The 67,724-nt window shown below is 43.6% G+C and overlaps 1 protein-coding gene across 1 annotated transcript; it reads left to right on the top strand.

Moving 5' to 3' along the window:
• The first annotated feature begins 20,511 nt into the window (after positions 1–20,511).
• LOC138748068 (uncharacterized) lies at positions 20,512–39,880 on the top strand. The gene is made up of 8 exons (XM_069907763.1): positions 20,512–20,615; positions 24,916–25,162; positions 25,413–25,526; positions 26,056–26,112; positions 27,636–27,749; positions 28,252–28,361; positions 28,918–29,087; positions 35,707–39,880. Coding segments are annotated over exons 1-7 (747 nt in total). The 3' UTR covers positions 28,919–29,087; positions 35,707–39,880.
• The last annotated feature ends 27,844 nt before the right edge of the window (positions 39,881–67,724 follow it).

Below are 67,724 nucleotides of genomic sequence, written 5' to 3'. Positions count from 1 at the left end.
GAGGCAGAACAAAGGGGCACCTGGTCCTTTATAATTCTGGGGGCAAAGCTGGGGGGGCCAACCATAAGGATCAGTGTGGGTCCCGTTGGTTGCTGTGGCCAATGGCTCAGAGGGGCTCAGCAAGGGTGAATTGAGATGATTCACCTGGGCCAGTTGGGTGAAGGTCAGGGCTGAGTCTGGGTGGGCTGCCTGGACTGCAGCACCTGGTGATTTAGGTGGGCCAATCGCAAGGGTCACCTTGATGGCTTGGGGTGAGTCTTTGACCTTGATTGGCAGGTAGTGTGTCCTCTGAACAGGAGCGCCACCTGGTGGTGGATGCTGCATCTCCATTACATCATCATAAACAGGACTTCCAAATTATTATAAGTATTATGAGTGGTTTGGGTAGGGTAGACAGCCAGCATGACGACAATAACAAACACCGGAGGAAAGTTTAGGGGAGATGTCAGACGTACGTTTTTTACACAGTGATATGGGTGCCTGGAATATATGGCTGGGGTGGTGCTGAAGGCTGGTGCCCCAGGAACATTGCAGTCAGACACATGGATCTAATAAAAGTTATGGGTGTGAGGTAGGGAAGGGTTAGATTCTCAAGGTGGGGTGTGGGAATATTTTGGTGGGACGTGGAGCTTAAGAATACTTTAGTGGGGTGTGGGAATATTTTGGTGGGACGTGGAGCTTAAGAATATTTTAGTGGGGTGTAGGAATATTTTGGGAAATAATTAAACAGTTGAAAAAATAAACTCGTATTGTTGATGTGACTTGGCAACACCTATCAGGACAAAACACTGGTGGTAACTTCCAAGGAAAATCACTCTGCTCTTTTTATTTTGCTCTTCCGACGTTTCTCTGTGGTTTCTCCATTGTTTCTCATTTTAACTATTGTTATCCTTGGTTGACATTATAATTATATTTTTTCTGATCAGTCTTATTATCATCCATTCCAAATTATCTCATTGGCGATGGGGATTCCAAATTATCTCAATAATCATCTTTTCGTCCAGACCCCTTGACTTTTTTAGTTCAGTAGTGAGTGAGACCTGTAACTGTAGGTATCTTTTTATTTCCACTGAATGTCTTTGACCGCTAACATATTGATGGGGGGTGGGGGGGGGGAAGGCTCCGCCCCAAGCGCCAGCCTGAAAGGGATGCCAAAATTGGAAAAAAATAGGGACCCCAGAAGTTGGCGCAGTTTTGATTCACTCTCTGCGAGAAAAAATGTCAGAAACCGCGCTAGTGTTTTATTTTCATATTTTTGTTAGGGTCAGTATTCTTCCTTTGATTCGATTTTATTACATTTTTCAATTCTAAGACATAATAAAATATTGTTTCAGGGAGCTCGCGCTGTTGTATGTTCAAAATTGAGCAGACCAAGCAAGCAAAAGGTTCGTCAATATTCAGTGGAGTTCTTGCGGTTTGCATTTCTACCTGCTGTACACGAAGAAGGTGCACCTTTTTGCCTATTATGCCCACAAACGAATCTCATTTTGAAGCTCATTTGAGGGTCAAACATCCTAACCATGTCAATTCAAAATTGGAATATTTTAAATTACTGTAAGAGAATTCTGAAAATAGATCAAAAATCACTTCATTATTCACTGCGCAAACTACAGCCCTGAATTGTACCCTTGAAGCTAGCGATGAAATTTCTCTGTTGATAAAAATAGGAAGAATTATATGATTGGGGAGGAACTGATTCAACCCACAATATCATTGTTTCTCAAAACAGTTCTGAAAAGGACGACAAAGATGTCCAAGCAAAGCCATTGAGTAATAAAACTGTCTGCCACAGAATAGATGACACGGGTCACGATTTTGAAAAACAACTTATTGAGAAGTTGAAATCACGGAAGTTCTCAGTACAACTGGATGAATCTAATGTACAGGTAGCGAGGCTCTGTTATTGGCATACATGAGATATATTGATTAGGAAGGGTTTCAAGAAGTGATTTTGTTCTGTGATTCATTAGAAACAACCACTAGTGCAGTTGATATCTACTGGAAGCTCAAAAATTATTTGGATTGAAAATGAAATACTAAAAGGAAACATTGTATCTTGATCTACAGATGGTGCCCCTGCTATGATGGGTTAAAAAAAACAGGATGTTTAAAATTAATGAAGGATGAAAATCCAAACATGTTGGCTGTGCATTGTGTTATCCACTCAGAAGACTTAGTTGCCAAGAAAGTTTCCCCTATTCTACGAGATACTGTTCTACACGAGTTTTGTGTCGATAAAAATGCAGAACGTGAGATTATTGCTTTTTTTTGAAAATCTTATTAATTAAATCATGATGTGTAAGGTTAACATACAATTGATGAATAAAACTTTAAAAAAGACACAAAATACAGTCATGATTTTAAAAAAAACAAATCCCCTACAATCCCCCCACCCCACTTCCCTAACCCACCCACCCCTTCCCACCCCCCTCTAATCTAGAAAAGAAAAAGAAAGAAAGAGGAAATCACATAACATAAAAATCCATCAGTTAATTACCATGGTTTGGAGCAACACCACTAACGTGCGGAAAGGGGATTTAATAATTCAACCCCATATAATCCAAATATGGGCTCCAAGTTTTACAAAAGAAAGGAATAATTATTAAGTAAATTATATGTTATCTTTTCCAATGGAGTATAAGATCTCATCTCTGAATCCTCAAATCAATCACATTTTTCCAAGTAATTGCCAAACTTTTTCTAGCCACCGCTAAAGCCAATCTCAAAAAAAGCAATTTGAAATCTATTTAATTTCATTTCTAAACTAAATCCTCTTAAAGTTTTACCCAACAAAAACACCACAGGATCCAATGAAAATTTCACTTTCAAAATAACTTTGAGAAATTCCTTATTCCAAAAGGGTTTCACCGTCTCACACGACCAGGTAGAATGTAGAAAAGAGCTCACCTCCTTATGGTATCTAAAACAAAAATCAGAAGAAATAAAATTATATTTCCTCAATTTCTCCAGAGTTAAATAAAATTGATGATTAAAATTATAATGAAATCAATCCATACCAAGCATTTACAATTTCAGTCATACTATCCTTACATAGATTCATCCAATCATCCTGAGAAATACATATACCTAAATCTTTCTCCCATTTCAATAAAGATTTATGAATATCCAGCTTAAACATTTTATCCTGTAATAAAGCATACACCTCAGATATAAATCCTTTTTTACCACCCTCAGTAAGTAAAATTTCAAACTTAGATTGTCTAGGTAACCGTAGCGTATGTCCAAAATTATCCAACAATAAGGCTTTAATTTGATAATAAGAAATAAAGAGTATTTGAAGATATATCATATTTCTCTTTCATTCTTTGAAAATAAATTAAATGTTGTGTTTCATTTCAATCTCTACCAATTTAATACCTTTTTGATCCCTCAACTTCAAAAGTTGATTATTAAGTGTAAAAAGGATAAGTTTATTTTGATACAAAGGAGTTTTATGTGAAATCTTACCTTGAGTACCTGTGACTTCATTTTTTTTATCCCATAGATCTATTAAATGTTTCAAAACAGGTAAATTATAATTACTCAATAATTGAGGATTCCATCTGTAAATAAACTGATCCATCTTCTTCTCACTGAGATCATTCAATATTAGCCCATATCAAAGGTTTATCCACTTCAAACATCCTATTAATAAATTAATAAATTTCAACAGTGCTGTTTCATAATAATTTCAAAAATTAGGAAGTTGCAAGCCTCCTAATTCATATTTCCAAGTTAATTTCTGTAATGTTACCCTTGTGGCAGCACACAACCTCATGGCGAAGCATCCCCGCTTGTATCGCCACGTGGCGGGGCAGCCATGGGGAAATGGCGTCATCAGAGGTTTCTCTCTGCCTCCAGCATCCCTTCAAATGCCCACCCTGAGCAGCGATTATGATATTACAATGTACCAGGTCACTGAGCTCCTGCTGCCCTTATAGGGTCGCGCTGAATTTGAATAAAAACAGTCGTTAACGACCCTCAACATGGTGGCTCTGTTTCTTCCACTGCTCACACCCCCACAGTGGTGACCCAGATGAGCCCAGATGTTTTTCTGGACTCAAAACACCATGAATTCAGCAGAGGTTAACACTGTCTCCATCAAGCTTCCTCCCCTTTTGGACCCACCGACCGAGAACGTGGTTCAACTCCGCAACATCTCCTCCGACGCCACGATGTTCTGTCATGTCATGAGCGCTCTGGACCAAGATACGGCAGCGAGGTTGGACGACACCATCCACCACCCCCCAGCTACAGGCAAGTACACCGCCCTCAAAGACCTGCTGCTTGGAACTTTTGGGCTAACTCCCCAGCAACGGGCTTCCAGGCTCCTTCAGCTAGATGGGCTTGGGGACCATAGTCTGTTGGTGATAGATGAAATGCTGGTCCTAGTGAAAGACCATAAGCCTTGTTTCCTCTTCCGCCAAATATTCCTGAACAGATGTCGGAGGACATCCAGCTGCTCCTCACAGATGAAGACTTCTCGAACCCGAGGAGAGCAGAAGCCCGTGTGAATGCCCTCTGGTGCATGAAGAGGGAGAACAAGGCAGCCCTCAACTAGGTGGCATGACCAGGAGCCAGCTGACCTCAAGCCACTGCCAAGACCAAGCCAGAGGAGGGCCAGTCAACCTGCTTTAGAAATAAAATCTGGAAAAGAATGAACCTCGTCGCCAGCTTCAATACATCCATCAATAAAGGGATTAATTAATCTTGAAATTCATTTTGAATTCTGAAGTAAGATCATCATCCCCTGGAGACTTCCCACTAGGCATAGATCGGAGCATCTATTACTTCTTTATCCTTATCACTCAAAAAAGGTAAATCCAAATCAGAAAAAAAATGATCAATTTTAGTCTCATCCTCCAATACTTCAGAAGTATACAATTTTTAATAAAATTTTTGAAACATCATTAATTTCCTGAGGTTTATATACAATTGTTGAATCGTATCTAATAGTATTTATTATCCTAGAAGCTTGTTTCATTTTTAACTGCCAAGCTAATATTTTTTGAGCTCTTTCCCCTAATTCATAATACCTTTGTCTGTTTCTCTGTAATAATTTCTCAAATTTATGTTTGTAATGAATTATATCGTAACTTCATATTAACTAAACGTACTTTCTTAGCTTCCATAGAATTTCATTGTAAATATTTTTCTAAAATCTCTATCTCCTCCTCTAGTCTTCTTACTTCAGCTACATGTTGTTTCTTAATTTTAGCAGTATAACTAATAATTTGTCCCTCAAATAAGCTTTTAAAACATACCATAAAACATATTTTCTATCAACTGAATCCATATTTATTTAAAAAAAAAGCTGTATTTGATCCTTTTTTTAAATTACAAAATTCAACATTTTTCAACAACAAAGAATTAAACATTATCAAGACTCTCCAAACCAGTACACGTGAATGATCAAACAAAATCCTACTCTTATATTCAGCCTTCAATACCCAGCCAACTAAAAATAAATCTATTCTAGAATAAAAATCAAATTGAAATGAATAAAATGAAAAATTTATTTTTTAGGGTTTAACCTTCTCCATATATCTACTAAATTCAAATCTTTCATTAATGCCATCAATTATTTCACCATTTTAGTCCTAATTACTGATTTTGGTTTGTCTAATAATGGATCCAAACAATAATTAAAATCGCTTCCTGCCATAATTTTATCATATGCCTCATTTAAATTAAGAAAAGAATCCAACATAAATTCCTCATAATCTATATTAGGAGCATAGATATTCATTAAAGACCAATACTCAGAAACGCTTTTACAATTAACAATCAAAAGCCTACCAACTGATTCAATAACTGATCCCAATTTTTAAAAATAACTTTTTATTCATCAAATTAGCCACTCCTCTTGCTTTGGAGTTAAACGAAGATGCTATAACTTGTCCAACCCAATCTCTTCTTAATTTCTGATGTTCCTTCTTAGTCAAATCTGTCTCTTGCAAAAAAGCAACATCAGCCTTCAATTTTTTAATATATGCCAATACTCTTTTTCTCTTAATCAGATTATTAAGCCCGTTAACATTAAAAGTAGAAAAATTTGAATTAGCCATCATTACAAAACGTTCTAATAACCACCATACCACACATGGCAAAGCATCTCCCCATGGCAACCACACAAAAAAGACCAAAAGATCTCCTCAAAGAAAAAAGAAAAATCCCATGTGTGTGTACATATATAAAAAAACCACAAACAAAATAAAATACTGTACTACAGTATTACTCCCTCCTCAATTATACAGGAGTGACCAATGCCACAAAGTGGCCAATGACTTCAGAAGGATCAGTAGGCAAACCACTTCCCCCCAAACAGAAAAAAATATATAAACAGATCATTTCAAGTATGATATGCTTCCTCCAAATCTCTATCGACTTGATCGTCATCAATATCAATATCAATCAACTGCTGAGATTTCTTCTCTCACCTTCCATTCTTCCCCTTCAGAAGTAGAACAGGCTGTTGAAGAAACCTTTCTCAACTTTCCACCTGTTCATTATCCGGTAGAGAATTAGCAAATGTAAGAGCTTCGGCGTCGTCACTGAAAAATTGTGAATGAAAGTCTCCATAAAAAAACTTTAAGTACAGCAGGATATCAGAAAGCCAATTTATATCATTTCTTCCACAAAACAGCTTTAGCTGAATTAAATTCTTTACAACATCTAATAACAGTTTGACTCAAATCAGCATAAAAGAAAACTATTATTTTTAACTACCAAAGGGCCTTGATTACTTCTCGCATTCTGAACAGCGACTCTTAAGATCAATTCTCTATCTTGATAGCGTAAACATCTCATCAGGATAAAACGTGGAGCTTGACCTGGAAGAGGTTTTTATTGCTCTAGGAACTCTGTCCATTTCCAGACCATTCGGAAAATATTCTTTCCCCAACACTTCAGGAATCCACTTCTGAAAAAAAATTGATCTAGATCTGGACCTTTAAAATCTTCCAGAAGACCAACAATTTTAACATTATTCCTTCGACTTTAATTCTCCAAAACATCAATTTTCTTCAGTAAATCACTTCTCTGAATTTCCCAACCATCTGACCCATCTTTTCTTTACATTGTTCCACATCATCCTGACAATCAAGAAAATCCTCTTCAATCTTACCTTGCACATTATCCACCACTTTCTGACACTTTGCCACATCCTTTCTCCCTTCATCTCAGCAAGTTGTCCCTTCATGGATGAAAAACCTTGACCCATTTAGATTGCCAAATTTTTTATCTGTTTAGATAAATCAATTTGTGAAGTTGGATCTGAATAGTGAGGGTCAGATTTAAACTTTGAAGCCTGTTTAACTATGGGCCTACCCTTGAATATAAAGGTTTCTTCCTCTTCCATCCCTTGATAAACTTCTTCTTCTTCCTCCGTTGATGCTGAGGGCATTTCAGCACGACTGCGAGTATGGACACCCCCTCCCATCAGCCCAGGATCGCTGGGCCAAGAGAAGTCGGGTCCCCACTGCAGTCTGGGCCACACTCGATGTTACGTGCATGCGCAGTTGCGCCTCCTTTTCCAGAGGAGGATGATGTCTGGTGCCGGCACCACCTTCCGCAACATTGCGTGATCGACACTGGAGTAGAATGAATCTTACCGGAGGACTGCAGTTGCAGTCTTGGATGAGGAGGAAACGAGACTCCGGAGGCTCCACTTTGAAGGTAGGCCCAAATTCTTCTGCACTTGATAGCTGTTTGGGAATCTTTTTTTTTAGCTGCTTGTGCTTTTGGTTTCCTCATAATTGCTTCTAGAATATTTCAGCAGTATCTACAACATTTTCTGAAAAATTTAAAAATTTTAAAGATGGGTTTTCCTTCTTGGTTAACTCAGCCGTTGCTAGTGGACTTATCCGAAGTTCCAGTGCAATACCAAGTTATCTGAGTGGCAACATGATGAATCTGTGAAAACTCTGTTCAAAGTGAAAGTATCTGTCTAACGAGATCAAAAAGAAATACCCTAACTCGACTGCTTTAGCAAAGGAACTATTGTTACATTTCCCATTGTCATATTTAGTAGCTTCAGTGCTGTTATGGTTTGCTTCAAGCTAAGAGAAAGTGACTGGAAATTACAAAATGGGATTTAAGGTTGAAACTAACAAAATTAGTTCCTGAAATCAAAACAATCTGCAGCCAGCATCAGGGGCGAGGTTCCCACTGAAATGATGACAATTGTTGAATGTGTATTTGAGATGGTTGACATATTGAACTAGTAGATGAATATGAAATATGTGTTCCAGTGTATTCCCGACCTTACTTGCAGTAAATGATTTCATTAAAACTTCTTTTGAATATATAGCTTTTTTCTGCTAATGGTGGGGCGTACATTTTTTTGAAAAATTAAAGTGGGACCTAGGGCAAAAAAACGGTTGAGAACCACTGGGTTAGGTTTATATAGACCAGCACAACATTATGGGCCAAAGAGCTTGTACTGTGCTCTAATGTTCTATGTTCCTCTGGATACTGTGTGACTGACTGAGTTTAAATTTAAATTAAATATTTTAAAATTTTATTTGCCGTACGGTAGAAGCCAATTCCACCTGTTTAAACCCATGCCACCCAATACACCCAAATTAACCTACAATGCTGTATGTTTTGGAGGGTGGGAGTAAACTGAAGAACCCAGAGGAAATCCACGTGGATACAGAGAGAATGTACAAACTTCTTACAGACAGTGCCGGATTCGAACCCTGGGCCTGATCGCTGGGGCTGTGCAATGAGCTGGGATTCATTGGTAGGGTGCTGTGCTGATGGCTGGCTTCACCCCCATCTACCCACATATAACCCTGGTTTCCCACCTAAACCCAGAACCCTTCTGAAGACCACTGTGAGACCCTACCCTTTAGTTATAAGCTAATAAATGTGTTTGATCTCCCTCCAGTCGTGAGAGCTTTTATTCGCGCTACATTTTTATTAGCTTATTCCCTAACAATGGAAGTGCTGCTCAAGCCAGGTTTGCTACTGATAGACCCTCTGTCCCCCGACACGGCTAAGGAGTTCATGTACTGGCTAGACTGCTTCCAGGCCTACCTGAACATGACCAGAGACATCTTCTGATGAACTCAGGATGTCAGCGCTCGTTTCCAGGATAGGAACGAAGAGGTATACAGTCATCAGGGACTGCACTACATATGATGCTGCCATCGAGGTGTTGAAGGCTCGGTACCTGAAGTCGCAGAATGAGGTCCTAGCGAGGCACTGACTTGATCTATATCACTAACAGCCAGGAGAGACCATCGATGACTACCTGCTGGATCTGTGGACACTTGCCAAGAAGTGCAGGTATGAAGTGGCTACGGGCTGAGTTCATGAGGAAGAACAGATCCGGGACACTCTAGTCGTGGGGGTCCGCTCAAGGTACATGAGGCAGCGACTGCTCAAGTGGGTAAGAAGGACCTGGCTCACCATGTCGATGGCTGGAACAGGCCAAGCTCGAGAACGACGACCTCGAAGCCAGCGAGTTTCCCACCCAGGTGACCCCTTCCAAGGACCAGCTGCTCTTGATACTGCTACCTCTGCCCTAATGGCTGCCGTTTCCAGTGCCGAAGAGAGCTTTTTTTTTGCGGAAAGAGCCAGCATCTCCGATCTCGTTGCCAGCAAAAGACTGTGTTTTCGAGCTGTGGCAAGAAAGGACATTGGGTGAGGGTTTGTTGCGTGAGGGAAAGTCCATGGCCTGGACTGCTCCTGGATCCAATTCCAGCCCCAAGCCTTCTGCCCCGAATTCATCAGAACCTGCTTGTTGGACGACGCACCACTCTCGGAAACGGCGTGAAAAGGCTCGGCAGCCATCTTGCCGTGACCCAAATTCAAATTCAGTGCCATCATTGTCGGAGCAAGAAGGAGGGCGGCCATCTTGCCGTGCCACGAGGTCAGTGCCATCTTACCCATGCAGGGAAACCCAGGATGGTGTGGGCCACTCGAGTGAAGCACATGGAATCTCAGGGGAGATAGCATCGATAGTCCTAGATCAGGACAGACCTCACCAGCTCAGCAACTCTATAGTGACTGTAAAGGTAAATTGACATTCCACTAGGTGCGTAATTGACACGGTCTCTACTGAGAGTTTCAGACTCATGGACTATGAAAAAATATAACTTAAAAATGTACCCGTCTAATCACCGAATATTCCTAGCGTCCCAGTCCCATTTGGACGCGTGTACAGAAACATTGTATAGTTCATCTGTTATTTGAAGGGGAGGGGGGAATTTTGTAAATTTTGCATGTACATTTTAGATGAATTGTGTGCACCGGTATTGTTGGGTCTGGACTTTCTGTGTCTTAAAAGCATGACCTTGGAGTTTTCTGGTCCCCTTCCCCTGGTAACAGTTCAAAACGGAGGTCCCTCAAAACTAGGACCCACTTGAAGCCTCTCTACACTTAACATCATCACCCCACCTCTGTTCCCAATTCTGTCTATCGACTGTAAGCCCATCGCCACCAAGAGCAGGAGGTACAGCATGGCAGACCAGCGCCTGCTGGAGGAGGGGATCATTGAACCCAGCACCAGGCCATGGAGAGCGCAAGTGGTGGTAGTAAAGGGGGATACACACTCCTGGACGCATACCCTCTCCCTCGCATTTCGGATGTGGTGAACGATATCGCGCTGTATCGGGTCTATTCGACCATCGACCTGAAAGCTGCCTATCATCAGCTGCCAATCCATTCTGAGGACCACCAGTACACAGCATTTGAGTCTATCAGTTCTGGAGGGTCTCTTTTCAGTATTACCAATGGGGTGTCTATTTTCCAGCAGCAGATGGACAGGATGGTGGATAAGTATGGGTTGAAGGCTACCTTCCCATACTTCGACAATGTCACCATCTGCGGCCACACTGTGGAAGACTATGACACCAACCTCGAGAGTTTTCTCCACGTGGCGAGAGCCCTGAATCTCACCTACAATTCTGGCAAATATATATTCAGGACTAAACAACTGGCTATCCTTGGCTATGTGATGGAGAATGGCATCATTGGCCCCGACCCTGATAGGATGCATCCCTTGTTAGAGCTTCTCCTTCCCAGAACCACAAAGGCTTTGAGGAGATACCTGGGGTTTTTCTCATATTACACCCAATGGGTCCCTCAATACGCCGACAAGGTTCGTCCCCCTTTACCCCTTTCAGCCGAATCCCAGACAGCTTTTAATTACCTCTGAAGTTATAGCTGAAAGCTGCCATGCAAGCGGTAGATGAGAACGTACCTTTCCAAGTGGAAAGTGACGCTTCGGACGTAGCCTGGCCACTACTCTCAATCAAGCAGGCAAGTTGGTTGCCTTTTTCTCACGGACGCTTCAAAGCCATGAGTTCCGGAACCCATCTGTGGAAAAAGAGGCTCAGGCCATTGTAGAAGCCGTAAGGCACTGGAGACACTACCTGGCTGGTAGAAGATTTACGCTCCTCACGAACCAGCGGTCTGTCGCCTTCATGTTCAGCAACGCCAAGAGGGGCAAAATCAAGAATGACAAAATTGCTAGGTGGAGGATCGAACTCTCCACCTACAGTTTTGACATCGCCCACTGGCCAGCGGCCCTTAACGGCCCTCCAGATGCCTTGTCCAGGGGATGCTGTGCCTCCACACTCACCTGTCAACTGCAGAAAATACACAATGAGCTTTGGTGTCACCCGCATGGCTCATTTTGTCATCCCGCAATTTACCCTACTCAATAGAAGACGTCAGGGAGATGACCAGGTTGTGCCAGGTCTGCGCTGAGTGCAAGCCACACTTTTTTCACCCCATGAAAGCACACCTAATTAAATCATCGAGGCCCTTCAAATGGCTCAGCGTCGATTTTAGGGGACCTCTCCCCTCCACAAATAGGAACATCTACTTTGGTTCATCGATGAGTACTCTTGCTTCCCATTCACGTCTGCTTTGTTTGTTATGAAGGTCCTAGACTCTATATTCACCCTGCTCAGTTATCCCGGCTATATTCATAGTGACCGGGGCTCAGCCTTCATGAGAGACGAGCTGGATCAATACCTGCTGGTGAGAGGCATCGCGTCCAGCAGGACTACCAATTACAACCCCCGGGGAGATGGGGAGGTTGAAAAAGAGAACGCTACGATCTGCCCCCTGCACTGAAGCAAAAAGGCCTTCTAGACTTGTGCTCCATTCATTTTGGTCACTACTCTGCATTGCGACCAATGCTACTCCTCACAAGCTCATGTTTACATTTGGCAGAAAATTGGCATCAGGGACTACACTCCCAGCCTGGCTCACTAGTCCTAGTTCAGTCCTTTTCAACAATGAAGAGACTGACCTCCGTTGGAAAAGGTGAAATTACTCCATGCCAACCCCACGCCTACATGGAGTACCCGGATGGCAGGGAGGACACCATCTCCATTAGGGACCTGGCTCCCACCCATTAGGTACCCTGAGGCACCTGGATCCATTGCCTCAGGTGCCCTATGAGCTATCGAACTTTTTCTCCCCACCCCCGCTCAGGGCCTCAGGGGACACGGTTCAGGAGGAGAGTGAACCTCCCTCTATCGTCAAGCCAGAGCCATCTGGGACCAAGGGACTCAAGGAGACCAAGGCTCCCCAGTGCTAAGGCGCTCCACCATGATCTTCAGACCCCTGAACAGCCTGAATCTGTAAATAGTACTGTTGAACTCCACCCTTAGTTATGAGCTAATAAAAGCATTTGATCTCCTTCCAGTCGGAGAGCTTTTATTCACGCTACACACTGTAACAGCTGCCCGTTCCCCAGCACTTCTGATGGTGTCACTTTCTGTGTCTCAGCTCGAGAAGACTGTGGCAGGAGATACCTTCCACCTCCACCCCCTCCTCCTTGCACTGACTTCTCTCTTCGCATACCCAGCCTTGGTGTAGGGTTCCGGTATAAAACGTTCAGCAGACATTCTCTCCCACCAATGCTGCTCCACTTGCTCAGTTCTTCCCGTACATTGTGCTTAGCCTTAGATTCAAATGTCTGCAGTCTTCTGTATCTCCCCGCCATTGTACAGGACAAATGCCAGGAATGGATAGGTTATACTCCTGATTACCTTGGTCCACCCCATTCTGTGACTGTCCCTGTGGCTCCTCCCTCTTGACCTTGTATAAAGCCTCTAACACCTTGACCCTTCTCCAGAAAGCGCGGGTCACAACACAGGAAGAGGTCCTAGACCATTGTGATCAGAGAGTCTCAGCCTCTTAAGTTATTTACAGGTTAGGTTTTTACCCAATGGAGTTTAGAAGTGCTGGTATAAATCTACTGCCCAGTGAACCCTGAATTGTTGTACAAATCACATTGGATTTCATATTGTTCTTGCTTTGTACTGCTTGCTAAACCAGGCCATGTGCTTTACCCTAGTGCTGGCCTGTTCAGTGTTTCCCCAGTCCCATTAATTAATTAAAAAACATACAGGTGGCGCGGTTTGCATAACGGTTAGTGCAATGGGGTTACGCCACCAGTGACTCAGGTTGGAATCTTGCATTGTGTATAAGTTTGCACGTTCTCCTCGTGTCAGCATGGGTTTTCCCTGGGTGCTCTGGTTTCCTCCCACCCTTCAAAAGGTGCAAGTTAAATGGATGTAATTGGGCGGCATGGGCTCGTGGGACGAAAGGTCCTTCTTTCTTTCTTTGGCTTGACTTCGCGGACGAAGATTTAAGGAGGGGTATGTCCACGCCTGCTGCAGGCTCGTTGGTGACTGACAAGTCCGATGAGAGACAGGCAGGCACGGTTGCAGAGGTTGCAAGGGAAAATTGGTGGATTGGGTGTTGGGTTTTTCCTCCTTTGTCTTTTGTTAGTGAGGTGGGCTCTGCGGTCTTCTTCAAAGGAGGTTGCTGCCCGCCGAACTGTGAGACCCCAAGATGCACGGTTGGAGATGAGATCAGCCCACTGGCAGTGGTCAATGGGGCAGGCACCAAGAGATTTCTTTAAGCAGTCCTTGTACCTCTTCTTTGGTGCACCTCTGTCTCGGTGGCCAGTGGAGAGCTCGCCATAGAACACGATCTTGGGAAGGCGATGGTCCTCCATTCTGGAGATATGACCCACCCAGCGCAGTTGGGTCTTCAGCAGCGTGGATTCGATGCTTGCGGACTCTGCCAGCTCGAGTACTTTGATGTTGGTGATGAAGTCATTCCAATGAATGTTGAGGATGGAACGGAGACAACGCTGATAGAAGCGTTCTAGGAGGCGTAGGTATTGCCGGTAGAGGACCCATGATTCAGAGCCGAACAGGAGCGTGGGTATGACAACGGCTCTGTACACGCTGATCTTTGTGTGTTTCTTCAGGTGGTTGTTTTTCCAGACTCTTTTTTGTAGTCTCTTTTGTGTAGGACAAAAGGTCCTATTACTGTCTAAAATGTAATAAAACATATCCCGCCTGCATGTTGTAGAGTGAAAGTGATTCGCCACCTGGTGTTGGGTCAATAAATCACGGAGATAAAGACCTTCAAATACATGATCAAAAGGAATGGGTCACCCAGATCCTCAATCTCAGAAACCACCCAATGCAAGGGGTCACGAGAAAGCCAGAGAGTTTCCTGGGCCAAATCCAGATGCAGGTCTGTGTCCAGTTCCCATCAAGTGCACTGTACTGTTGGACACAGGACTGTTGTTCAAAGATCCACACTGGTGGATGCAGGTCAACGCATGGTGCGAACGAGCAGTGGAGATGAGGGAGGGGGCAGGGAAGCATGAGAGGGGCAAGTTGGTGAGGGAAGTGAGGAAGGAGAGAAGGGTCAGCGATGGAGCGAAAGGGATGAGTAAGGAGAGTGATAAGGGGGGAAAAGTAAGGGGTGATGAGACAATGAGAGGGAGTGTGGGGAAAGTGAGGGGTGTGAGTGGAAAGTGGAGAGTGATGGGGCAGGGAGAGGGAAGTGGAAATGGTAGGGAATGAGGAGTGAATGAGGGTGAGTCAGGAGAAATTGAGAGGGGTGGTGAGCAGGTGAGCAGACCAGAGTGGGCAATAGTGAGATTAGCCTTAAACAAGACCATAAGCCATAGGAGCAGAAATAAACTATTCAGTTCATCGAGTCTACCCACTCATTCAATCAGGAGCTGATCTATTTCCCCACTCAGCCCCACTACCTGGCCTTCTCTCTATAACCTTTGATGCCCTGGCTGATCATGGCCTAGCCATCTGATTTAAATATGCCCAATGACCTGGCCTCACAACTGCCTGTAGCAACAGACTCCACAGATTTATCACCATCTGACTAAAGAAATTCCACTGCATCTCTGTTCTAAGTGGATGCCCTTCAGTCCTTAAGTTGTGCCCTCTTGTCCTAGACTCTCCCACCATGGGAAACAACCTTTCTACATCTACCCTGTCCATATCTTTCAACATTCAAAATGTTCCAATAAGATCTCCCACATTCTCCTAAGTTCCAATGAGTATAGGCCAAGAGGTTACAAATGCTCATTATAAGATTTCCAGAATCATCCTGGTGAACCTCCTCTGAACTCTCTCCAACATCAGCACATCCTTTCTCAAATGAGGAGCCCAAAACTGCTCACAATACAAGTGAGGTCTCACCAAGGCCTTATAAAACCCCAACATCACACCCCTGCTCTTACATTCTATTCCTCTTGAATGGCAGCATCGCATTTGCCTTTTTTTCAGACATACAGCCAGGAAACAGGCCCTTCTGGCCCACAAGGTCATGTGGCCAATCCACAACCCCTGAACGGTGGGAGGAACCAGAGCCCCCGGGAAAAACCCACACAGTTAAGGGTAGAACGTACAAACTTCTTACAGATAACCCTGGATTCAAACCCCAGTCCCGATTGCTGGCGCTACACCAACTGTACCACCCATGTCACTTAACTTGACAAATCACACTAAGAACTGGTTCCATGCAGGATAGATTCCTGGTGTGTTGAAAATAGTATTTATTTTAAAAAGGAAGGTGATACTTTGAGCAGAATTGTTACTTCTTTTGGTAAATCCTCTGGGAATGAAAGCAAGGACAATGATCACCCAACAGGATTTGGCATTTCAGAGTGAGATTCTACACCTCACAGTTTACAACACTGTGGTCATTATGTCTTGCTTCTGTCTGTTTACAACATTCTTTCAGCCAGATTTGCCTGGCTTCCTGCCTCCTGCTCGCATCTCACCAGGGTCTGGGTTTGACCAGACATCAAAGGTTACAGGGAGAAGGCAGGAAAAATGGGGTTGAAAGGAAGAATGCTAAACCAGATTCAAATGGCAGAGAAAACTTGATGGACTGATTGGCCTCATACTACTTCTATCCCTTTTGGTGATATTATGGTTTGATAAACATCTCCAATGACTTTTCCTGATCCACCAATGTCCAAAATGCACTTGTCCGCATCTCTAGTTAATGTACTTCCGCTCTTACCCCATCTCTCCCGATAGGGTGAGGCGGGACTTTCCTTGTCCGCACTCTCCATTCACTTAGCCTCTGCATCCAACACTGAGACATTCATGAGACTCCACCATCAGCTGCTTCTTTCCCTCTCTGCCCCTTTGTGCTTTTCCAAGCATCATTCTCTCTACTCTTCCCTCCCCAACCATTCTTTTATCCTTTATTTTATCCTTTATTTAGTTTGGCCCACGACTTAGTCCAAATTTTTAATTTTGGCCCTCTGTGAATTTGAGTTTGACTTAGAGTGACTCCTGTTATTTCAACCTAAAATATTGGCTTTGAGTGATAATCTATATCGGATGGGCACCCAAATCTAGCACTTACCGCTGACCAATGGATGCTGCTAACAGCAAATAACAATATTTTAGTAATAAATTACCAAGTAAAATGTTGGCGGCAGTCAGACTAGCTGGATGGACCCTGGGGTGGAGCACTGAGATGTCGCAGAAAAATAACGGGGCATGAGCGAGATTGCATCAGAGCTGGTGGGAAGATGGTGGTGGAGTTGAGACTTTGCCATTAAAGTAAGATTTTTACATCTGGCATATAGGACAACGCCCGATTTTAAGGTGAAATTTTTATGGTTTGGGGATAATCCTATACAACGATTACAACCTGAGTCTCAACTTGAACAAGATGAAGGAGGTGATCGTGGACTTCAGGAGGACCAGGAATGACTGTAGTGGAGAGAGTGGCAAACACCAAGTTCCTTGGAGTTCACTTAACTAATGACCTATCGTGGACCCTCAACACCTCCTCATTTGTCAAGAAGGCGTAACAGTGACTGCATTTCCTGCAAAGACTAAAGTGGGCAAGGCTATTGGGTACCACCATGTCAACCTTCCACATGAGCTCTATCGTGAGTGTCCTGGCCAACTGCATCACAGTATGGTATGGTTGTTGCAGAGAAATGGATTGGTGGACAATCCACAGGACAATAAGAGTGGCAGAGAGAATCACTGGAGGCTCGGTAGTGCTAAAAACTAAACTCAAGAAGATACCTATATATGTAAACAAATAAATAAATGTAAACAACCTGACTGTTCAACACAGAGAGAGACAAAAAATCAATCGTGCACAAGTCAGAGTCCTTAAATGAGTCCCTGACTGAGTTTGTTGTTGAGGAGTCCGATGGAGGCAGCTGTTCCTGAACCTGGGGGTTGCGAGTCTTTTGGTACCAATACCTCTTTCTTGATGGCAGCAGCAAGAACAGAGCGTGTGGATCCTAGCTGATTACTGCCGCTCTCCAATGGCAGCATTCCCCGTAGATGTTCTCAATGATGTGGAGAGGTTTGCCTGTGATGTACTAGGCTGTGTCCACTACTTTTGGAGGGCTTTACAGTCAGGGGTAGTGGTGTCCCTATACCAGACTGTGATACAGCCGGTCAGCACACTTCCATCACACATCTATAGAAATCTACCAGTGTTTCCAATGTCACACCAGATAAAGATGAAAACCCTGGATCCAGATGGAGGTGGGGATTACCTAACATTAGAAATATTAATATTTGAGTTTAATGCTATCCAGGAGGAACATGAGATCTGCAAGTTTAAAAGTTTACGTTTTTCCTCTCCCTGGCAATGGATGCGGCCAAGGACAGGCACGCCTGTGTGGAAATGGTGAAGGGAACTGAAGTGGTTGGTCCCTCAGAGTTCTGGCTCAGACACCCAGAGGGAGTGCAGAGGGATTGCCACCCAATCTACATTTGGTCTCACCAATGTAGAAGAGGCCATACCAACTACTCTGAATGCAATAGATTAGGTTGGACATGATGCTTCTCAAGCTCTGCCTCTGCAGAAATTAAGGATAAGTTAAAGGGCGGTACTTTTGGCGGAGCGGTTAGCATAACGCCTTTACTGGATCAACGATCGGGACTGGACCTGGGGTTTGAGTCCTGTGCTGTCTATAAAGAATTTCCTCCAACCGTTCAAAACATACCAGGGGTGTAAATTGAGTGGCATGGGCTCACGGGCCTGTTACCGTGTTGTATGTCTAAATTTAAAAAAAACCATTTAGGAGACTAAAATGGGAAGGGGAATTATCAATAATAAAAAGGAGGGTGAGAATGAGAGGGGAAAGAGGTGATAGGAAGAGAAGGTGGGAGAAGAGATGCAAGTAGGGGAGGAGACAGAGGTTAGAGTGAACAGGATCAGGAAATGTTACGATAGGGGTAGGAGTTAACTAAAATTAGAAAATTGGGTTCAAGGCTGTCCTAGAAGAATAATGATATGCTCTTCCTCGAGTTTACACAGCCTGATCCTGGCAATAGATGAGGCCAAAAACAGAGGTGTCCAAAAAGGAAGAGGGGAATTAAAATGGCTAACGGAGTTGCAGCTTTGACCTATAGCAGAGCACAGGGCACCCAAAACTTCATTTGGTCTCAATGCAAGAGGCTGGAGGAGGTGCCTCAGCTGGAATATATATTTATGATCCTGAACGGGATTGAAGGTGGAAGATGTCGAGAGAGGGTTTGCACTGTGGTTACAGCAGGAAGCCCCTAAAGCAGGGGTGTCAAACTCAAATTCACAGAGGGCCAAAATTAAAAACTTGGACTAAGTCGTAATAAACTAAATATTTATTGAAAATTTTCAACATATTCTTCTTTCAACATATGTAATGTTAAACTTTTCCTTATTAAAATAAATGTTTAATAATAGTTTTGGTTAAACTCTTTCCAGAAGAAGCATTAACAAATGAGAAACAAAATATTCAATAAATAATATTTCTCTATAGCCTTTAAGCTCCTTTTAAATGTATTTTTTTTCACAAGCCAACAAGTCAAAAAAATAACAACTTGCTTCAATGACAAAAAGGTTTGTCTTTTAAAATGATGAAGATAGAGTCTGCCTCCCACCTGTCTTGAAAGGTCCTGTTTTCTGTCTTTCGTTTGGCCATTTTTCCTTAAGCGTTTATTACGTGTGAGTTCGGCGACAGGTCGCAGATGCTAATAAAAGTAAAGAGAGGAGGTGGGGGCGATTAGTGGGCTGACGGGCCGGCGCCAACGCATTTGCAAAGCATTCTGGGATTTGTAGTATTAGCTGTGCATGCACTATACTTGCGCGGCGGTCAGCGGGTTAGCTCTAATACATATTTGATATGATCTGGTGGGCCAAATATAATTATATCACGGGCCAAATTTGGCCAGCGGGCCTGCGTTTGACATGTGTGCTCTAAGTCATTATTACAACAACATATATGGCATTCATGCACCATATCATGAGATTTTCCACCTCTTCTCCAGAGTGTGAATTATCAGTGTTGCTGATGAGGCCGACTACTGTCATCTGTGGGAGCTGGATCTTCTGATGCATCCATGGGTCAGTAGTGTGAACAGGAGCGGGCTGAGCACACAGCCGCATGATGCCCCTATGTACAGTGGGATGGTGCTCTAAGTTCTGCTGCCCACCTGGACAGACTGTGGTCTTCCCGTTAGGAAGTACGGAATGCGGTTCCAGAGAGGACAGCTACTCCAGCAGCATCTGGAGAACGATCACATCAAACGCTGAGCTGAAGTCAATGAACATATGAGGCGCCTTTCTCCAGGTGGGTCAGGACGGAGAGAAGGGACCACATCATCTGTGGAATCTGCCATAGGTTGTCTAAAGGATTTAAAGATGTGTTTTGACATTACAATAAAATAATCTTGAATGTTCAGATGGGTCAGCACAGCCTGGTTGGGCCGAAAGGCCAGATCTGAAAATAACCTTGAATGTTCAGGTGGGTCAGCACAGCCAGGTGGGCTGAAAGGCCAGATCTGAAAATAACCTTGCATGTTCAGGTGGGTCAGCACAGCCTGGTGGGCCGAAAGGCCAGATCTGAAAATAACCTTGAATGTTCAGGTGGGTCAGCACAGCCTGGTGGGCCGAAAGGCCAGATCTGGCCTGGAACATTGTGTTCTATGAAGGGCTCTTCCCACTACTACTCCCCACTTCCTGGCTGCAGCTCAGAAACCCCCACCAGACTCCATCCTCCAATGGGGAGACGGAAGGATGGGCCGGTCTCTCAGTCACAGATCCCGTGCTGCAAAGAAGATGCTGACAGGCAGTGAGTTGAACCAATAACAACTCGAATTCCCTTTTGACTGACAGCCCCTCAACCATTGAGTGAAGGAGGCGGAAGCACGGTCGGAGGAAGGACAGTCTGCAATTGGTAGGCATCACATGAGTGAGTGTCCAGTGAGGAAAACCCTCTTCGCAGGCGCGGGACCTCGCCATCCTCCGGCATGCCCATCCAGAGCCCGCGCGCGGGGCGCAGGCAGCAGCCGGTGATTGGTCAGTCCCGGTCACCTCGCACCAACTCCACTCAGGCGACACGAGGAGTGGCGGTTGAGAACGTTGAGGTCCCGCCCCGACCCCACCCACCCCTCCATCTCCCCACCCATTCCTCCATCTCTCCCACCCATCCCATCATCTCCCCCATCCATCCCTCCATCTCCCCCACCCATCCCTCCCCGACCCCACCCATCCCTCGCCGACCCCACCCATCCCACCACCCCCCCACCCATCCCACCACCCCCCCACCCATCCCTCCATCTCCCCACCCATCCCTCCCTCTCCCCCACCCATCCCTCCCTCTCCCCCACCCATCCCTCCCTCTCCCCCACCCATCCCTCCCTCTCCCCCACCCATCCCTCCCCGACCCCACCCATCCCTCGCCGACCCCACCCATCCCACCACCCCCCCACCCATCCCACCACCCCCCCACCCATCCCACCACCCCCCTACCCATCCCTCCATCTCCCCACCCATTCCTCCATCTCTCCCACCCATCCCTCCCTCTCCCCCACCCATCCCTCCCTCTCCCCCACCCATACCTCCCCGACCCCACCCATCCCTCGCCGACCCCACCCATCCCTCGCCGACCCCACCCATCCCACCACCCCCCCACCCATCCCACCACCCCCCCACCCACCCCTCCATCTCCCCACCCATTCCTCCATCTCTCCCACCCATCCCATCATCTCCCCCATCCATCCCTCCATCTCCCCCACCCACCCATCCCTCCCTCCCCCACCCATCCCTCCCCGACCCCACCCATCCCTCGCCGACCCCACCCATCCCACCACCCCCCCACCCATCCCACCACCCCCCCACCCATCCCTCCATCTCCCCACCCATCCCTCCCTGACCCCACCCATCCCTCCCACTCCCCCACCCATCCCTCCATCTCCCCCACCCATCCCTCGCCGACCCCACCCATCCCTCGCCGACCCCACCCATCCCTCGCCGACCCCACCCATCCCACCACCCCCCCACCCATCCCTCCATCTCCCCACCCATCCCTCCCTGACCCCACCCATCCCTCCCTCTCCCCCACCCATCCCTCCATCTCCCCCACCCATCCCTCCCCGACCCCACCCATCCCTCGCCGACCCCACCCATCCCACCACCCCCCCACCCATCCCACCACCTCCCCACCCATCCCTCCATCTCCCCACCCATTCCTCCATCTCTCCCACCCATCCCATCATCTCCCCCATCCATCCCTCCATCTCCCCCACCCACCCATCCCTCCCTCCCCCACCCATCCCTCCCTCCCCCACCCATCCCTCCATCTCCCCCACCCATCCCTCCCCGACCCCACCCATCCCTCGCCGATCCCACCCATCCCACCACCCCCCCCACCCATCCCACCACCCCCCCACCCATCCCACCACCCCCCCACCCATCCCTCCATCTCCCCACCCATCCCTCCCTGACCCCACCCATCCCTCCATCTCCCCCACCCATCCCTCCATCTCCCCCACCCATCCCTCCCTGACCCCACCCATCCCTCCATCTCCCCACCCATCCCTCCATCTCCCCATCCATCCCTCCATCTCCCCCACCCATCCCTCCATCTCCCCCACCCATCCCTCCATCTCCCCACCCATCCCTCCATCTCCCCCACCCATCCCTCCATCTCCCCTACCCATCCCTCCATCTCCCCCACCCACCCCTCCATCTCCCCCACCCACCCCTCCATCTCCCCACCCATTCCTCCATCTCCCCCACCCATCCCATCATCTCCCCCATCCATCCCTCCATCTCCCCCACCCACCCATCCCTCCATCTCCCCCACCCATCCCTCCCCGACTCCACCCATCCCTCCCCGACCCCACCCATCCCACCACCCCCCCACCCATCCCTCCATCTCCCCACCCATCCCTCCCTGACCCCACCCATCCCTCCATCTCCCCCACCCATCCCTCCATCTCCCCCACCCATCCCTCCCTGACCCCACCCATCCCTCCATCTCCCCACCCATCCCTCCATCTCCCCCACCCATCCCTCCATCTCCCCCACCCATCCCTCCATCTTCCCCACCCATCCCTCCATCTCCCCACCCATCCCTCCATCTCCCCCACCCATCCCTCCATCTCCCCCACCCATCCCTCCATCTCCCCTACCCATCCCTCCATCTCCCCCATCCATCCCTCCATCTCCCCCATCCATCCCTCCATCTCCCCCACTCCCCCACCCATCCCTCCCTCCCCCACCCATCCCTCCATCTCCCCCACCCATCCCTCCCCGACCCCACCCATCCCACCACCCCCCACCCATCCCACCACCCCCCCGCCCATCCCTCCATCTCGACCACCCATCCCTCCCTGACCCCACCCATCCCTCCATCTCCCCCACCCATCCCTCCCTGACCCCACCCATCCCTCCATCGCCCCCACCCATCCCTCCATCTCCCCCACCCATCCCTCCCCGACCCCACCCATCCCACCACCCCCCCACCCATCCCTCCATCACCCCCACCCATCCCTCCATCTCCCCCACCCATCCCTCCCTCCCCCACCCATCCCTCCCTGACCCCACCCATCCCTCCATCTCCCCCACCCATCCCTCCCTCCTCCACCCATCCCTCCATCTCACCCACCCATCCCTCCATCTCACCCACCCATCCCTCCATCTCCCCCACCCATCCCTCCCCGACCCCACCCATCCCTCCCCGACCCCACCCATCCCTCCCCGACCCCACCCATCCCTCCATCTCCCCCTCCCATCCCTCCATCTCCCCCTCCCATCCCTCCATCTCCCCCTCCCATCCCTCCATCTCCCCCTCCCATCCCTCCATCTCCCCCACCCATCTCTCCCCGACCCCACCCATCCCTCCATCTCCCCCTCCCATCCCTCCATCTCCCCCTCCCATCCCTCCATCTCCCCCACCCATCCCTCCCTGACCCCACCCATCCCTCCCCGACCCCACCATCCCTCCATCTCCCCCACCCATCCCTCCCCGACCCCACCCATCTCTCCTTCTCGCCCTCCCATCCCTCCATCTCTCCCACCCATCCCTCCCCGACCCCACCCATCCCTCCATCTCCCCCTCCCATCCCTCCATCTCCCCCTCCCATCCCTCCATCTCCCCCACCCATCCCTCACTGACCCCACCCATCCCTCCCCGACCCCACCCATCCCTCCATCTCCCCCACCCATCCCTCCATCTCCCCCCTCCCATCCCTCCATCTCCCCCCTCCCATCCCTCCATCTCTCCCACCCATCCCTCCATCTCCCCACCCATCCCTCCATCATCTCTTCCATCCATCCCAAAATCTCCTTCCCATCCCCATTCCTCTATTCCCCTCCTCATCCCCCACCCATCCCTAAAACTCGCCTCCCCATCTCCTTCAGCCATCCCTCCGTCTCCCTCCACCACATCTCCCTCTCCCATTCATTCCCCACCCCTTTCCATTCCCTGCACCATTCTCCCCTCAATCCATCCCCCACCATCCCTCCATCCCTACCCATCCTTCAGTCCCACCACCCATTCCTCCATCTAACCCTCCATCCCCTACCCATCTCCCGTACCCATCACCCATACCCCCATGCATCCCTCTGTCCCCCACTCATCTCTCAATCACCCCACCCATCCCTCCACACCTTCATTCACATCCCTCAACTCCAACCCCCATTTCCCCACCCATCCTTCCATCCCCTTACCCATCCCTCCATCCTCCCCACCCATCCCACCATCCTCCCCACCATCCCACCATTCCCCCACCCATCCCTCCACCTCTACCCCATCCTTCCATCCTCCCACCTTCCCTCCCTTCTCACCCTCATCCATCCCCTCAGAACCCCCATCACCCCAACCCATTCCCCATCTCCATTCCCCCTACTACCTCCACCCACCCACCATCACCCCCATCCCCACCACCACTCCCCTCCTGTCTCTGTAACACCTCTGGTCCCCTGCACCCCTCCCCATCTCTGTAACCCCTTCTGCTCCCCAACACCCCTCCCTGTCTCTGTAACGTCCTTCCTATCTCTATAACCCCCTCTGTCCCCTACGCCCTTCCTCGAGTCTGTAACGCCCCTCTCTGTTTCTGTAATGCACTCCAGTCCTCTGCATCCCTTCACATCTCTGTAACCCCCTCCAGACCCCTACACCCACTCCCTATCTTTAACTCCCTCCGGTCCTATACACCTCTCCCTATCTCTGTAAATCTCTCCGGTACCCTACACCCCTCCCTGCCTCTGTAACCAACTCCAATCGCCTACACCCCTCCCTGTCTGGAACCATGCCCCATTCTGTTTCACCCCTGACTGACCTGGGACCCTCTCTCTCCCCAACAGGTTGTCCCATTCTGCAATGGCCGAAAAGTCCCAAAGCAAGAATCTGTCTGTGCCCACAATAGTCATTGACCCTTCAGCTGCTCCCAGCAGCCCAAGGATGAAGTCTTCCACTGTTGCATCCAAGACCCACCTGCGGACAATAGAGAATGTTCCAGATAACCGGCTGAGCTGGATCAGTGTGTCCCGCTATAACCTGTCTCGCCTCACACTTACTGAGAGGGTGCACATGGACCTGAGGGACCTGGGGGTGAGGGGAAGAGAGAGATGGGAGGGGAGGGGGGGGGAGAGAGGGACACTGAGGAGAGAGAAGGCGGGGGGAGTGGGAAGGGGGAGAAAGGACAGGGGGTGGGGAGGGAGGAATGAGGGGGAGAGGTGGGGAGATAAAGAGTGGGGTGGGGGAGTGATGTGGGAGAGAGGGGAGATAGGAGAGTGAGGGAGCAGAGAGATGGGAAACATCTCAGTGACACCCCCCCCTCTCTTTCACCCCCCTCTCCCAGGCTATTGAGATCCTGATCGGGTTGATTGAGATGGTTTTCGGGATACCCATGATCTTCGCCGAGAGCTACTCCTTTCCTGCTATCGTGGGCGTACCTTGGGCCACGGGGTTCTGGGTGAGTCCCCAGGGAGATGTGTCCCACATCCTACCCAGAGGTCATTGACAATCCCCACTGTTAATCATGTCAGTCTCTGTTCTACAATGCTCTCCACTGTTCACCGTTTCTTTCCTTGTACCCTGAGGTCTCCCTGAACTACAATACTCCCCGCTGTTCACTGTGTCAGTCTCCATACCCCGATGTCTCTCTGTTCTACAGCATTCCCCACTGTTCACTGTATTGGTCCCCGTATCCTGATGTTCAACAACATTCCCCACCGTTCACTCTGTCAGTCCCCTTGTCCTCCATTCGCCCAGTCCCTCTAATTTTTCTGATGTTCTGGCACTATTTTTCAACCTCACATTTGGGATCCTCCCCTCAGCACTGCCCATCTCGATCCTCCTCCAGAGCTTGAGACGGGTTGTATCTGTTCCTTGTCACTCTGTGTCCCACCCTCGCAACCTGAGGTTCCTCAGTCCCTCAACCCTCAGCGGTAATGTCACAACAATACGCCCTTTCCTCACACGCCTCTTCTCTCCAATTTCAGTACCTGGTGTCTGGGTCCATGACCATCCACCTCATTCACTCCCGTAACCTTCTACACGTGAGTTTCGAGTTGCGAAGAGGTGGTCTTGGGGAGGAGGGATGGGGAGAGGGAGGGAATTCTCGAGAAGAGGAAGGAGTCTTCGGGGAGGGGGAGGGAGGGGGTCTCAAGAGAGAAGTGTTGAGGGAGCGGAAGTGTGTCTCAGGATGGAGAGGGTTTTAAGCAAGGGGGTGTTGGCGAAAGGGAGGTGAAGTCTTGCAGAGGGGAGTCTCGGAGGGGGAAGTATGGTGAGGGAGGTCTCATGAGGAAGTGGGTGTTGGGGAGAGGAAAGTCTTGCAGGGGGTAACAGTCAGAGGGAGGGGAGTTAGGGGAAGGGGTCTCGTATAGAGGAAGGAAGGCTTGGAGAGGTGTCGGAGAGAGGGAAGAGGGTCTCGGAGATGATTCTGGGAAGGGAGAGGTCTCAGGCAGAGGTTGGATGGTCTCAAGATTGGGAAGGTCTCAGGAGAGAGAGTAGGGTCTCGGGCAGAGGGGGGTCGAAAAGGTTGGAGGGCCTCGGAGAGAGGGAGAGAGTTCTCAGAGAAAGTGAAGGTCTCAGAGAGGGAAGGTCTCAGAGAATGGGAGGAATGTTTGTGGGAGAGGGAGGAAGGTCTTGGGAAGAGGGAAATCTCGGAGATGGAGGGGATTGGAGAGATGGAAAGGGCCTTGGGGGAAGAAGGGGGTCAGGGAGAGAGTGGGGTCTTGAGGAGGAGGATTGTCTTGGGTAGAGGCAGCGTCTCGGAGAGAAGGAGGGGGATTCAGAGCGGGAGGGGTTCTTTGGGAGAGGGAGAGGTTTCTCAGAGGGGAAGGGGTCGGGGAGAGGGAGGATTGCCTTGAGGAGAGGGAGGGGGTCTTGGGGAGAGAAAGGGGGAACTCAAGGAGGGGGATCTTGAGAGGGGAATTGTCTCGGGAGAGGGAATGTGTTCTCGAGGAGAGAGAGCAAATGTGTTAGGAGTGGGATCACAATGAAAAGGAGGTCTCAGAAAGGGGTGTAGGAAGAAAGGAGGAGTGTCTTGAGTAGACCCTGAGGTCTTGGGGAGACTGAGAGAGGTCTTGGGGAGACTGAGAGAGGTCATGGGGAGAGGGAGTCTCAGGGACAGGGAAGTCAGCCTCAGGGAGAAGGGGTGTCAGGATGGAGGGAGTCTAAGGAAAAGTGGAGTCTCGGGGAGAGGCGGGGGTCTCGGAGAGGGAGGTTCTTGGGAGAAGCATGAGGTACTCAAGGGAAGAAAGTCTTGGAGAAGGAGGGAAATCTCAAGGAGAGGTAGAGTCTGGGAGAAGAAAGGGGTCTCAGAGGGTGGAGCAGGCTCACAAAGAGAGGAAGGGGATCTCGAAGAGAGGGAGCAGTGTCGGGATTCTCGGGGAGGGGTTTCTTGGGGTGAGAGAGACACGGGGATAGAAGGGATGTGTCATGGTGATAAGGAAGGGGGTTTTCGGGGAAAAAGGAAGGGTTTTCAGGGAGGTGGGTCTCAGGAAAAGTGGGGTCTTGGGGTGGGAGTTGGGGAAAGGGAGTGCTAGCCTGCCGCTGATACTGTCCTCTCTGCCCATAGAAGCGGTTGGTTCTGGGGGCCCACGTGGTGAGTGCGTTGGCTGCAGTGCTGGGGTGTGTTGTCCACAACCTCTCCCTCTTCTACCTGCCCACCACTCCTGCCAACTACTTCACAGTAAGAACCCCACCAAACCTCTCAGCTCTTTCTCCTTGCCTCTATCTCACCCTCTCTCTCTCTCTCTCTCTCTCTCCCCCTCCAAATCACACCCCCGCCTCTCTATCCCCCCCTCCTTCTTTCCCCTCCCCTCACTCCCCTCCCTTCTCTTCCCTCCCCTCCTCCCACCCCCTCCCCTCCCCATCTCTCCTCTCCCTATTTCTCTCTCCCCTCCCCACTTTCTCCCCCTCCTCTCTCTCCCATCCTCTTTCTCCCCATCCCCTGTATCTCCCCCCAACCCCCTCTCTCCTCAATCCCTGTCTCCCCACCCCCTCTCACCTCCCTGCCTACCAATAACCCTGTCTCCTGACCTGGTCTCCCTATTCCCCACTTTCCCCCACCCCTTTCTGACTCCCCAACACCTTGCCTCCCCATTCATCTCTTTCTCTAACACCCCCATTCTCTCCCCATCCCCCTTTCTCCCCCTCCCACTGGACTGATATGTACTCTGCTCCACTCTCAGACCGCTCCCCTCCTACTTTCGTTGTTCCTGATGCTCTTTTCCTTGGTGGAGTTCGTCATCTGCCTGCTGATCTGCTACCTATACACCAAGTTGCTGGGGCACAGGAGATGGTGAGAGAGGGGAGAGGGTGGAGGGAGAGATGAAGAGAAAGAGTTGAGAGAGTGAGAAGGAGAGATGGGGAGGGAGGGAAAGGTTGGAGAAAGGGAGACGTGGAGAGGGTGGGAAGAGAGATGGGGAGAGGGAGACGGAAGAGAGATGGGGAAAGGGAGACGGAAGAGAGATGGGGAGAGACAGGGAAGAGATATTGGGAAAGAGAGATTGGGAGAGGGAGACAGAAGAGAGATGGGGAGAGGGAGACGGAAGAGAGATGGGGAGAGGGAGACAGAAGAGAGATGGGGGAAGGGATACAGGAAGAGAGATGGGGAGAGGGTGATGGGGAGAGGGTGATGGGGAGAGGGTGATGGGGAGAGGGTGATGGGGAGAGGGTGATGGGGAGAGGGTGATGGGGAGAGGGTGATGGGGAGAGGGTGATGGGGAGAGGGTGATGGGGAGAGAGATGGCAGGGGGAAGAGGGATGCTGGGGGGACAGTGTTAGAGCAGGGGAGGGAGATGAGGCAAGAGAGGAAGGATAGGGTTGGAATCTGATGACCTGTTCTGCCTCCTCAGAGGGAAGTGCCTGTATGAAGGTGGGATTCATAGTGAGAGAACCAAGTCTCTGGGAAGTCTGACCTGTCTTTGGCCCAGAACTGGAACCTGGATCAGAACTGGAACCAAACTCAGGACTGAACAAGAATCTCTACCCTCAGGACCAATGAGCTGTAATAAAGATGGAGATGGTGATCCGAAATTTGTGTTTTAGGGGGTGGTGAGAAGGGAAGGGGTGCCAAGGAGGGAGGGAGCAGTGTGGAGGGAAGGAGTGGTGTGAAGGGAGAGGTGTTAAGGAGAGAGGGGAGCTTTAAAAGGGTGTAGGAGACTGGAGGGAGTTTCACAGATAGGGAGGGGTCCAGGGAAACGAGGGGATTACAGAGACAGAGTGGTACAGGAGACTGGACAGGATTACACAGGTTAGGGTGCAGGGGAGTGGAAGGGATTACAGAGACAGGGACGGGTGTAGGGGACCGGATGGGGTTACAAAGACAAGGAGGGGTGTAGGGGACTGGAGTGGGTTACAGGGACAGGGAGGGGTGTAGAACTCTGGTGAGGGTTTACAGAGACACGGAGGGGTGTAGGGGACAGGAAGGGGGTAACAGAGACATGTAGGATTAGGGGACCGGAGAGGGTGACAGGGATAGGTTGGGGTGTAGGGCTTACAGAAATAGAGTGGGGTGTAAGACCAAACAGGGTTAGCTAAACAAAGTGGGGTGTAGGGGGTCAGAGGATTTTACAGAGACAAGGAGGAGTATCGGGGATCAGAGCAGGTTACAGAGACATGGAGATATTCTGGAGACCAGAGGGGAGATTACTGAACATGGAAGGGTGTATGAGACTGGAGTAGGTTACAGAGGTAGGGAGGGGTAGAGGAGACCGAGGGGATTACAGAGCCAGTGAAGGGTGTAGGAGACCAGAGGGGATTACAGAGACAGGGAGCGGTGAGGGGGTCAGAAGGACTTACAGAGATGTTGGTGACTGGAGGGGGTTACAGAGACTGGGTGTGGGGAGGGCACGTGTATGGGACCATAGAGATCTACAGAGACAGGGTGGAGTGCAGGGGATCAGATGGGGATTACAGAACATGGAAGGGTCTAAGAGACTGGAAGGTATAATGGAGATAGGGTGTGGTGTAGGGGACCAGAGTGGGTTACAGAGTCATGGAGGGGTGTAAGATCAGACAGGCTTATTGAGATAGGATTGGGTGTAGGGGACCGGATGAAGTTACAGAGAAATGGAGGGATTCAAGGGATCGGAGTGGGGGTTTACTCAACATGGAAGGGTACAGGAGACTGGAGGGGGTTATAAAGACAGGTTGGAGTGAAGGAGATTAGAGGAGATTACAGAGACAGGGCAGAGAATCAGGGACCATTGTGGGGTGGAGGGGTGTTACAGAGATATGGAGTGGGGTAGGAGACTGGTGAGGGATTTCTGACACATGGAGTGGTGTCAGGTCACAGAGACATGGAAGGGTGTAGGGGGCCAGAGAGGTTACAGAGTTATGGAAAGCCATAGGGGACCAGTGGGGGCAGTTGGTTACAGAGAGATGGAGAGGTGTAGGGAACAGGAAGTGGTAACAGACATGTAGGGGATCGGAGTGGATTATGGACACAAGGAGGGGAATAGGGCACCTGATGCGATTCCAGAAACAGGGAGGGGTGCATGGAATCCAATGGGGATAACAGAATATGGAAGGGTGTAAGAAACTGGACGGGGTTACAGAGACTGGGTGTGTTGCAGGTGAGCAGAGTGGGTTATAGAGACATGGTGGGGTGTAGGGGACCGGTGGGGGTTACAGAAACAGAGAGGGGTGTAGGGGACCATAGTGGTCTACAGAGACAGGGAGGAGTGCGGAGGATCATATGGGGATTATAGAATATGGAAGGGTGTAAGAAACTGGAGGAGGTTACAGAGACAGGTTGAGATGTAGGAGATCGGAGAGGATTTCCAGAGACGTAGAGGGTCGTAGGGGACTGGAGTGGGGGAGTTGGTTACAGAGAGATGGAGGGGTGTAGGGGCAGGAGCTGGTAACAAATGTGTAGGGGACAAGAGTGGGTGACAGATACATGGAAGGGTGTAGGGTACTGGAGTGGGTTACAGAGACAGGGAGTTGAATAGGGAACCTGATGCGGTTCCAGAGACAGGGAGGGGTGCATGGATAACAGAATATGGAAGGTGTAGGGGGCAGGAAGTGGTAACAGACATGTAGGGGTACTGGAGTGGGTTACAGAGACAGGGGACCTGATGCGGTTCCAGAGGCAGGGAGGGGTGCATGGAATCAGATGGGGATTACAGAATATGGAAGGAGTAAGAGACTGGAGGGATGACAGAGACAGGTTGTAATGTAGGAGACCAAAAGGGGCTACAGAGACATGGAAGTGTGTAGATGACCAGAGGAAATTACAGAGACATGGAAGGGAATAAGAGACTTGAGTGGGTTACAGAGAAATCGATGGGTATGGTGGACTGGAGGGGGTTACATGCATGGAGGAGTGCAGGACACTGAAGGGTGTAGGAGACCAGAGGAGGTTACAGAGACATGGATGGGTGTAAAGCCAGATGGGGTTACCTAGATAGGGTGAGGTGCAGGGTATCGAGGGGATTACAGAGACAGTGAGGGGTACAGGAGACCGGAGGGGGGGTGGTTACAGAGACAGAGAGCGGTGCAGGGGACCAGAAGGGCTTGCAGAGTGAGGGAGGGGTGTAGGTGACTAAAAGATTTACTGGAAAGGGAGGGGAATAGGAGACTGGAGTGGGTTACAGAGACAGGGAGGGGTGTAGGGGACCGGTGGGGGTTACAGAAACAGAGAGGGGTGTAGGGAACCATAGGGATCTACAGAGTCAGGGAGGAGTAGGAAGGATCAGATGGGGATTACAGAATATGGAAGAGTCTAAGTGACTGGAGGAGGTTACAGAGACAGTTTGGGATGTAGGAGACCAGAGAGGATTTCCAGAGACATGGAGGGTAGTAGGGAACCGGAGTGGGGGAGTTGGTTACAAAGAGATGGAGGGGTGTAGGGGCAGGAGCTGGTAACAGATGTGTAGGGGACAAGAGTGGGTGACAGATTCATGGAGGGGTGTAGGGTACTGGAGTGGGTTACAGAGACAGGGAGTTGAATAGGGGACCTGATGCGGTTCCAGAGACAGGGAGGGGTACATGGAATCAGATGGGGATTACAGAATATGGAAGGGGTAAGAGACTGGAAGGGTGAGAGAGACAGGTTGTTATGTCGGAGACCAGAGGGGGCTACAGAGACATGGAAGGGTGTAGATGACCAGAGGGAATTGCAGAGACAGGGAGGGGTTACAGAGAAATGAATGCGTATGGTGGACCGGAGGGGGTTACATACATGGAGGAGTGCAGGACACTGAAGTGGGTTATAGAGACATGGAGAGGTGTAGGGAACCAGAAAGGGTTACAGAAACAGGGAATGGTGTAGGGGACTGGAGGAGGTTACAGAGACAGGGAGGGGTGCAGGAACCAGAATGGGTTACAGTTACATGGAGGTGTGTAAGATCCGGGCTTTCTGAGGCAGGGTTAGGCATAGGGGACCAGAGGGTGTTACAGAGAAAAGGAGGGGTTCATGGGATGGGGGTGGGGGGGGGGTGTTACTGAACTAACCTAACTTAATCCCCCTTCTAGTTCTAAGAACACGTGTATGTAATGTGTGTATGAGTTTAGAAAAGGTCTTTAATTCACAGTCCAATCTCACTTCTCATTCCTCCAAGTTTACTGGTTGCAGGCAATTTTTATACTATGCACAGAATTTAACATTTATGAAGTTCACCAGGCTTTGTTGCTTGAAATGTAAATGGTTACTGCTCAGTTTTCAGAGAGATTTTTTTTGTTCCTGGACACAAACCTCTCTTTTAATGCTACTGGTCTTGAAGCTCCTGCCTGTCGGGCAGAGTCATCACAGCTCCTGGATCCATCTATAAGGTAGGCCTTTCTTGTTGTCCTTGTTTTTGTTTTGTTGCACTCCGATGACCCATGTTAGGGTCTTGCCAAAGAAACTTGGCCCATCAGGGTTCTCCAGATGATAACCTCTTTCTTTCAGGTCACCACAAGAGTTCCTTTTTGTTTCTCTTATTTCAAGTGAAACATTAGGCAACCAGTCCTCTCCTCTTGTATGAACCACAAGAGCTTTGACCAGACTGAACTAAGCACTCACAACCAATCCGTCTTCAAAATGGGTTTTTTTCACAAGCTTCCCAACTTGTCCTGTTCCAGTCCCAGCTGCTGCTGCTGAACTGTAAAAACTGCAGAACTGAATTCTCACTCTCAGAGCAAAGCCTGTTTTCCTCTCTCTGCTGGCAAAACCACATGTCCCTCTTAGAAAAGCAAACTACACTCAGACAGACTGCAGCTCTGAGCCTAATCCTCCGAGTTCTTTCATCTGTTGCTTTTCAAAACAACAAATCATTAGTAAAGTGCTTTGGGCACTCCCCAAAGCTTTTGCAAAGGCATTTGGAGGCGGTCTGTCTGGCTTGAGCAGAGCTCCAGTATTTTAAATGAGATCTGTTTTGAAGTGTTTGGATGTGACCTGCTCTAAACAAACCTGCCACACTTTATCTCCCCAAATCATATCTATATACAATATAAAACACAGTGTTCGCACTTGCAATGTGCCATCCCCGGGGTTCTAATTTCTGCTGGTGACATCATGGCGCATTAGGCAATGGTGGACCTGGCCTAAATGCTAATCAATGTACAGTACAACCCTTATTATCTGAAATCAGATTCTCTCAAATCCTCAGTTACCTGAAATATTTGTAACATTTCGGATAAGGGGATGTCACATGATGATGTAGAGCCAGGACATAGGAACCTGACTCTCTTGATAAGATTTTTAACATGGAAAAATAAATGAAAAGACAGATAAAATCTTTGAAAATTGTTCCTAAATAGACAGATTATTTTACAAATGTCGCCAAAAAAAGATAAGAACATCGCTGGCCCATCGGAGTGCAACAAAACAAAACAAGGACAACAAGAAAGGCCTACCTTATAGATGGATCCAGGAGCTGTGATGACTCTGCCCGACAGGCAGGAGCTTCAAGACCAGTAGCAATAATGCCCTGCAGCGCTTATGCAGCTGTCACAACCGAGGGATGGCGAGGGAGATTAAGGAGTTGCGCATATACAGATCGCGGGAATATGAACAGATTGCTAAGGAAGGCAGTCTGTTTGAATCACTGCAACTACTAGCTGGTTTTGCATTAGATCTTCAAGCAAGCGATTAATGAGGAGGAAGAAGAACAGAAGCAAGAAGAGGAAGAGATGGCTGTTGCTAAAGGAGGTATCAAAATTAAGAAGCCAATTACTATTCAGAAATTGAGTATAGAAACTTTAATTATTATGAAAGAGCTGAAACAAATAAGAATTGATATAAAATCAGATGAAAAGATGAACAAAATATACACTATAGTTAATAATGTGCAAAAATTTGAATAAGTTGAAGACAAAGTTAAGAATGTGGAATTTGATGTACAAATAGTTCAAGAAAGAATGGATAAAATGGAAAATTCAGCTGATGCACCGGCCATTGTTAATGAACTACTCTAAAAAAATGGATTCTCTGGGAAATTTTAGTTGAAGAAACAATATCAGTTGTTGGGCTTAAAGAAGGAGATGAAGGCGAGAATTTAATACCTTTTTTGCAACGTTGGATCCCAGAAACATTTCGACAGAATGAGTTCCAAGGAGATATTGAAATAGAGGGATCATAGAACCCTAAGGCCACGACCGTCACCAGATTAAAAACTACAGTCTATTTTGATAAAGTTTCTTCATTATTAAGTCAAAGAAAAAAATTTACAGCTAGCAGCAAAAGAAGCCAAAGGAAAAAGGGTCCATTTAGAATTTAATAGAAACAGGATTTTCTTTTACCCAGACATGAGCTTTGGATTGTTGAAGAAAAGGAAATAATTTAATCGGGTGAAAAACATTTTGTGGAAAAAAGGATATAGCTTCATTTTGTGTCATCCTGTGACTCTTAAGGTTTTTGTACAAGGAGGATTGAATTAATTCTTCACAGACCCTGAACACGTGCAAGAATACACAGATCTTGTACCAGATAGTCGTCAAGAACTTGACCAGAGACCAGTGCAGCAAGCCCGAGTTTGAAATTTCTTTCGAAATATAAATAAAATTGTTTAAGATGATGTTCATCTGTCTTAAAGAAATGAACTGAAATAAAAAAGTATTTGGAGGAACTGGAGAAAAATGGACTGACTTCTGAATTGTGCGTGTTCGTTGCTTTGGCACTATATTTTCTTTAATTTTCTATCTGGATTAATTAGAGAAAACTGCCTAGATTAATAGTAGAATTGAAGAGCCAAGGAGTTGAGAGGAGACAGGTAAAGGGAAGATGTGGTATAAGGATGATTTATAAATATAGTAATGAATAAAGCATTGAATGTTTTAAGCTTTAATGTCAATGGGCTTCACATTCCAATGAAGAGGAAAAGAATATCGGCACATATTAAGAAAATTTAAGTTGCCATAGCCTTTTTACAAGAAACTAATTTAATTGAAAAAGAACATCAGAAGTTAAAAAGAGATTGGGTAGGTTATGTTGCAGCTTCATTCAATTCAAAAGCAAGGGGAGTAACTATTGTTAAAGATAAGAGACTTCAGACTAAAATCCAAAATGTAATTATTGAGCATTGATGTTAATGAATATATATGCACCAAATGTAGATGATGACATTTATACAGGAAATTTGTTTGAATTTAGCAAATGCTAACAAATATATTTTAGTAGGAGGAGACTTCAATTTTTGTTTTGATCCAATTCTAAATAGGTCACAAGAACTATAGTAAAGACAAAAGCAGCCAAAACTACAGTGTCACTGATGAAGGATCTAAATTTGGGAGAAGCTTGGAGAAGATCTCATCCAAGAGAGAAGGATAATTCCTTTTATTCCAGTAGACATGATTCTTATTCTAGAATTGATTTATTTCTATTACATGCACAAATGCAAGATAGAATACAACAAGTTGAATATAAGGTGTTTTAGGGGCCCAGCAGACCCCAAAACCCAGCAGCAATAGAAATTCACCAAGACAAATGGTTAGTTAAACAAAAGTTACTTTTAATTATCTTTAAATATGAAAATAGGATCAAAATTTAACTTATTACTATTAACACTCTCCTAATTCTTAGCGCACGTATATGTAATGTATAGATAAGTTCAAAAAAGTTATTTGATTCACAGTCCAATCTCACTTCTCCAAGTTTACTGGTATCAGGCAATTCTTATACCAAGCACAGAATTTAACATTTATGAATCTTCACCAGGCTTTGGTGCTTGAAAGGTAAATGGTTACCACTCAGGAAGGTTCTTGTTGGTTTTCAGAGAGAGATTTGTTGTTCGTTGGATACAAACTGATTCCTTTCAATCAACCACTTCAGTGTCTTGCTGAAGAAACTTACCCCATCAGGTTTTTCCAGACGATAACCTCTTTCTTTCAGGTCACCACAGAGTTCTTTTTTTATTTCCCTTATTTCAAGTGAAACATTATACAGCCAGCCATCTCCTCTTGTATGGACCACAAGAGCTTTGAACAGGCTGAACTAAGAACTCACAACCCGTCTTCAAAATAGGGTTTTTCTGCAAGCTCGTCAGCTTGTCCTGTTCCTGTCCCAGCAGCTGCTGCTGAACTACAGAATGGAATTCTCTCTCTCTCTCAGAGAAAACCACATGACTCTCTTAGAACAGCACTTTGCACTAAGACAGACTGTGGCACCGATCCTAATCTTCGAGTCGGTCCATCTGTTGCTTTCCAAAGCAATAATCCATTACTCTACAGCATGTCCAATTAACACCTACTTGTGAAGTCTGTCGGCATTCAGTTTTTGCAAAGGCACTCAGAGCCTGGACTGTCTGGCTTGAACCAAGCTCTTGCATTTTAAATGAGATCTGTTTTGAAGTGTTTGTATTTATTTGTGACCTACACTATTTAAAAAAAAACAATTTATCTCCTTTAAAACATATATAAAATATAACAATCTGTCACAGGTGAGAATTTTATCTGACCATTCTCCCTTGTTGTTGGCGATAACAATAGTGGATAGGCAAGAAGCAGTTTATAGATGGAGGTTTAATTCTATGTTCTTAAAAAGGAAAGATTTTTGTGAATTTATTAGAAGACATATGACTTTTTCGAAATTAATTCTAATGCATTTCCTCATTTATTTTATGGGATGTGTTGAAAACATACTTAGCTCATCAAATAATGTTATTCTTTTAAAATTAAGGATTGTTGGAAATAATTAGAACAATATGAGATAGAGATAATGAATTTAGAAAAAGATTTGCAGAGGCCAGTAACTGAAGATAACAGAGAAAGTGATTATGAAAACTAAACAAAATTAGTATGAATTAGACGAAAGAGTGCATAAAGTTTTAGCATGGCATAGACAGAACAAGCATCAAAAAAAACTATTGCAACTGAGGGTGATGAAAATTCAATCTCTTATAAATCTCAAGCAATTAAAGATAATTTTAAACAATTCTTTTTAAAGATTGTATAAATCTGAATCTTTGCAAAGTAGACATTTTTAAATCTCAAATTAATTTACCTAAATTAAGTTTAGATGTCCAAAGAGAGATGGCTGCACCTGTTACATTGAAGCATTGGGTTCTTTACAGAGTAATATGCTCCGAGAGAGGATAATTTCCCGCCTGAATTTTACAAAGATTTTAAAGATTTATTAATTCCTCCATTTATGGAAGTATTAGCTCAGGTCAACTAAACACAAACATTGCCAGAATCTTTTAAAACAGTGATTGAAAAAAAAGATAGAGCTCCTTTGAAGCCATCTTCACATAGATCTATATCTATGTTAAATGCAGATTATAAAATAGTTGCAAAAATATTAGCAATTAGACTGGCAAAATATTTACCAAAGTTAATTAATATTGGATTTGTTAAAAAAAAGAAAGTCAGCAGATAATGTGACTAGGTTGATGAGCACAGAAAGGAGGAGACGAGTGTTGCAGTGGTGTTAGATACTGTAAAAGCGTTTGATAGATTAGAATGGGACTTTTTAATTTAAAGTACTTGACCAGTTTGAACTGGGACAGACATTTATTAATTGGATTTCCTTATATAATGGACCAAGAGCTAAGGTAGTAACAAATGGACAAATTTCTGACTTCTTTCAATTAACTAGATCCAGTGGACAAGGATGTCCATTGTCACTAGCTTTATTTATCTTAGCAGTAGAATCATTGACAGAATTGATTAGGTCCGATTGTGATATTAAAGATTTAGAGGAACATTAGTCTATTTGCAGATGAACTAATAATTTACTTGATGGAACCAGAAAATTATATTCTAGATTAAAAGAATATGGAATAGTATCTGGTTACAAAATCATTTGGGACAAAGTGAGATGATGTCTCTTACCTTGGGTGATTATACATTGTATGTGGCCAGTAAATGGAATAAAATATTTAGGGATTCGAATAGATAATAATTTAAAGAACATACTTAAACTAAATTATAACCTCTTACTAAAGAAAATTGAAGATTTTAGAAGATTGATGGAATTACCTATAACCTTATTGGGAAGAATTTAAATGAACATTATTCCTCAGATACATTTTTTTCCAACATGGCCTATTTTCACTGTACAGTTTTTTTCAGGAATTGAATAAATATGTAAGAATGTTTCTTTGGAAGTGCAAAGAGTTTCATTACAGAAATTAACTTGGAAACTTGAATTAGGAGGTTTGCAACTTCCAAACTTTAAAGCTTATTATAATGCAGCACCAATGAGATTAATTTCTTCCCTACTTGAAGAGGGAGATGAAAACTTGCATGGATTAAGATAGATGGATAAAATAGGGGAGACAACACCAGATTTTATATATAACTGGGAGAATAGATTAATAATTGGAGATAGAGAAACACAATAATTGAAACATTTGATTAATGTATGGAAAAGGGTACACGTTCAATTGGGAGTGAAGAATTACAGGATACCTAAAATGCCATTAATTCAAAATAGACCTTCCTTTTACAATGAATAATAGACTTTTTAATAATTGATCTAGTAAAGGAATTAGGAGAATAGTGGATTATTTTAAAGAGAGGAAAGATATTGAAAGATAAATATGGGATATAAAATAATATAATATTTTGTTATTATCATTAAGACATTCTTAGGGATAAATTAGGCCTGACAATTTTATTGCCTGAAAGGAGTGAAATAGAACATTTGATTTGTAATAAATCTATTAAGAAATTTATTTCAGCTACATTTTCATTATTGCATAAGGGAACATGGAATCAAGGAATTCATAGATCTAGACAAAGGTGGGAAATCAATCTGAATACAAATATTGAGGAGAAAAATTAGAATCGTGTAATGATACGTAATAAATGTTAGGTATAGATTGGTTCAATATAACTTTTTCATTCAATTATATCTTACTCCACAGAAATTAAATAGGTTGAAATCAGATTTATAAATGTTTTAGGTGTAATCAAGAGACTGTTTCGCATTCCACTTGGTCATGTTCAAAATGGAGAGCTTTTTGGATGGATTTAGCAGTATTTTTAGAATGAGTTACTAAAGTTAAATTTCCTCACGATCCAATGCTTTTCTTGTTAGCCAAAATTAAAATGTATTATGTTTCAAAAGGAATTTGTTAAAATTACTCTGGCAGTTGCAAGAAAATGCAGAGCAGTGCCCTAGAAATCAGATTCAAATTTGGGAATGGACAGAGGGCACGCTGAAATGCATAGTTGAAAAAATTCCACATAATCTAAGAAATAAATATTATAATTACTTAAAAATTTGGTGCCCATATTTACATTGTGTAGATATTACATGATGAAACTATCCCCTTAACCTCAAAACCTTATCACCTCCTTGATGTATATAGGTTTAGTATTCTAGAGGCAAAATTTGATGTAATTGATTTTAACTTTATTGTCCAGTTGTATTTTTCTATTTTTTTTCTATTTCTTATTCTCTGTTTTACTTTTCGGGGGTTATTATTTTGGGGGGAGGGTATGGGAAGGGTTGGGTAAAAAATAAAATACTATGTATTATTATTTAGATTTAAAGACAATTTTGTATTTAGTTATTAATACATGTATTGAATTTAAACAAAATATTCCAAAAAAAATTATTCAGATAAATGAGAATATCCGAAGCAAATACGAAATCCTCATTTATTCAAATTTTATTTGGAGACGAACAGTGGCAGGCAGCAGATCTTGGGCTCCCAGTGGTGGCAGATCTTGGGCTCCCAGTGGTGGCAGATCTCGGGCTCCCAGTGGTGGCAGATCTCGGGCTCCCAGTGGTGGCAGATCTCGGGCTCCCAGTGGTGGCAGATCTTGGGCTCCCAGTGGTGGCAGCAGCAGCGGGATCCTCAGGCTCCCAGTGTGAGCAAGGCCTCAGGGGTTGTGGGGGGTGGGGGGGGGTGGGAGGATGCCAGTGTTCAGCAGTGGCCAGCATTTTTTTGGTGAGAATTAAACATTATTTGAATGCTTAAAAAACCTTACCTTTTTGTTTGTTGTTTAAGTCACTGTTACAAATGATTTGCTGTTGCTTCTGGGCTATTTTTAAATAATGACCTGTTCTCCAAAAGAAATGTTTATCTGATATAGGCCCAGTCCTGACCATCAGGAGAGGGGAAGGAGGCAGTCTCAGGAGAGGGGAAGGAGGCAGTCTCAGGAGAGGGGAAGGGGACAAAGTCTGGAGGCGTCGGAGTTGAACAAAATTAATCATGCCTAATTTTAAAGTAATTAAGCTTTATGTACTGGACTATGAGCCCTTCAGTCCCTGTTGTTGTGCCAACCTATATAAACGTTTATCAGTAATTGTGGGAACGTGCTAGCCATAAATAACAATAGCCGATCATTTTTAAACGGCGTGGAAAGTTGGAAGTGCTTGAGCACACTATTAAAAAAGTCAGTGAGAAAGTTGGTAGTGCTATTGCATGTGGTGGCTTGCCGCCATGGCGATCAATCTGGCATTCCAGGCGGTGAGCGCAACCAAAGGTCAGCAGCCAGCGCAGCAGTACTGGCCCCAACAAGCAAACTTGGGGGTGAATGGCAAGGGCAGCTTAAAGGCCAGTGACCCCAAAATGGTACTGGCCTTGCTGCGCAGCCAACAGACAGGGACAGTGCACAGGGAGAAGGGCATTGTAATGCAGGAAAGTACCTGCACGTGGGAAACCCGCTTTTGTTATGCACGTTGTGACATAAGCCAAGGGGGGCCACGGCGGGATCAGTGCAAGTATAAAAGTCGGGCCTGAACCCTAATAAAACCGAGAGCTTAACCTGACCACTACGTGTGTGTGTGTGTGTCTTCTTTCGAGTAGCACACGGCTACAATTGGTGACCCTGACAGTTTAGACGGCATCTAAACCCAGAGATGACTGAACAGACAGCAGTAAACACAGTCGCTCTCAAACTGCTGACCTTCTGGACAAATTGACCACATATGAGGTTTGACCAGGCTGGGGCACAGTTCCAGATCTGGCAAATTGCAGCAGAATCAACCCAGTTCTACCATGTGGTGAGTGCCCTGGACCAGGACGCAGCAGGTTAGGTGGCCAGCTTCATTCAGGAGGTCCCATCGGACAGTGCGTACACCACCTTCAAGGACTTGTTGATCAAGGCCTTTGAGCTCTCACAGTGAGAGAGAGAGGCACATCTGTTTCACCTGGATGGGCTAGGGGACAGGACCCCATCAGCCCTCATGAACGAGATGCTGGCCATCCTGGGCAAACATGAGCCCTGCATCATGTTTGAGCAGGCATTCCTGGAGCAACTGCCCGAGGACATCCAACTGCTCCTAGCTGACATGGATTTCAGTGACTTTACCCCCTCCTCCTCTTTCTCCTAAGACTTTACACCCTATGTCCCTCCCTTTAACCCCTCCCCCTTGCAAAACTTTAACCCCTTGTCCAGAGACTTTGTCCCCTTCTCACTCCTGAGTCTGCCTCCTTCCTGAGAATTTACCTCTCCCCCGACCTGAGAATTTACACCCTCCCCCTGACTTTACCCTCTCCCAAGAATTTACCCCCTCTTCCTCCTGAGACTTTGCCCCCTCCCCTTGAGACTTTACCCATCCTGCAAGACAAACCGTCCTGAGATTTTGCCCCCTCCCCCAGAAAATTTGCTCCCTTCCCCTCCTGAAAATTTACCCCCTTCTGAAACTTTGCCCCCTCCTTCCCCAGAGACTTTACCTCCTCCCCACTGAGACTTTAGCCCCTCCCAATTCTCTGTCACAGGGATAGCATGTCCCGAAGCCTGTGTTGCCTGCCTGGTGCCTGGATTTGAGACACCTTATCTGATCTCCAGTGGGAGGAGAAAGATCCATTTGTCATGGTCCTTGTGGGTACCAATGACGGAGGGAGAACCAGGAAATAGGTTCTTCGAAGGAGGAGCTTGGGACCAAATTAAAAAGTAGAACCAAAAAGGTGGTCTTCTCTGGATTAACACCTGAGCCATATACAAATTGGAACAGGATCTCGAAGAATAAAAGAGTTAAATACATGGCTCAAGAATTGGTGTGAGAAATTTGTGGGAAGTTGGCACCAGATTTGGTGGAAGGAACTGTTCGAAGGGGTTGGGCTCCATCTAAACTGTGATGGGACCTGAATCCTGGCGAATCACATAACTAGGGCTGTGGACAGGGCTTTAAATAGAGGGTGGGTTCAACAGATTGGAGAAGGATGGATGAAGAAAAAGAGAAGAGTGCAAGAAGTAAAAGCCTAAGTTAAAAAAGAGAAAAGTAAGAGCAGAGGGGATAAAAGTCAAGTACAAAAGAGGCAAAAGATTTTAAATGTGGAATGGGAAGAAGGGCACTTTATCTAAATGTCTGTAGTTTCCAAACAAGCTCAGTGAACTTGAATAGTACAGAGGGATATGATTTAGTGGCCATTATAGAAACATGGTAGCAGGGTGGGGAGGATGTGGAATTAAATATCCAAGGATATCAGGTAATATGGAATGAGGAGATAAGGGAGATGGGGTAATGTTCTAGTTATGGATGAGATCAGGGCAATGGTGAGAAATGGTGCAAGAGCTAAGGAGCAAAACGTTGAACCAATCTGGGTAGAGATTAGGAAGAGTAAAGGGAAAAGAATCACTAGTGGGAGTCGTCTTTGGGCCACCCAATGATAACATTACGTGTCACAGGCAATAAATCTAGAAATATCAGAGGCATGTAAGTTTGGAACATCATTTATCACGGGGGATTTTAAAACACAGGTGAATCAGGTTGATCGAGGCAACCTTGAGGAGAACTTCATAGAGTGCATTTGTTTTTTTTTAAACTTTATTTAAAATTTTATGACATGAATAAAATAAAAATTACATTTAAAGAAATAATAAAAAATAAGATAATAAAAATTAGAATTCTTTGGCTTGGCTTCGCGGACGAAGATTTATGGAGGGGGTAAAAAGTCCACGTCAGCTGCAGGCTCGTTTGTGACTGACAAGTCCGATGCGGGACAGGCAGACACGGTTGCAGCGGAAAATTGGTTGGTTGGGGTTGGGTGTTGGGTTTTTCCTCCTTTGCCTTTTGTCAGTGAGGTGGGCTCTGCGGTCTTCTTCAAAGGAGGTTGCTGTCCGCCGAACTGTGAGGCGTCAAGATGCACGGTTTGAGGCGATATCAGCCCACTGGCGGTGGTCAATGTGGCAGGCACCAAGAGATTTCTTTAGGCAGTCCTTGTACCTTTTCTTTGGTGCACCTCTGTCACGGTGGCCAGTGGAGAGCTCGCCATATAACACGATCTTGGGAAGGCGATGGTCCTCCATTCTGGAGACGTGACCCATCCAGCGCAGCTGGATCTTCAGCAGCGTTTTAAACTTTATTTAAAATTTTATGACATGAATAAAATAAAAATTACATTTAAAGAAATAATAAAAAATAAGATAATAAAAATGAGAATACTACATCATTAAACTACACAAATTAACCCCCCCCCAATAATTATAACACAACATTAATCATCTAATTTAAAATTAGTCCAACCCTCCCCCCAAAATAAAGAGTGAAGAATTAATTAACAATATTGTAAATAAAATTTAAAAAACCCCACTTACAAAAAAAGGATAAAACTTAACAACAAAAAAAATTACTAACAACAAAAAAAATCAATACTAAAATAATACCCTTCAACATATATTTAAATCAAACATAATACATGTATTTAACAAATGAAATCCACTTTAAAACTAAGTTCAAATATTAAAATAATATATCAACCACATATCTGTTATTCAAAAAAATCATAATTAATAATACATAAATACAGAATTTCCATTAATACCAAGTTTCCTTTATAATTCATCGAGAGAACAAAAACATCCCTTAGAAAAACAATCAGATAAACTTTTTATTCCCTTCCCCTCCCCTTATATAAAAAAAAGAAAAAAAAGAAAGAAGTTCAAACTCTTATAAAATTCTCCATATTTTTCATTTATAACATCTTCAAAATTCTCTATCGAAATTAACTTAATTTTATTAAACTCTTCTCCCTCAATGTATTTGTACTTAATTTTCTTCTTATCACCATAGAGTGCATTTGTGATAGCTTTCTTCAACAGCTTGTTGCTGAACTACAAGGGAACATGTTATCTTGGATCTGGTTTGATCTTTTAGTCAGGGATCCTCAGTGATCATAGTTTATCATACAAATGGAGGGTTCAATAGTTTAGTCTAAGACTGGGAATGCAGGCTATATGGAGGGATGGTTGAGGAACAGTGGAGGACTTTCAAAGAGATTTTTCATGGTGCTCAACAAAAATATAGTATTTTCCAGTTAAAAGCAAGAACAGTGAAGGTGGGGACAGTCAGCCTTGGATAACTAAGGAATTCAAGGAAAGCATTAAACTAAAAGCTCATGTGCTCAAAGTCACCAAGAGCAGTGGGGAACCAAAAGATTTGGAAATCTTTAAAAAGCAACAAGTAACCACGACACAAGCAATAAAGAAAGGGAAGGTAGATGATGAGAAAAGATTAGCACAAAATATAAAAATGGACAGTAAAAGGTATATATGATTATATAAAGTGCTAAAGGGTGACTAAAGTCAAGTTGGACCCGAGGAAGATGAGAAGGAAAGATTGATATCGGATCATGAGAACAGGCCTGAGGCTTTGAATGACTATTCTGTGTTGATCTTGACGGTGGAGGACATGTCATACGTGCAGAAGACAAATGTTATGGACATAATGGGAGGTGATGACTTAGATGCTGTAGCTATCACTGAAGAAGTCATACTCAGAAAACCTGAGGGTCTAAAGGTAGATAAATGCCCTGGTCCTGATGTAATGCATCCAAAGATTCTGAAGAAATTCCATAAGTTATAGTCAAGGCTTTGTTGAATATTTACCAAGGGTCTCTGGACTCTGGGCAGGTCCCAATGGTTTGGAAGATGGCGAATGTCATGCAAGGATTCAATTCAAGCAAGGATGTCAGCAAAAGGGAACTACAGGTGCACCCCTACTTACAATGGTCAGATTTACAATTTTTCAAAATTATGATGGCCTAATCTGTACTTTCAATTCTGATCTGTTCCCATGCTTGTGATAGGCAGTATGCTATGCCACCATCCTCACCATCCAGGTCAATGCTTCAAGTACAGGTATTTTTTCAGTGTGGAATAAAGCTATTCAAAATTAACCACATATTTCAACATATAAGTTGACCGGCAGATAAGTCAAACCCCACCATTCCCTTTTCAGCTACATTTTAAGGGTTTTATCATAAATCGGGCATAAATCTACCCCCAAAAATTGTGATGCCTGAGATGTTGGTTCTTTGTCGAGGCCCAAAAAGTACGATGATTGACCTGCTGGGCGCTGGCTGGAGGTGATTGTCATCATGGAGGCTCCATCGAAACAATGAAAGTATGAGACAAGTTTTAAAGTGATAGAAATGGCCAAGAAACCCAACAACGGTGCTGCTGCCCGGCATTCTGGGAAGTCAGGTCAGCCATGACTTTTATCCCATGATCTTTATAAATTGACCACTATAGCGCTACCAATTACCCCACGCTGTTTAAAAATTGTCCGCTATTGCTATTTCTTGCCTTTTATTTATTTCCTCCTTTCTCTCTCCCACTGCGACTTTCCCATGGCAAAGTTTATACTTTCATTTTAATCTTCCTGCATTCATGAAAAAACAGGTCAGATCGATCCCACAATGAGATTTCACACTTTCCATATTGCAACACCGGTGTCTGCAGATGACATACATTGTGCTAGGCACCAGGCTGTCAATCCCCGGCGTAAGATGACATCATCTGACGCCAGTGATGAGCTGATTTTGCTTTCACACTAGCCACTTTAAAAGCTGATTGGCGTTTGATTCCTGAATCACTGGCAAGGGGCTGAAGTAACTTCACTCCTAGTTTTGGGGACGCCTGGGCTCGTAACAGCTGAAATTCAGTAAGATATTAGTGAGCCCAAATGTAGAGTAATGATTGTATTTTTTGGTTGTGTAACTGCAGTAAAGTTGTCGATAAGATTGAAAGTTGTTGCTGGGTGTGGAGCAACTGAGGTCGGCTTGGTTTACGCTGTGCTTAGTGCAATGCTGTGACAGCGCCAGTGATTGGGACCAGGATTCCAATCTACCACTGTCTGTAAAGAATTTTTACATTCCCCCGTGTCTATGTGTATTTTCATCGGGGGCTCTGGTTTCCTCCCAATGTTAAAAATGTACTGGGTGTTGCAGGTTAATTGGGAGGCATGGGGCCATGGGCCAAAATGGCCTGTTAAGGAGCTGTTTGTCCAAACATAAATTTAAATTTAAAAATGTTTTGAATGGCAGGACAGGTTGCACAGGTCGGACGGTTCCCTGGAACGTGCGAGAATGAGGGGAGATAGGATCGAGACTATATAAAACGATGAGGGAATAGACAGAGCAAATTCACGCCATGATCTCTGTGTAACAAACTTTTAGGGCCTGAGGTGGAAACTGATACCAGAAGAGAAAACACAACAACTCTTCATCGAGGAGCTGTGAGCCCACCCGCAGTTTATTCAGGTGCCTGCCTGCTCTCCGCTCGTACCTTGATGTATGGCTCAGGGGTGAAACATTGTTTATATATCGTTACTTCATAAAGAATGCTTCGCCACCCGCTGAGTTTGTCCCGAACCTTTGTGCATTGAACTCCAATCATAACTTGGCAGAATTTCTTGTTTAATCCTTTTCCATTAAGGTTCACTGAGACAGGAACTGGGGGACATAGATGAGGCATGAAAGGTGAAATATTGGAAGAAAACATCAGGGGAACCTCTTCATGCTGAGAGGACTGATGGATGGAATCCTGCTGAAGTGGCGAATGCGATATCGATTTTGTCTGAACCTTTGGATCGATACATTGATGGGAGGTGAATTCAGGGCGCAGAAAAACAGTTGGGGCCAGACTAGATAGGGGGAAGGGCCGGTTTCTGTGGTCCTTTGATTTTAACCATTTCTGGGGAGAGAGACATGATTCATTTTTCATGTTGATATCCCATTGCATCAGTGGGTTGATACATATTCAATAATTTCCCCAAATCAATGGTGCAACGTCACCTGCAAGTTCAAGAGCAAACTCCTCAAGCAGAAAGGATTCGGAGAACTGTCGGCAGCTTCGATGTAAATAAACTGACACAAATGATGTTTTAATTCTCAAAAGGCATCAAAATAAACATTTAAATATAAATGTGGACATACACTCCTTCTGACTCACAAGCCCATGCTGCCCAAATACCCAATTTACCTACAATCTCCCTTCCTTCCACTTCCCTCTGTCTCCTTTCCTCTAGCTCTCCACCCCCTACCCTCTCCAGTCACAGTTATGCCCCCTCCCACTGATGCTAAGGGTGTCCTTCCTCCCCCTTATCCACCTAATACATCCTGCCTGTGGCCATGTGCTCCTCCCCCTGCCCCTTCCACCCCTCACCATTTTGTTCGGGTGCCTATCTATATTTTTCTCATACCTCGATGAAGGGCTCAAGCCTGAAGCATCAATTCTGTATCTTCCTCTTTGCTCCACTCTTTGACCTGTTGAGTTGCTACAGCACAAGGTTCAATCATGGTGTCTGCAGACTTCGTGTTTGACCCCCTTAACCGCAACCCCCATACGTTTTTGCGTAAATACAGTTGAGGTGTACATGCATCTTGGAACATATCTTTTTATTGTATTTACCAACCCTACCATAGTTTTTCAACATTTTAGAATACTCTAGAGTAGATGAAATATGGACTGCATTCTAACTGCAAAGACGTCCATTTACTGTGACTAAACATTTAACCCCAGTCTTCAGCTGCATCCTGAATGCCCTCTGTGACAATGTGTAGATACACGTGTTGGTACAGATACTGAGAAATTGTAGCATGTACCCACATTGCTGCAGGATATATGTCGGTGTATTCAAGTATCTGTCTTGGTAAAAATAATTCTGAACTGACCATTTCAAGTGATAACTCATGTAAGGAATCCACAAAAGAATGAAGTTGGCAGACAGAGCAAACAACAAGAACATTGACTTTCTGCGATTGTCCACCTCCGGATCCCTCTGAACCCTACTCTGTTTTCGGAGCCTCCGACGTATCTTAGTTACTGCAAAAATATGACTGACTGTTGCAGCATTGAACAATGCAATTTGGGCAATTGGCAGCCATGCTGTGCTGATACTGTTAAACAGCATATACGCTTTCCACGAGGATGAAGTCAAGAATTCAGCTTTGCCCGTACAGTGCCAAGGCACATGATCAATGATGAGAACCGGTTTAATTATAAAGTAGTAGGGAATATTCTTCACACAGGTCACAATCGCCACAATGACTGTCACCACAGCTGCTGTTCTCTCAGTGCAATAACTTTCCCGTAGCTTTTGGGTGCAAATGGCGATGGAGCGATCGAACGTGAAAGCCACTGTCAGCCAAATGGAGCAGTCCTTGGCTGTACCCCTCAGGACAATAATCAGGGCACAGATTGGAGTGATGAAGTAATGGTAAAAATTATATAAATGAGAAATCTGATCCAATACGACGCCAAAAACAACACTCGTTAAATCAGCGGCTGCCATTCCCATTAAGTAACGAGTCACGCAGATGGAGAGACCGCATTTTCCACGAGAGAGAATAACAATCACCATTAAATTACCTGTAATGGAAGAAAAGAGGTCAGTTAAATCACAACATACCTGATCTGTTTTACCTGGTGTACATGCTCCTGTTCATATTGCATGGGTTCCCATTCTTTGAACCCTCTCTCAGTTTAACATGCTGAGAATGGCAGAGTGGACTGTCAGCCGGCCAGGCTCAACCACTGGATTTCACTTGGGGGGCAATGGCGGACCAGAGTTGGGAGTTGCGCTGGATCTTCCAGCAGTTCAGGGCAGGACTCTGAAGTCCATGGAGCAGGTCCCGGTGAGCGGCTGATTGCCTCAGTCACTGAGACTTGCGTCTCACAATGAGGATGGATGTGTTGACAGCGGGGATAATATGGAACCTGAGAGTAAGTGGCTCATCCAGAATAAGGCATTCACCAAGTGGAGACTTAAATATAAAATAAAGCTGGAAAGTTTACACAGGACGGATTCAAAAGATTGTGGACAATGGAAAATTTGCTTCTTGAATACTTTTTATAGATTTTGGGCTGCTGAGCACATAAACCACAAAATTTTCCTATTGCGTGCAGTTTTCTTGGCAACCACAGAGCACCAAACTACATCCAGCTGATTTACAACGGGCTTCAAGCAAACAGAAGCATTGAAAATTCATTTTCTGCATTCGCATTTGGACTCCTTCCCGGCTGACCTTGGTGCCGTCAGTGATGAACATGGTGAAAGGTTTCACCAGGACATTACAACCACCAAAATGTGGTATCACGGCAACCGGAATCCATCAATACTGGATGACTATTGTTGGACACTGACAGGAGAGGCATCAGATGCTGAGTACAAACGAAAATCACCAGCCAAACATTTTTAGGTCAGTTTACGTTATTTGAACTAACGCGATGTTTCAGCCTCATTATGCGATTAAACAGGATAAATTCAATAAAAGTTAAATTTATGTTTCTCCAACTTCCTACGTGACGCAGCAAATCTGAAATTATCTTTGTGTTCAGCGTGACGTTGTCTATGGTCAGGAACTAGAATTAGATAAAATAGGGGAAAAGATACCTGAACACATATTATATAAATGGGACGAAAAATTGGTACAACATAGAACTTCTCCAGTATTACACCATCTCCTCAATATATGGAAGAAGATTCATGTAGAAAGAAATAAAATAAATTACCAAATACCAAAACTAATATTGACGCAAAATAAGCTACTCCCTTTTACAATAGACAACCTTGCCTTTAGAAAATGGGAAAATAAAGGGATTAAAAGAATAGAAAATTGTTTTTCAGGAAGTAGATTCTTATCCTTTGAACAAATGAGAGATAAGTACAATATAACGGGAGATACAGCGCTGGCATATTACCAACTGAGATCCTACTTGAAAGATAAATTAGGAAGCAACTTGAGTTTACCAGAGGGAAGTAACCTTGAATATGTGATTACAGATACAATGTTAATCAAAAGATTTATAAAAAATATGTATATTAAACTGCAAGAAAAGGAAAATGAGGAAACAAATGGTAAAACTAAACAAAAATGGGAACAAGATTTAAATATAAAGATAAAAAAGGAAACATGGGAGAAGTTATGCTCTGGAACGATGAGAAATACAATAAATACGTCTATGGTCAGGAAGAAAATCTTTTTGAAAAAAAATGTTGTCCAGTCCAAGGCTATTCGCATTTTGTTTAAAATTGAAGAGGCACTTCTACGGACATAAGTGCGAGTTCCCATTTGTAGGGTTGGACCGAAAAACCCAGCGTTCGGTGATAAACTTGAAAACGAATTGATAGAGCAGCGCCAACAGCAAAGATGCTTCTACACAGCTGGATCGTGTCAATGTCTCATCGGCAGGGAACCACCTTCATCAGCAGTGTAAGGTACAGTGGAGCAGAGTGAGATTCTGCAACGATCCCAATAATGTCTCTGACTTGCGAGATGACATTGATGAATGAACCCGTCAGCCAGAAGGTCAAAATACAGAACAAATCCAGAAAATATCTGATGCCTGAAGCTTGGGGTGTGACCGGTGGCAGAGATAACTGGAAGAATGAACAGCAGCCCACTGCAGGAACTCACCAGGAATACCAACTGCTGCAAGCAACGGGAAGTAAATGCTCGCAATGAGGTAAATGGCTGGCAACCCCATGTTCCGTGTGAGACAGTGACCAGTGGGACAGAACTGCACAGATGTGCCGGGGATTCATTCCACAAATTCTTATAAATGATCATCCACGTCCACCGAGACCATTAGTGCAACCATTCCCTTCATCGCATCAGGCGCGCTCGACTGAATAAACACTACCTGAGAGCTCTTGCTTCATCTGGGAATGTGCAATAACGTTCCTTCGTCGGGGGACTTTCTTTGATATTGTAACATTTGTAGAAGAGAATGTTTCCACATGAACGGGTTTATTTTGATCTCACTTTGTAAGGTCCAGAAAATGTCTCTCTCGGAGGATTGTCGTGTATTGGGAATAAAATTAAAACTTTACGTCCTGTTTTAAAATTCCTCACTTGAGCTTTCCTGTCAAATTAAAGCTTCATTTTACCCTGAGCCATTTCTAAATTCTCTTCAGCCAAAGTCCACATTTTTTGTATCCTATCTTTCAATTTAGAAACATAATCCAGCAGGTCCAACTGCACATCTTCGTTAACCGACTGCTCTTTCATCAATATTAAGGTCCTCTAACCTGAAGTCCAAACACAATTTCAAAGGGGCTGAAACCTAATGACTCCTGCACAGCCTTCCTTGCTGCAAATAACAATAAATGAATACTTTTATCCCAATCTTTCCCATTCTCTGTACAGTAAACTCTCATCATATTTTTAAGAGTAGAATGAAATCTTTCCAAAGCTTCCTGAGTTTCAGGACGCTACGCAGATGAAGTGATCTGTTTTATTCCCAACTCATAAACCAATTGCTGAAACAACCCAGACATAAAGTTAGATCCTTGACCACTCTGGATCTCTTTAGGTAATCCAAAAACTGTGAAAAAAATTTCCAAACCTTTCACCATCATTTTTGCTTTAATATTCCTTAATGGTATAGCCTCTGGAAATCTCGCCTGTCCCGCATCGGACTTGTCAGCCACAAACGAGCCTGCAGCTGACTTGGACATTTACCCCCTCCATAAATCTTCATCCGCGAAGCCAAGCCAAAAGAAACACATAGTACTGTTAACAAGTACTGATTCCCAGACTTAGTTTTCGGCAAGGGACTTACATAATCCACAATAACCCTAGTGAAAGGTTCCTCAACAACAGGAAAAGGTTGCAATGGAGCCACTGGAGGACCTTGGTTAGGGTTCCCCACAACCTGACAAATGTGACATGACCGGCACCAATTTACAACATCCTTCCTCAAACCAGGCCAGAAAAATAGTTTCAAAATCTTATTCGTGAATTTCTTTGGTTCCTATGCGCCTTTCTAACTCGGCAATTTTGGAAAATTTGGAGGAAATGTTAGGCCATCTTAAGTCACAAGAACACATGCAGTTGAACGAATTAATTTTGAAATGTACAAATATGTTTCCTGATGTGCCAAAAAGGATGACAGTGATTTACCATGATGTGGATGTAGGAGAAGCAAATCCCATAAAACAACACCCATTCAGAATAAACATTCAGAAAAGTAAAATCATGGATCAGGAGGTGGAATACATGTTGAAAAATTATATTTTTAGACTTTTGAACTGAGATTGGAGTTCTCCTTGTGTTCTGGTACCTAAACCAGATGGAACTGTTAGGTTCTGTACATATTACAGGAAGATTAATTCAGTAACTAAAACAGATGCTAATCCTATTCCAAGATTAGATGACTGTATTGATAAAATTGGGAAAGCTAAATTTCTTACTAAGTTGGATTTGTTGAAGGGTTACTGATTTGTGCCTCTAACTGAGAAAGGAAAGAGTATTCCAGCTTTTGTAACTCCATCTGGCTTATACAGAGTATAATGTGTTACCTTTTGGCATGAAAAATGCCCCTGCAACATTCCAAAGGATGATTAATTAATCCAAGAATTAACACATACAGATGCTTATATTGATGACTTGGTCTAAGGGAATTGGACAAATTATTTGTAAGGTTATCCAAAGCAAACTTAACTGTTAATTTATCAAAAAGTCCATTTTCAAATGCCACTGTAACGTACTTGGTTATGGAGTTGGTCATGGGAAAGTTGCACCTATTCAAGCTAAGGTGAAGGCAATTTCTGTGTTTCTTATTCCCAATGACAAGAAAGCAATGAGAAGGTTTTTCGGAATGGTAGGATATTATAGGAAATTTTACTGAGGTTGCTCTTCCTTTAACCAACTTTTTGAAGAAAGGTGAGAAATTTGTGTGGACTAAAGCTTGTCAGACAGCTTTGGAAAATTTAAAGGAGATGCTATGCCATTACCCTGTTTGAAAATCTCCTGATTTTGATAGACCATTTTCTTTAGCAGTAGATGCCAGTGAGGAGGCAGCAGATGCAATTTTATTACAAAAACATAATGAAATTGACCTATCTTTCAAAAAAATTTAATCTTCATCAAAGGAACCATTCCACTATTGAGAAGGAAGTTTTGTCTATAATATTTGCTCTGCAGGATCTTGATGCATATCTTGGTATCTCTCATGAACCAGTTGTGATATTTATTGATCACAATCCTTTGGTGTTTTTCAATAAAATGAAGAATAAAAACAGAAGATTGTTAAACTGGAGTATAATATTGTAAGAATATAATCTGCAAATTAATCATATCAGAGGTACAAATAATGTGATAGCAGATTGTCAAGATGTTAAAATTGATCATGGATATAAATATATCCTCTCAACATTGGGTTACATTGTTATAACATGTTATATATTGTGTATTGTTTTCACTTTGGTGATTTTAAAGTCAGTTTAATTGTAACTAAATATTAATTTGAGTTAAAATTTCTTTGTTGGGGGAAGTGTGACATTTATATTGTATATAGATATGTTTTAAAGGAGATAAAGTGTGGCAGGTTTTTTTTGTGCAGGTCACAAACAAGCACCTCAAAATAGGTCTCATTTAAAACACAGGACCTCTGCTCCTGGGGGCCTTTGCAAAAGCTTTGGGGTGTGCCCAGGAGACATCATTAACGGATTCTTGTTTTGGAAAGCAACAGATGAAAGAACTCAGAAGATGAGGTCTGGGGCCACAGGCTGTCTAAGTGCAGTGTGGTTTTGCAAGCAGAGAGAGTCAAACAGGCTGATTCTCTGGGGGAGAGAGAGAATTCAGTTCAGCAGCAGCAGCTGGAACTGGAACAGGACAAGCTGGAAAACTCCTATTTGGAAGCCGGGTTGTGAGTACTTAGTTCAGCCTGGTCAAAGTCCTTTTTCCATACAAGAGGAGAGAACTGGCTGCCTAATGTTTCATTTGAAATAGGTGAAACAAAAAGGAACTCTGTGGAGACCTGAAAGAAAGAAGTTATCATCTGGAGAACCTTGATGGGGCAAGTTTCTTCAGAAAGACATTGGCGTGGCTGATTAGACGGATTCAGTTTGTGTCCAGCAAACAACAAATTTCTCTCTAAACACAGCTAGAGCTGTTGAGGAGGGTTTAAACTAATTTGGCAGGGGGAGGGAATTAAAAATGAGAGTGCAGAGAATAGGACAGTAGGGAGACAGGGAATTACAACAGGGAGAGAAATAAATGGTGAAGAGTTACTCAATAACAACAGAAAGAAAAGGCAGGTGAGCAGACAGGAGGAAGTGCTGTACAAAAAGAATTCGGGACATACAATTTCGGTATCAGGTTTAAGGGCACTATATTTAAATGCGCGTAGCATTAGAAACAAAGTGAATGACCTGGTAGATCAGATTCAACTGAAAAAAATATGACATTGTAGCCATTACTGAAACGTGGCTCAATGAGTGGTGTGCTTGGGTGCTCAATATCCAAGATTACACAGTCTATAGGAAAGATAGGCAGGTGGGTAGAGGAGGAGGGGTGGCTCTGATAATAAAAAATGACATTAAATCAATAGAAAGAAGGGACATAGGGTCAAAATCATTATGGGTTGAATTAAGCAGTTATATACAGGCCCCCCAAACAGTAGCCGGGAAGTGGATAATGAGATACAGCAGGAAATACAGGATTTCAAAATAATTATGGGGTATTGGGAAAGACAGGAAAATACTGAAAGCCAAGAGAGAGAGAGTTTGTAGAAAACCTAAGAGATAGCTTTTTTGAATAGCTTGTCGAGAAGCCCACCAGGGGAACTGCAGTTCTGGATCAGGTCATGTTCAATGAAGCCAGGGTCGTTAGGGAGTTAAAGGTCATAGAATCTCTAGGAAGCAGCGATCATAACATGGTTGAATTTAATTTATAATTTGAAAAGGAAAATAATTTATCAGATGTATCAATTTTTCAGTGGAATAAAGGAAATTACAGTGTTATGAGAAAGGAACTGCCTCAAGTAAACTGGGAAAGCAAACTAATTGAAGGATCAGAGCAGGACTGGAAGATATTTTTTCAAATAATAAAAGACCTGCAGGATAGATATATTCCAAGGAAAAAGAAATTTGTCCAAGGAAGGATGGTACCAAGGTGGCTGACAAAAGAGGTGAACCATATATAACCTTATAACCATATAACCGTTTATAGCGCAGAAACAGCCCACGCCGGTTCATTTGAACAACTCCACTAACTCAACCCTCCCGCTCTCCGCCCATAACCCTCCAACCCCCTCACCTCCATGTCCACATCCAACCTTCTCTTAAATGACAGAAGGGACCCTGCCGCAACTATTTCTTTTGGAAGATCATTCCATTCTGTCACCACTCGCTGAGTGAAAAAGCATCCCCTAATATTTCTCCTAAAGTTTTGCCCCCTTACCCTTAACTCATGGCCTCTTGTTCCAACATCCCCTGCCCTCAGAGGAAAGAGTCTGTTTACATCTAATCTATCTATTCCTTTCATAATTTTTAATACCTCTATCAAGTCCCCTCTCAGCCGTTTATAAGGCAAAGGAGAGAGCATACAAGGAAGCTAAAATTAGTGGGAAATCAGAGGACTGAGATTCCTTTCAACAATTACAGAAAGAGACAAAAAAAGTCATTTGGAAATAAAAGATGAGTTACGAAAGGAGATTAACTAAGAATATTAAAAACGATACTGAGTTTTTTCAAATATATAAGAAATAAAAGAGAGACATGTGTTGACATAGGATCAATAGAAAATAATGCTGGGGAAATTATGATGGGTTATAAAGAGGAACTTAATCAATATTTTGCATCTGTCTTCAACAGATTAATGTGGAAGACATTAGTAATATCTTGGACAGTCAGAGGCTTCAGGGAGTAGAGTTAGATTCAGTTAGGGTTACTAGAGAAATTGTGCTAGGCAAACTAAACGGATTAAAGATTGCTAAATCTCTCGGGCCAGATAAGGTGCATCCACAGGTTTTGAAAGAGGTGGGTTTGGAGATTGTAGAAATCGATAGACTCTGGAGAGATTCCAAAAGATTGGAAGGTCGCAAATGTGGTTTCGCTTTTTAAGAAAGGTGGGAGACAGAAAAAAGGAAATTATAGGCTGACGTCGGTGTTTGGGAAGATATTAGAGTCGATCCTCAAGAATGAGGTGATGAAATACCTAGAGATGCATGACAGGTTAGGACCAAGTCAGCATGGTCTTTTAAAGGGGAGATCCTGCCTGACCAACCTATTAGAGTTTTTTGAAGAAACCTCAAGTAGGATAGACAAAGGGGAGGCTGTGGATGTTATCTATTTAGATTTTCAAAAAGCTTTTGTTAAGGTGCCACATATTAGGCTGCTAAATAAGTTGGGGGCCCATGGAATTACAGGGAAGTTATTAAACTGGATAGAAAAGTGATTCATAGGCAGGAAGCAAAGGGTTGGAATTAAGGGTTCCTGTTCTGGATGGCTGCCTGTAACTAGTGGTGTTCCGCAGGGGTCAGTATTGGGGCCACTGCTGTTTACAATTTGTATTAATGATTTAGATTGTGGTATGAATGGTTTTGTGGCCAAATTTGTGGATGACACAAAGATAGGTGGTGGAATAGCAAGTGTAGTAGAAATGGTAAAGTTGCAGAAGGATATAGGCAGATTAGGAGACTTGGCAAAATTATGGAAGATGAGATTTAACATAAAGAAATGTACAGTTGTACATTTTGACAGTGGAAATAAACATACAGAATACAATTTGGATGGGGTGAAAATTCAGACCTCGGATGTGCAAAAGGGACCTAGGTGTGTGTCCTTGAGCAAGGAAACCTGAAAGTTAATAATCAGGTGAAATTGGTGGTGAAGAAAGCGAATGCTATGTTGGATTCATTTCAAGAGGAACAGTGTAGAAGTGTTGATGAGGCTCTATGCGGCACTGTGTGCAGTTTTGGGCCCCCTGTTTTAGAAAGGATTTGATGTTGTTGGAGAGGGTGCAGAGGAGATTTACTAGGATGATTCCCAGAATGCAAGGGCTAACATACGAGGAGTGGTTGGCAGTTCTTGGATTGTATTCATTGGAGTACTGGAGAATGAGAGGAGATCTTGTGACTGAGTATTTTGAGGTGGTTTGAGAGGAATTGTTAGAGCAGCTTGCACACACACATTTTAAAACACAAAATCTTTGCAGGACTTTTCCAGAGTGCTTTTAGCAGAAAGAGCAACCAAGTTGCAGAATCCAGCTGGCCTGGGGGATCATGTGATCGTTTTCAGGCAGGGACAGAGAGTTTCACTCTCAGAGAAGGAGAGTGTGAAACAGAGACAGAAGGAGCCACAGAAACCAGTTCCAGAGGGACAGGCTGGAAAACTTTGGAAGGCTGCCTGGTCGAAGGAGAAGACTGGTGGTCTGAAAGGTGACCTGAAAGAAAGAGGATCATCTGGAGAACCCTGAAGGGGGCAAGTTTCGTCAATAAGACTGATTGAGAAGGAATCGGTTGTGGATGTCCTGGAACAAAAAGAATCTCTCTCTGAAAACCAGCAAGAACCCTCCTGAGTAGTAACCATTTGCCTGTTCAACACCAAAGCCTGGTGAACTTTGTTAATGCTATTTTCTGCGCACAGTACAAGAATTGCCTGCAACCAGTGAGATTGGACTGTGACCCAAAGAACTTTTCTAATCTTAAATATACATTACACACACCTGCGCTTAGTAATGTTGAGGGGGGGGTGGATTAAGTAGGTTAGGTAAGTTAAGTAAGTAGGTTAAGTAATAAGTTAAAGTTTAATTCTGTTTTCTTGGTCAATTATAATTAAATACTACTTTTGTTTAAGTTACCCTGTGTGGTGGTGCATATCTACTGGTGTTTGGGGTCCACTGGACTCTGTAACATTTTATGGAGGCTCGTCCTATAGGATTTGAACATTGCAGTTTTATGATTGATTTTTTTTTGCAAGCTATTGTGTCTGGAATTTTTGCAAGCTAACTTAAAGCTGGTACCTGGAAAACAGCAGCAATGAATGTTGATACATTTTTGTTACAACTGTCACCTTCAGAGAATGAGAAAAGAGGAGCTGATGGTTATTTCTAAGGCACTGAAACTTACTGAAGTTAAATATTGAATGAGAAAAGTACAAATACAGAGGATTATCTCTTCTTCTTTGGCTTGGCTTCGCGGACGAAGATTTACGGAGGGGGTAAAAGTCCATGTCAGCTGCAGGCTCGTCCGTGGCCGAAAAGTCAGATGCGGGTCAGGCAGACACGGCCGCAGCGGCTGCAGGGGAAAATTGGTGGGTTGGGGTTGGGTGTTGGGTTTTTCCTCCTTTGCCTTTTGTCAGTGAAATATTATATAAGTAAGGGAAAATTCATTGAGGAAGGCTTAGAAAATTTTCCAGAGATTAGATCTTTTGAATTGCAATTGGAATTGGAGAAATTGAGGGTGCAAGAGGAAAGAAAGAAATGTAATTTTGAGTTTCAGAGACAACAATATGAGGCTGAAAAAGCTGAAAAGGACAGACAGTTTCAATTAGGAGATTGAGAAAGGTAAGAGAGCTGAGGCTGTAACTCCTGGGGAGAGGTTTTTGGCTAGAAGAAATCTAGTGCCTCCTTTTGATGAGGGAGATATTTTCAGCTTTTTGAAAAGGTTGCTGAGAGCTCAAGATGGCCAAAAGAAAAATGGGCTTTAATGCTTCAAAGTGCGTTGAAGGGAAAAGCACAAATTGCATCCTCTAGCTTGACTGCCAGCAAGTGGCAAATTATGATCCTGTTCAACAAGCAGTATTAAAAGCTTATGAGTTGGTTCTGGAAGCATATAGACAAAAATGTAGGAGTTTGGTGAAAACATGGAATCAATCTTATATAGATTTTGCTCTGAAGAAATCGGTATGTTTTGACCGTTGGTGCGCCTCAGAAGGAATAAATAATGATTTTGACAGATTGAGAAAATTAATATTAATAGAGGAAATTAAAAGGTGTGTCCCAAAGGAGATTAAATTATACCTGGATGAGAGAGACGTGGCAACAGGCGCCTAGATTAGCAGACAAATTTGCTCGGATTCACAAAAGTACATTTCAGAATAGTGGGCATGTTCAGAGAGTTATAAATGTCGGACTTGTCAGCCACAAACGAGCCTGCAGCTGATGTGGACATTGCCCCTCCATAAATCTTCGTCCGTGAAGCCAAACCAAAGAAAAATGTGGAACAGATTAATAAACCTGTTCATAAGGTAAGTATGGAGCATGATAGTAGGCCTGAAATAAAGCCTGGAGAAAATTTTAAAAGGAAAGGACAGAACTTCTGAATTTGTATGTCATTTTTGTAAGAAACCTGGTCATTTGATTGTGAATTGTCTAGTCTTGAAAAAGTAAAGAGAAAAACCGGTTTTACTAGAATCATGTATTCAAAGTGGAATTTAAGGAGAGCAGAGGTGCAGAGGAATTTGGAAAGGAGGTCATGAATGTTTCAAGCCTTTTATGTCTCAATAAAGGAGGGAGAGCCACAGGTTCCAGTTAAAATTCTTAGAGATACTGGAGCTGCTCAATCATTGTTGGAAAGTGTTTTAACTATGGATCAACTTTGATCCAACTTTGATTAAAGATGTTGGAGGCGAGGTAGAGGCAATATTGCTTCTCAAGGTTGTGCTAAATTCAGAATTAATCAAAGGACCTGTTGTAGTAGGAGTAATTCCAAAGTCACCCATGCAGAGTGTCTCATTTTTGTTGGGGAATGATTTGGCAGAGGATAAAATTGGGTCGGTTTTAAGATTGACAAATTGGTCTAGTAAGGATGTAGTTAGAGAGAATGGTGAGATATATCCTGCATGTGCATTAACTAGGTCTGTGATGAAGAAAATGATGACAGCTGAAGAAAATCCAATGGACAGAGATTTGCCCAGTACTTCTGAAGTACTTTTGAAAGAGCAGGGTCATTGTGAGAGTAAGGAATTCTCTTTGTCAAGGAAAGAGTTAATTCAGCAACAAAAAATAGATACAGATCTTGCTTTTTTTTTAATTTTAAGTTTCATTTTAATTAATAGTCAAACAGAAAATCCGTTGTTGAAATATCTTGTTATTTTTTTCGGCATACAACTTTTGACCACAGTTACAGTCAAAAGTAATTTTGGAAACATACAGTATGTACATTTCAAAAGATGAAATAATTTATTTTCTAATATATTGCTTTTTTTTAATTTTTTTTAATTTTTTATTTTTCACACCATAAATCACAATAGCCATGATATACACTTTTTCTTTTCCACACATTTACAGTGAATTTTTCTCCCCCCCCCCTCCCTCCTCCCAAGCCACCCCCCCCACCCCCCCCTCTCATCCATCTCTCATCCATTTTAGGTATACAATCTAGGTTGCATTAATTCAGTCAGACAATGTTGTCATTCAACAAAAATACACCAGAAATTCTACTGAGTCCATTCTTTTCTTTTCTTCTCCTTCCATCAACTTAGGTAATGTTTGTTCCCGGTAGGTTTTCGCTATTGTATTTAATGTAAGGCTCCCATACTTGTTCGAATATTTCAATATTATTTCTTAAACTATATGTTATTTTTTCTAATGGAATACATTTATTCATTTCTATATACCATTGTTGTATTTTCAAATTATCTTCCAATTTCCAGGTTGACATAATACATTTTTTTGCTACGGCTAGGGCTATCTTGACAAATCTTTTTTGTGCATCTTCCAAGTCAATTCCAAATTCTTTATTTTTTATGTTACTTAGGAGAAAGATCTCTGGATTCTTTGGTATATTGTTTTCTGTTATTTTATTTAATATCTGATTGAGATCATCCCAAAATTTTTCTACTTTCTCACATGTCCAGATTGCATGAATTGTTGTTCCCCTTTCTTTTTTACATCGAAAACATCTATCAGATACTGTTGGGTCCCATTTATTTAACTTTTGCGGTGTAATGTATAGTCTGTGTAACCAATTATATTGTATCATACGCAGCCTCGTATTTATTGTATTTCTCATCGTTCCAGAACATAATTTCTCCCATGTTTCCTTCTTTATCTTTATATTTAAATCTTGTTCCCATTTTTGTTTAGTTTTACCATTTGTTTCCTCATTCTCCTTTTCTTGCAGTTTGATATACATATTTGTTATAAATCTTTTGATTAACATTGTATCTGTAATCACATATTCAAGGTTACTTCCCTCTGGTAAACTCAAATTGCTTCCTAATTTATCTTTCAAGTAGGATCTCAGTTGGTAATATGCCAGTGCTGTATCTCCAGTTATATTGTACTTATCTCTCATTTGTTCAAAGGATAAGAATCTACTTCCTGAAAAACAATTTTCTATTCTTTTAATCCCTTTTTTTTCCCATTTTCTAAAGGAAAGGTTGTCTATTGTAAAAGGGAGTAGCTTATTTTGCGTCAATATTAGTTTTGGTATTTGATAATTTATTTTATTTCTTTCTACATGAATCTTCTTCCATATATTGAGGAGATGGTGTAATACTGGAGAAGTTCTATGTTGTACCAATTTTTCGTCCCATTTATATAATATGTGTTCAGGTATCTTTTCCCCTATTTTATCTAATTCTAGTCTCGTCCAGTCTGGTTTTTCCCTTGTTTGATAAAAATCTGATAGGTACCTTAATTGTGCGGCTCTATAATAATTTTTGAAGTTTGGCAATTGTAAGCCTCCTTGTTTATACCATTCTGTTAATTTATCTAGTGCTATCCTCGGTTTCCCCCCTCTCCATAAAAATCTCCTTATTATTTTCTTTAACTCTTTGAAGAATTTTTCTGTCAGTTGTATTGGCAATGCCTGAAATAAGTATAGTATCCTTGGAAAAATGTTCATTTTAATACAGTTTATCCTTCCTATCAGTGTTAGTGGTAGCTCTTTCCAATGCTCTAAATCGTCCTGTAATTTTTTCATTAGTGGATTGTAATTGAGTTTATATAATTGGCCTAGATTTTTGTTTATTTGCACACCTAGGTATCTTATTGCCTGCGTTTGCCATCTGAATGGGGATTCCTCCTTAAATTTTGAGAAATCCGCGTTATTCATAGGCATTGCTTCACTTTTATTTACGTTTATCTTGTATCCCGACACTTCTCCATATTCCTTCAATTTCTTATATAGTTCTTTTATTGATAGTTCTGGTTCTGTTAAGTACACTATCACATCATCCGCAAATAGACTGATTTTATATTCCCTGTCTTTTATTTTTATTCCTTTTATATTATTATCTATTCTTATCGATTCTGCTAGTGGTTCTATAGCTAGCGCAAACAATAATGGTGATAGTGGGCATCCCTGCCGCGTTGACCTGCTTAAGTTAAATTGCTTTGATACATGTCCATTTACTGTCACTTTTGCTAACGGTCCCTCATATAATGCTTTAATCCAATTAATATACTTCTCCGGTAAACTGAATTTTTGCAATACTTTGAACAAGTAATTCCATTCTACTCTGTCGAAGGCCTTCTCTGCGACTAAAGCAACTGCTACTGCCGGTGTTTTATTTCCTTCTACTGCATGAATTAAGTTAATAAATTTACAAATATTGTCTGTTGTGCGTCTTTTTTTGATAAATCCAGTTTGGTCTAAATTTACCATTTTCGGTACCTGTTCTGCTAATCTGTTTGCTAATAGTTTAGCTATTATCTTATAATCTGTGTTTAGCAGAGATATTGGTCTATATGACGCTGGTGAGAGTGGATCTTTCCCTTGTTTTAGTATCACTGTAATTATTGCTGTTTTACATGAATCTGGTAAGTTTTGTGTCTCATCGATCTGGTTGATTACATCCAGGAGGGGCGGTATTATTAGATCTTTAAATGTTTTGTAGAATTCTATTGGGAGTCCATCCTCTCCTGGTGTCTTATTATTTGGTAAATTTTTTATTATCTCTTGTATTTCTACTGTTCCAAATGGTTCTGTTAATTTATTTTGTTCCTCTATTTGTAGTTTTGGTAGTTCAATTTTAGTCAAAAATTCATCTATTTTCCCTTCTTTCCCTTCGTTTTCAGTTCGGTATAATTGTTCATAGAATTCTCTGAAGTTTTCCTTAATTTCTTTTGGATTATATGTAATTTGTTTGTCTTTTTTCCTTGTTGCCAATACCATTTTCTTAGTTTGCTCTGTCTTAAGCTGCCATGCTAAGATTTTGTGTGTTTTTTCACCTAGTTCATAATATTTCTGTTTTGTCTTCATTATATTCTTCTCCACCTTATATGTTTGTAATGTTTCATATTTTATTTTTTTATCCGCCAATTCTCTTCTTTTGGTTGTATCTTCCTTTTTTGCTAATTTTTTTTCTATGTTTATTATTTCCCTTTCCAACTGATCTGTTTCCTGATTATAGTCCTTCTTCATCTTGGTTGCATAACTTATTATTTGTCCTCTAATGAATGCTTTCATTGCGTCCCATAGTATAAACTTATCTTCCACTGATTCCGTATTTACTTCAAAGTACATTTTTAATTGTTTTTCAATAAATTCTCTAAAATCCTGTCTTTTAAGTAGCATGGGGTTTAATCTCCATCTATACATTCTTGGAGGGATGTCCTCTAGCTCTATTGCCAATAACAGGGGTGAGTGGTCCGATAATAGTCTAGCTTTATATTCCGTTTTCCTAACTCTCCCTTGAATGTGGGCTGATAACAGGAATAGGTCTATCCTTGAGTATGTTTTATGTCTAGTCGAGTAGTATGAGTATTCCTTTTCTTTTGGGTTTTGTTTCCTCCATATGTCCACAAGTTTCATTTCTTGCATTGATTTAATTATAAATTTGGTTACTTTGTTCTTCCTGTTAATTTTTTCCCCGTTTTATCCATATTTGGATCCAAATTCAGATTGAAATCCCCTCCTATTAGTATGTTCCCTTGTGTATTAGCTACCTTCAAAAAGATATCTTGCATAAACTTTTGATCTTCTTCGTTAGGTGAATATATATTAAGTAGATTCCAAAGCTCCGAATATATCTGACATTTTATCATAACATATCTCCCTGCTGGATCTATTATTTCCTCTTCTATTTTAAATGGCACATTTTTGCTAATTAATATAGCCACTCCTCTTGCTTTTGAATTATACGATGCTGCTGTTACATGTCCTACCCAATCTCTCTTTAATTTCTTGTGCTCCAATTCAGTTAAGTGTGTTTCTTGGACAAATGCTATATCTATTTTTTCCTTTTTCAGTAAATTTAGTAGTTTCTTCCTTTTAATTTGGTTATGTATTCCATTAATATTTAGAGTCATATACTTCAGCGTAGCCATTTTATATTTTGTTTATCTTCTCTTTCCGTTTTTTCATCATTACCTTTCCTCCTTTTCCATTTCTGTTTTCTTATTTTCAACTCTTTACCAGACAACATTCCTACAACATCCAACATTTTCCTTATTCTCCTATTTCTATCTTCTTTATCCCCAATCTCCCCTTCCCCTCCTGAGTTGTCCTTTATCCCTTGTCGGACAACCACATCTCCCTTCTCCATTTGGATTTGCGAATCCACTCGCAAGCGTCAACTGATTTTGCAGTGACCGCTCTTTTCCCCCACCCAGCCCCCCCCAGAAAAGATTTCACTTTTTATATGTCACAAAGGTCACTCTTTTAATTCCCTCCTTATTCTCTCTATTCCCTTACCTTCCCTTATTAATTCTTATCTATACTATCTATGTTTTCCTCTAATTACAGATACTTTCACGTATGCCCATTGTCTCTATTCACTCTTATACCTCTTTACCCGCATACATATCAATTGTGGTCATTTTTACCCTCATTACCCGTCTTCATCCCTCAGTCTATTTTTGTCTTTACCCACATACATATCAATCGTGATCATTTTTGCTCTCATTACCCGTCTTCATCCCTCAGTCTATTTTTGTAATTGTTCTGCAAATTTTCGTGCTTCTTCTGGATCCGAGAACAGTCTGTTTTGTTGTCCTGGAATAAATATTTTCAATACCGCAGGATGCTTCAGTGTAAATTTATATCCTTTCTTCCATAAAATCACTTTTGCTGTATTGAACTCTTTTCTCTTCTTTAGGAGTTCAAAGCTTATATCTGGATAAATGAAGATTTTTTGCCCTTTATACTCCAGTGGTTTGTTGCCCTCTCTTACTTTTTCCATTGTCTTCTCCAGTACCTTTTCTCTTGTAGTATATCTTAGGAATTTTACTACAATAGATCTTGGTTTTTGTTGTGGTTGTGGTTTAGGGGCCAATGCTCTATGTGCCCTTTCTATTTCCATTTCTTGCTGTAGTTCTGGACATCCTAGGGCCTTAGGGATCCATTCTTTTATAAACTCCCTCATATTCTTGCCTTCTTCATCTTCCTTAAGGCCCACTATCTTTATGTTATTTCTTCTGTTATAATTTTCCATTATATCTATTTTTTGGGCTAGTAATTCTTGTGTCTCTTTAGTTTTTTTATTAGATTCCTCCAATTTCTTTTTTAAGTCTTCTACCTCCATTTCTGCTGCTATTGCCCGTTCTTCCATCTTGTCCATTTTTTTCCCCATTTCTGTTAAGGTCATATCCATTTTATTTATTTTCTTTTCTGTGTTGTTTATTCTTTTTCTTAAATCATTGAATTCCTGTGTTTGCCATTCTTTAAATGACTCCATGTATCCTCTAACAAGATCAAGTATATCCTTTACCTTGCCTTTCCCTTTATCTATTTCACTGTATTCTTCCTCTTCTTCTTTCTCTGGGTTGGCCATCTGTTGTTTCTTTGATGCCCTTTCCTCTTCTTCTTTCTTGTTTCCATTGTCTTCTGTGGTCTCTTCTTGCTGCAGGTGTTCTGCAGCTGTCGTTGCCGGCTGTGGAGATCGACTCCCCAGCTGGTCCCCCCTCCCGTCGGTGTGTTTTTTTGCATGCGCATCGCGCATGCGCGACTCCTCGCGCATGCGCGGTTGCGCACTTTTACTCGGCTCTGTGAGCCATTGTTGTAGTTCTTTTTCTACCGACCTGAGGTAGTGGGGTCCTCTCTCCACAGCGGGCCTCTTCGGACAGGTAAGGCCTTCACCTTTTTCCTCCGTTGTCTTCTCTTCCTCTCTTCTTTCCGTTGATTTTGATTTTTCTCCTTTTGTCTCCATCTTCTTTCCACCTTTATACTCACTTTTCTTTAACTTGTATTTCTGTGCCTTTGTGTTTTTCTTTGTTTTTCCCGACTTTTCTGGAGAGGGCTGGAGTTCACCGTCCGGCCACTACTCCATCACGTGACTCCTCCCAGATCTTGCTTTCTTAAGGGAGAAAGCAGTAACTGAACAGGAGAGTAAAGAAATGGCCTGTGGATATTAGTTAAAAGGTGAAGTGTTGATGAGAACATGGAGATCTATTGATATTCCTGCTAATGAAGAGTGGGGAGTGATCATCAGGTGGTCGTTTCTAGAAATTACCGGAAGGAAATATTAGATCTAGCCCACAGTACACCTTTGGGTGGTCATCTTGGTGTAAAGAAAATGATGAATAAGATTTTGAAACAATTTTCCTGGCCTGGTTTGAGGAAGGATGTTGTAAATTGGTGCCGGACATGTCACATTTGTCAGGTTGTGGGGGAAAGCTAACCAGGGTCCTCCAGTGGCTCCATTACAACCTATTCCTGTTGTTGGGGAACCTTTCACTAGGGTTATTGTAGACTGTGTAGGTCCCTTGCCAAAAATTAAGTCTGGTAATCAGTACTTGTTAACAATTATGTGTACAGAATGAAGATTTCCAGAGGCTATATCACTGAGAAATATTAAATCCAAAATGGTGGTAAAGGCTCTGGAAAGATTTTTCACAGTGTTTGGACAACTGAAAGAGATCCAGAATGATCAAGGATCTAACTTTATATCTGGGTTGTTTCAACAGTTAGTTTATGAGTTGGGAATAAAACAGATCACTTCAACTGTGTATCATCCTGAAACTCAGGGAGCTTTGGAAAGATTTCATTCTACTGTTAAAAATATGATGAGATTTACTGTACAGAGAATGCGAAAGATTGGGACGAAGGTAGTCATTTATTGTTGTTTGCAGCAAGGAAGGCTGTGCAGGAGTCATTAGGTTTCAGCCCCTTTGAAATTGTGTTTGGGCATCAAGTTAGAGGACCTTAAATGTTGATAAAAGAACAGTGGGTTATTGAGGATGTACAGTTGAATTTGCTGGATTATGTTTCTAAATTTAAGGATATGTTACATAAAGTGTGGACTTTGGCTCAAGAGAATTTGGAAATGGCTCAGGGTAAAATGAAGCGTTTATTTGACAGGAAAGCTCAAGTGAGGAATTTTAAGACAGGAAGAAAAGTTTTCATTTTGTTTCCAACACATGACAATCCTTTGAAAGCTAGA

The sequence above is a fragment of the Narcine bancroftii genome, chromosome 13 (genome assembly GCF_036971445.1).
Source record: "Narcine bancroftii isolate sNarBan1 chromosome 13, sNarBan1.hap1, whole genome shotgun sequence".
Taxonomy (NCBI): domain Eukaryota; kingdom Metazoa; phylum Chordata; class Chondrichthyes; order Torpediniformes; family Narcinidae; genus Narcine; species Narcine bancroftii.
This window is presented reverse-complemented; position numbering and strand designations above follow the sequence as displayed.

Bases quoted from the DNA above. Each gene is read 5' to 3' on its own strand.
- LOC138748068 (XM_069907763.1), top strand. From the start codon at position 20,512: ATGAGTGAGTGTCCAGTGAGGAAAACCCTCTTCGCAGGCGCGGGACCT. The intron at 26,113-27,635 runs GTGAGTTTCGAG...CTCTGCCCATAG, and splicing joins ACTCCCGTAACCTTCTACAC to AAGCGGTTGGTTCTGGGGGC. The intron at 27,750-28,251 runs GTAAGAACCCCA...CTCCACTCTCAG, and splicing joins CTCCTGCCAACTACTTCACA to ACCGCTCCCCTCCTACTTTC.